This window comes from Sapajus apella, unplaced genomic scaffold (genome assembly GCF_009761245.1).
Source record: "Sapajus apella isolate SASKATOON/1434 unplaced genomic scaffold, GSC_monkey_1.0 scaffold38, whole genome shotgun sequence".
In the NCBI taxonomy this organism is placed as follows: Eukaryota; Metazoa; Chordata; class Mammalia; order Primates; family Cebidae; genus Sapajus; species Sapajus apella.
In genome coordinates, this window is record NW_022436978.1 from 7,828,122 (window position 1) to 7,892,758 (window position 64,637).

Sequence of the window (64,637 nt, forward strand, 5' to 3'; positions counted from 1 at the left end):
TTCCTTCCTTCCTTCCTTCCTTCCTTCCTTCCTTCCTTCCTTCCTTCTTCCCCTCCCTCTTTCCTTCCCCTTTCCTTCCTTCCTTCCTTCCTCCCTCCCTCCCTTTCTCTCTTTCTCCCTCCCTCTCTCTTTCTTTCTTTTTCTTTCTTTCTCTCTCTCTCTGTTTCCTTCCTTCCTTCCTTCCTCTCTCTCTCTCTCTCTCTTTCTTTCTTTCTTTCTTTTCTTTCTTCCAAGACAGAGTCTCGCTCTTGTTGCCCAGGCTGGCGTGCAGTGGCACAATCTCAGCTCACTGCAACTTCTGCCTCCCCGTGCCTCAGTCTTCCGAGTAGCTGGGATTATAGGTGTCTGCCACCACACCTGGCTAATTTTTTGTATTTTTATTAGAGATGCAGTTTCACCATGTTGGCCAGGCTGGTCTCCAACTCCTGACCTCAGGTGATACACCTGCCTCTGCCTTCCAAAGTGCTGGGATTACAGGCGCGAGCCACCATGCCCAGCCCCTTTTTGTCTCTAACCCAAACTGGCTGTTGTACTTTTACACACTCCTACCATTGAAAGGTTGGATCTAAGTCGCTTCCCCTTGAATCTGGTTGGCTTGTGACTGCTTTGACAAACAGTACAGCAGAAGTGACTCTATGTGGTTTCAAAGCTAGGTCATAAAAAACCATGTGGCTTCCAGCTTGTTCACTGTATACTTGCTCCTGGAACACTGAGCTGCTGTGTAAGAAGTCCAACTGCCCTGAGGCCACCAGGCTAGAGAGGCCATGTATGTACGGGTTCTCTGATCAACAGTCCCCATCAGGCCCAGCCTTCTAGCCATGTCCATCAATGTGCCTGACATGTGAGATGAGCCTTCAGACCAGCCCATCTGCCAGCTGAATATTTGTGAGTAAGCTTGGTTGATGGTCTGTGGAACAGAACCTCTCAGCCAAGCCCTGTCTGAGTTCCTGACCCACAAATTCAGGAGATATAACACAATGCATGGTTTTAATCCACTGAGTTTGGGGCTGGTTTATCATGTAGCAATAGATAACTAGAACACTGGACATAAATAGAAGAAGCTTTGCAGTCAGCTTTGATAAGTTTAGGCTGATTTCACGTGATTTACCCCATCCATCTGCTCCTGCTCGTCATAATTCCATCTTGTTCAAAACTTGGATCAAGTTACCTCTTAACTGAGCCAAAACTTTACCTGGGTTTACTGACAGCTCCCTGAGCCTTGGCAAAACTTTCAAGTTTCCCAACAATGGGTTGGTTGTCAGTAAAATTTCACATCCAGACACTTACCCCAACACAACAGCTGCATGCTACCTTAGTCCAAATGATTTGCAAAAATTGCCAAAAGTTGGAACTGTGCTTGTAAAAGCTGTTTTTTTATAGATCTGCATAAACAATGTACAGATAACACTTTCCCAGCAACACCACATACCAGAAAGGGTAGCTTCCCATTTCTTGGCTTGCACTTCAGGCTCACATGAGTCTAAGATTTCTACTTGGTTGTTTCTCTCCCCTGTTACTGTCATTCTGGTTCTTATTTCACAGAAAGAGGTGGAGTGAAGACATTTCAAAATGAACGCGAGGTCAATAAGAATTGAGTGAAACCAAGCCATTGGTCCATTTTTTTTTTTGCCTTGTCTTGACTGGAAAAAATTCCCGGTTTCCTGAGTGGGATGGAGGTGGGAGTCAGAGGGAGCAGTGTCCCTGGGACCCAGCGACGTGCTTATGTGTGCAATTCTCTCAGTATGCCACAAGGACAGGTGTGGTCGTACACAGGGATGTGGGGCCAAGCCTGAGCACGATCACATACTTGCTATGTGACCTCAGACCAGATATTTAATCTGAGTCTTAGTTTTCTCATTAGTTAAATGAGTATAATATTAATCCATTAACAAGAAATAGGGGGATGTCTTAGTTTGAGTTTTGTCAGAAGCAGCCCCTGAGACAAGGATGTGAGTGTGGTTTACTGGGGAGGAAGAAAACCAGGAAGAGCCAGAGAGAGTGATAAGGGGAGAGGAGGCAAGGGGTAAAGGGGCCATTGTCACCACGAGCAACTGCAGCTTAATCCCTAGGGGGAAGCTATTGGAAAGGTGTAAAACACACACCTCACAAACGATCCTCCCAGAGGGTGAGGGGCTGGGGTGCCTACACACCAGCTCCTCTCGTCCCTGAAGGCTGCTCCCCAGAGGGTGTGGATTTCCCAGTGAGTACTAATTTTGTAGCTCGTCTAGAAAGCTCCAGTACTGGAAAAAGCCCTCAGGGCCAGAAAAGCCAATCTTCCTGTTGGAAGTTCTCTGGAGCATACGGAGAGGCTAAGGCTGGCGGGTCAGCCGTGCTCATCACATCTGTTCTAAAAGACTAAGGTCGGTGTAAAAGGCTGGGCTACAGCGGGCGTCTCTTCCCTGTGTTGCCAACAGTGCCCTGCCTTTGCCTGTCCTTCCTGAATCCTAAGGCCATTTGACACTTGATTGTCCTGTTTTACATACCTGGAGACCTGAAGAGCTTTTTCCCCAGATAAATGTAAATGGGTCCAGGGTCAGCTCCACCCACTTTTTACACCTTGTTGCACCTGCATCTCCCACAGCACCCAACTTAGCAAGAGACTAATGGTAGATAGCAGCTCTGTGGTCAACACTAGCAAGATCACATGGGTCAGAGAAGCCTGGTCTGTAGCGGAAGTGGTTTTGTACAGATGTGGCAGAGTGACATGCACACAAGAGAATTGCTAGATATAAAGTGCTGTACTGATGAGAGGGACATTACTGATGGACTGTTTCTTGCTTGTTTTGGGCATCCCAGATCAGGATAGAGTCAGCAATAGCGCTTGAGGATACAATGACTCTTAAAGGGAAGAAGAAAGAAGACATTCAGTCCAGAACAGTTTTCCAGGCTCCCTTTTCCTTTCCCCAATTATTGGGAAACAAATGAATCCCCTGTTAGCCTCTGCTTGGTTTGTGTGGCACATGGTATTTAGATACTGGCCTTGGCCTTGCCATGTGTAGGTTATGGGTCAATGAACAATAGCTAACATCATTTACTGCAGGCACTCTCTAGTGACTTCTATGTATTAATTCTCATCATAATGCTATAAAGTAGATTCTATCATCATTTCCATTCTACTAATGAGGAAACTGAGGTACAGAGAGACATTAGGCAAGTTACTCAACGCTACACAGCTGTTAAGTGACAGAGCCAGAAATTAACCAGATTGTCTGCTCCATTGGACATAATGAATGCAAATAACACTCACTTTTTTCTAGTTTAACTATAGAATATAGTGTCTGTGTCCCAAATCATATTTTCGTTTCTAGCACCATTGTTCAATAAAGCAAATTTTTGATATATCGCCATTTGGACATTGGTGCTGATAAGTCTAATATTTCTGCCTGCAGTCTCCTACATTGCTAAGATGTCCATTGTGATCGGAAGCTCACTGCAAGTGCTTAGCTGAGTAGAGAATGATTTCTCAGTGTTGTGTTTGCTCTGAAGAGTATGAATTCTTGGGCAGGTAGAAGATGGAGGTGAGTGAGTCAGAGGTCAGATGGGAAGATGCGAGGCCTGGGGTCCTGTGCAGCTGGGAACTCACTGATAGGCTGAGACAGTCTGAGCACATAGTAAGGTGACCAATGGCCTCAGTTGCCTGGGGTGGAGGGGTTTCCTGGGAGGCAGGACTTTCATGCTAAAGCCGGAACAATCCTGGGGAAATTGGCAGGTTGGTCACTCTAGCTCATATGCCAAAGTATTAAATAAGAAGGTTGTTTTTAACCAGAAAACAAGTAGGAAGAGCTCTATGGATTTTTAAGGTGCTGAGAAAACAGCTTCTAGACATATCTCAAAAGCCAAGTTTCTGAAACGTAATCAAGTTGTCATGGAAGGAAATTTGAAGCAGAAGACTGCAGTCCTGTCTATGGACTTTATGCCTGTGTGGCTTAGGAAATAAGTCTAACCTCTCTGAGCCTCAGTTTGTTCACCTAAAAGATGTAGATGATAGCACATTTGTCTCACTCACAGGGGTTGTGGTGGCCATCCAAACATAAGGAAATTGGAAAGATCATTCATCAGCAGATGCTTACACATTCCTACAGGATGACTGAAACCCACAGCGAACAATCCTCGTGGAATACAGCTCAGGTCATCCTGAAGAATAAGTGGGAGGTCAGCCTCATGGGAAACTTGATATCTCCACATGCAGCTGTCATGCCATGTGGAAACACTCATGCACAGGGTCCTGTCAACTGGTAGGCTGACCCCAGGTCCACTGACCCCTGACAGTGATCACTACTTCTGAAGGCTCCATGATTGAGATTTGTCCCCAGGAACTCAGAGGAAACTGTATATTGATGGAAGTAAACTATCAAAGTCATTCGGAGAACTCATATTCCTAGAATCCGTGATGGCCTGTGTGTCCCCTCCCTCTGCCTCCCTTTTTTGTTGCTACTGTGACCTGGACTCTGATGTCCCCTGAGGTCCACCGGCCTCCCTTGGGGAACAGTCTCCCTTTGTTACTTTTGTATCATGTACCAGCTCTGCTTTCTCTTGCTAACTTCTGCTGTGGTCCGGACTCAAGTCTACAGGGCTGCCTAGGTGGGTGGACCCAGCCTCTTCCATCTGCCTTTGCCAGAATCAGAGCTGTGGATGGTGGCGCCTTGGAGGCTAGGATTATCTATGACTTGGGCTCCAGTAAATACTGTGTACACAAATCTTCTCTTTGGAGGGTTCAGGGATTGGCTGCTAAAGGGCATACAGAGAGAAGGTTTATGTGACTTTTTTTTTTTGAGCTGGAGTTTCACTCTTGTTGCCCAGGCTGGAGTACAGCAGCACGGCCTCGGCTCATTGCAACTTCCACCTCCCAGGTTCAAGTGATTCTCCTGTCCCAGCCTGTAGCTGACACTATAGGTGTGTGCCACCACGCCCGGCTAATTTTTTGTATTTTTAGTAGAGACGGGTTTTCACTATGTTGGCCAGGATGATCTTGATCTCTTGACCTCATGATCCACCCACCTTGGCCTCCCAAAGTGCTGGGATTACAGGCATAAGCCACCATGCCCAGCCAATGGTTTTTGTGACTTCTGCAGCTTGACATGAGGCTTCTAAATTCGTGGCTCTCATTTGAGTGTGCCAAACAGGCCCCTAGAAAGCTTGTTAAAATGCAGTGTCCTGGTCCCACATCCCAGGGTGTCTGATTCAGTGCAGCGCAAGAATCTGGATTTTTAAAGAAACCACTGAGTTGCTTCTGATACATGTTTCTGAGAGTCATATTTTATGGAACTTTTAAAGAATGTGATATTTAAAAAGTAATTCAGTGGCCGGGCATGGTGGCTCACGCCTATAATCCCTGCACTTTGGGAGGCTGAGCCAGGCTGATCACTTGAGGTCAGGAGTTCGAGACCAGTCTGACCAACGTGGCAAAACCCTGTCTCTACTAAAAGTACAAAAATTAGCTGGGCATCATGGTGCATGCCTGTAATCCCAGCTACTTGGGAAGCTGAGGCAGGAGAATGACCCCAACCCACGAGGCAGAGGTTGCAGTGAGCAGAGATGGCACCACTGCACTCAAGCCTGGGCAACAGAGTGAAACTCTGTCTCCAAAAAAAAAAAAAAAAGGGTAATTTAGTCTTTGGTGCTTTGCTTCAAGGTATTATTGGTGGCTGAGATGGTCACTGTTTAGAACGGAAACAAGTTCTGTGATATGTTTTATTTTGATTGTTTGGATGTTGGTGAAACGGAAAACCAACTCAAGATCTTGGACACTTTTGCAAATATTATCTCTTCTGTCTTTCTGACATTCAGGAAAGTGGGAGGCAGAGATTCTTATAGTATGCTCATTTTATAGCTGGGGTACTTGGCCAAGCTCCTTGGCTTAAAGGAAACCAGCACCTGTATGTTATTTTACTGTTTCAAAGTGCTTGTCCAAGCATTCTATTACGTGGCCCTCACAGGAAATGGCTGCAGTTGATATCAAGGCTTGTTTCAGAGGCGAGGAAGCCTCGGCTCTGAATAATTCTGGGACCTGCTGGAGGTTACAGCGAGTGAGTGCTGACGCTGAGCTGAACTGGCCGCACTGGCCCCGATATCACAGCTTTCAATACTTCCAAGTGCCTCTCTCTTTTTTTTGTTTTTGAGATGGAGTTTCACTCTCGTTGCCCAGGCTGGAGTGCAGTGGCGCGACCTTGGCTCACTGCAACCTCTACCTCCTGGGTTCAAACTATTCTCTTGCCTCAGCCTCCCAAGTAGCTGGGATTACAGGCATGTGCCATCATGCCGAGCTAATTATTTGTATTTAGTAGAGATGGCGTTTCACCGTGTTGGTCGGGCTGGTCTCAAACTCCTGACCTCAGGTGATCCACCTGCCTCACTCTCCCAAAATGCTGGGATTACAGGCATGAGCCACTGCACTCAGCCCCAACTGCCTCTCTAGAGAAGACAGCAGCTCAACTGAAAGTGGAACCAAGAGGCCCCGATTGCTGGGAAACAAATGGCGTTTCCAGGCCCACGGACACCTCTTCTCCCACGACTGACGATCCATCTACCACATCAGCTCCTTCTCCTTGTCCAGAAAGGGAGGAAAAAACAATGGGTCCTTTGGACTTCCCAGCTCTCAATGGGTCCTTTAGGACTTCCTGGATAAAACAAGGACAATCAGCAGCTTAATTTAAATGGAGGAAAAAAAGAAAGAAATCAGGAGATGCACGTGACAAGTAGACTTGGATGTCTACAGACATGCCCTCTTGGCTGCTTCTCCACGTCCCGACACAGACTTTTCTGTGTCTGACGCCTTTGTCTCACACCTTCCGGGGCACCCAGGGTGGTGACGTGGTCAGCTCAGACATTGGCTGGAATGAATGGAGCCAATGGAGCCCCTCTTCCCACCCTCGTGGTAGGAAGGGGAAGCATGATGAATTTCCTCCTGGGTAAACATCTTCACAGGAAGCATTTATCAAATGTCAACAGGGCCAGCAGAGGAGTGTGGGATCAGCCAGGCAGGGATCGGCTTCCCCTGTCCTCTCCCAGACACAGGCTGTGGGTTTTCTCCTGTGTATTCACACCATCTTCCGTCTTGGGTCCCATCTTCTCTCAAGCAACTGAGCAGAGGGAGAGGGGGACATATCCTAAAACAACCCCAATTGTTTTTTGTTCTTGAATTATTGATTTATTTTATTTTTAAAAGTTATAGTGTTATGTATAACAATAAAAACTGAAAACAACCTAAACATCTAACAATGAGGAAAGTTAAGTAAATTATAATATATGGTAGACTCTTATGTAGCCATTAAAATATCTGTATTCAGGCCGGGCATGGTGGCTCATGCCTGTAATCCCAGCACTTTGGGAGGCCGAAGCAGGTGGATCACGAAGTCAGGAGTTTGAGATCATCTTCACTAACATGGTAAAACCCAGTCTATACTAAAAATACAAAAAATTAGCCGGGCGTGGTGGCGTGCACCTGTAGTCTCAGCTACTTGGGAGGCTGAGGCAGGAGAATCCCATGAACCTGGGAGTCGGAGGTTGCAGTGAGCCGAGATTGTGCCACTGCACTCCAGTCTGGGAGACAGAGCGAGACTCCATCTCAAAAAATAAAAACCTGTATTCAGAGTTGTTATAACATGACTAATACTTGTGTTATTAAGTGAAAATGACAAGACAAAAAACTTCATCCACGTGATGAGCTCAATTAGATATTTTTAAATGCATAAAAACAGGGCCAGGAAAGATGGGTTAAAAAATTATTACTAGGGAAGCTGAGTGTGGTAGCTCATGCCTGTAATCCCAGCACTTTGGGAGGCTGAGGTGGGTGGATCACCTGAGTCCAGGAGTTCGAGACTGGCCTGGCCAACATGGTGAAACGCCATCTCTACAAAACTTTACAAATTAGCCAGGCATGGTGGTGGGTGCCTGTCATCCCAGCTATTTGGGAGGCTGAGACAAGAAAATTGCTTGAAGCTGGGAGGCAGAGGTTGCAGTGAGCCACGGCTGTGCCACTGCACTCCAGCCTGGGTGATAGAGCGAGACCCTGTCTCAAAAAAAAAAAAAAAAAAAAAAAAAAAAAAATCAGTAGGGATTCTCTTTGTGTGTAGGATAAATTATTAACTTATTTATTTATTTATTTTTGAGATGGAGTCTTGCTCTTTCGTCAGGCTAGAGTGCAGTGGTGTGATCTCGGCTCACTGTAACCTCCGCCTCCTGGGTTCAGGCAATTCTCCTGCCTCAGACTCCTGAGTAGCTGAGACTACAGGCGCGTGCCACCATACCCAGCTAATTTTTGTATTTTTGGTAGAGATGGGGTTTCACCATGTTGGCCAGGATGGTCTCGTTCACTTGACATGATGATCCACCCTCCTTGGCCTCCCAAAGTGCTGGGATTACAGGCGTGAGCCACCGCGCCCGGCCTTCTCTTTTTCTTTTATAATTTCTATACTGCCTATATTTGTGCAGTAGAAATTATATCTGTCCTAAGTTCATTCTAGGAGGAAGGGAGGAATCTTTTATTTTTGTTTCAAGATCCACGTCTCTGAAGAATTAATGAAAACAACTTGTTCAGACAGTTACTGCTCTGGGTGAAGAAAAAGCCGCTGGTGGCCCAACCAGAAAGGAGAAGTAGTTGGCAGGTCCCGGAGAGTTTCCAATGATGTGTAGGGGTCATTTTGGACCCCACCGAGGTTTGAATTGTCATATTAACTGCCCACATGGGTTCAGTCCTTCTGTCCTGGGAGCAGGCCCCAGGCCTCAGCTTCAAGGCTTAATAACAGGTCATCTTCCAGGCCTCCATTTCCATAGCCAAGTTCCTTGGGGTAACTGCCACTACACCCCACTCTTTTTAATAAACAGGGTTTCTATCAAGCCGGGCACCTGTAACATAGTTGAGTGCCCAGATCCTTGCAGGAAAAAGCTGATAAGGAAATGTTTGGAAGAGTCACAAGCCGACCAAGCTGCTCTTCGTCCTGCACTGGGCACTGCTGTCTGGATGTCGAGGCCATCCACCCTACTTTCAGGGGGATGCATACCCCGTACTTCACTCTCCAGCCTGGGGAAGCCTGGACCAGCAGGACCACTGATTCCAGGGTCTCTTGTGGACTTTCGGACTCTAGCTCCTACAATGCAGAGGAAAGACGCCGTCCCTCACCACATCTGCTGTTTCCTCACATCTCCACAACCAGTCATCTCTCATTGATGAGAGGGAATATGAAGTTGTCCTTAAGCCAGAAGGATTTGAATTTCCACTCTGCCAGCCATCAGCTGTATTCCCCTAGGCAAGTCACCTCACCTGATGCGCCCAGTTTCCTTATCTATCATTCAAACAAATAAATCTGGCCAGGCACGGTGGCTCACCCCTGTAATCCCAGCACTTTGGGAGGCTGAGGCTGGCAGATCACCTGAGGTCAGGAGTTCAAGACCAGCCTGATCAACATGGAGAAACCCCATCTCTACTAAAAGTACAAGATTAGCTGGGTGTGGTGGCACATGCCTGTAATTCTAGCTACTCAGGTGGCTGAGGCAGGAGAATTGCTTGAACATGAGAGGTGGAGGTTGCAGTGAGCCGTGATCGTACCACGGCACTCCAGCGAAACTCTGTCTCAAAAAATAAAAATAAATTAAATTAATTTAAAAATCTACTGAGAGTCTGTCTCTGTCCCATGCACTGTACTAAGTGCTGGATTAAGATGTTTCACCTTATAGATTTGTTGTGAAGTTTCGATAAGGCATATCAGTAAAATATTTAGCAAATGGTCACAGAATAAGTACTTAATCACTGTTAGTGAAGACATTTACTCTGTTATTATTTCTATGCATGTCTTTGGAGGAGAGTGGACTTTGGAAGGATGAAGGAAGCTGTCAAGCCTCTGGCCCTTCTACGCCATCATGCGAAAACACTTTTGTCCTTTTCACTGGCTGTCCCGGACTTCTCTGTGGATCCAAAGCCCAGTCACTCAGTAGCTCTGTATTTCAATCTTTGCACCAAAAGGCATTGAGTATCCTTTGTGCTGGCACATAGGATAAGTGGAAGATGGAAAGAGGAATAAGAAAGGCAGTACCCGGCCCGGCACAGTGGCCCATGGCGGGTAGATCACCTGAGGTCAGGAGTTTGAGACCAGCCTGGCCAACATGGTAAAATCCCATCTCTATTAAAAATACAAAAATTAGCCAGGCGTGGTGGCGGGTGCCTGTAATCCCAGCTACTCGGGAGGCTGAGGCAGGAGAATTGCTTGAATCCTGGAGGTGGAGGGTGTAGTGAGCCAAGAACGTGCCATTGCACTCCAGGCTGGGTGACAAGGGTGAAACTCTGTCTCAAAAAATAAACAAATTAAAAAAATGAAAGAAGAAGAAAAAAGAAAGGCAGCAGCCTATGGCAGCTCATGGGGAGGTAATGCAGAAACAACTGCAGCTAGATGGAACACAGAGCAGAGCAGAAAGTCGCATTCTTCATGGGAAGGAGAGGCCATTTCCAGCTGTGGGCTTGAGGCATGGCTTTGGAAAGGCTTCCTGGAGGAGGTGGTGTTTGGATTGTGCTTTGAAGAAAGGGAAGGACTTGGGTGGATCACGTGGAGGTGGGAAGAAGGGACCCGCCTCAGCTGAAAGCTTATTGCCAAGCCAAAGGATACCACTTGAGCCCAAGAATAAAAGACTCTTGGACTCCAGGCTATCAGCTGATTGTGCAGACATTTTCAACCTTCCATTGTACTGTCAATAATCGCCATGGGCCATTTTTTGCATACATGACGTTGTTTGAATTTCATACAAATTGAATGAGTCAGACAGAGCATGAATTATGATGCCCACTTTCCAGATGAGCAAATTGTGACTCAGGGAGGTGAAGGGGTTTGACTTCGTCCACGAAGGTGGCAGTGGGAAGGTGGGCACTGCACTCAGATCTCTGGGCTCCATGTCCAAAACACATCCTGTGGCAGAAGATGGACCCTCTCTGTCTCCTCTGCCCACTGGCTGTTGTGGGTGGTCTTTGGAACCAGAGGAACTTTGGTGCCTTGGCCTCAGTTGATGTTCCATTCACAATTGCCAGGACTCTGTAACAGCATCTTTAGAGATTCCCCCTGCTTCCATCTGATGGCTTCTAATTCATCCTTTCGAATCACATCTTCTACACAGAGTAAGTAACTGTTTTTTGTTTGTTTGTTTGTTTTTGAGACAGAGTCTCTCTCTATCGCCTGGCTGGAGTGCAGTGGTGCCATCTTGGCTCACTGCAACCTCTGCCTTCTTGGTTCAAGCGATTCTCCTGCCTCAGCCTCCCAAATAGTTGGGATTACAGGCACCTGCTGCCGTGCCTGGCTATTTTGTATTTTTTTTTTTTTTTTTTTGAGATGGAGTTTCACTCTTGTTACCCAGGCTGGAGTGCAATGGCGCGATCTCGGCTCACCGCAACCTCCGCCTCCTGGGTTCAGGCAATTCTCCTGCCTCAGCCTCCTGAGTAGCTGGGATTACAGGCACGCACCACCATGCCCAGCTAATTTTTTGTATTTTTAGAAGAAACGGGGTTTCACTATGTTGACCAGGATGGTCTCGATCTCTTGACCTCGTGATCCACCCGCCTCGGCCTCCCAAAGTGCTGGGATTACAGGCTTGAGCCACCGTGCCCGGCTATTTTGTATTTTTAATAGAGACGGGGTTTCACCATGTTGGCCAGGCTGGTCTTGAACTCGCAACCTCAAGAGATCCACCCGCCTTGGCCTCTCAAAGTGCGGTGATTACTGGGATGAGCCACCATGCCTGGCCCAGGGTAACCTTTCTAAAGCCTAGATCTGATCACCCCATGCTCTTGCTTAAAAACCTTCAGTAGCTGCCCTGCCTTTTATGGGTACCGTTCCTTACCCAAACTTCTTCCTGTTCTTCTAGGCCCTCCAGGATCCCTGTTGCCGCCTGGCCCCCTTCCTCGCCTGCCTTCCTTGTGCTTCCTGTGAGTGAGACACGGAGTATCTTGCAGTTCCCAAAGTGTTACAAGATGTCTCCTCATAGCTTTGTGCATACATGGATTCTAGAGCAAGACTACCTGGGTTTAAAATTCATACCCACCATTTACATAGCTGTGAGACTGAGAATAAGCTCTTTAACATCACTGTATCTCAGCTTTCTTATCTGTAAAACGGGGATAATATTAGGACCCAGTTTGTGGTGTTGTTGAACAAACTCATTGACTTCAGATAACAGATTTAAGCCTGGCACATAGTAGGTGTTTAGTAAATATTGTTGTGGCTATTCCCTCTGCAAGACCAACTTCCCCTGATCTGGTGAACTTAGGCAGCTCTCTCTGGCTCCCTTCTCTGGCTGCAGCCTCTGGGAAGCCTATCCGAACTGCCTGAGGCAAGTACCTCCCTCTCTCTCTCCTGCCTTCACAGAGGCCTGCACATCTCTTAGGCAGAGAACTTGTCATTTTTTAAAAATGGTACTTTAAGTTCTGGGGTACATGTGCTGAATATGCAGGTTTGTTACATATGTATACACGTGCCATGGTGGTTTGCTGCATCCATCCCCTGTCATCTACATTAAGTATTTCTTCTAATGCTGTCCCTCCCCTAACTCTCACCCCCTCCCCCAGGCCCTGGTGTATGATGTTCCCCTCCCTGTGTCCATGTGTTCTCATTGTTAAACTCCCATTTATGAGTGAGAATATGCGGTGTTTGGTTCTCTGTTCTTGTGTTAGTTTGCTGAGAATAATGGTTTCCGGCTTCATCCATGTCCCTGCAAAAGACATAAATTCATCCTTTTTTATGGCTGCATAGTATTCCATGGTGTATATGTGCCACATTTTCTTTATCTAGTCTATCATTGATGGGCATTTGGATTGGTTCCAAGTCTTTGCTATCGTGAATAGTGCTGCAATAAACATACGTGTGCATGTGTCTTATAAAAGAATGATTTGTAATTCTTTGGGTATATACCCAGTAATGGGATTGCTGGGTCAAATGGAATTTCTGGTTCTAGATCCTTGAGGAATCGCCACACTGTCTTCCACAATGGTTGAACCAATTTATTCTCCCACCAACAGTGTAAAAGTGGAGAACTTGTCATTTTTGAGAGCTGGGCCCTGTCTGAGTCCTTGTGATGCTTGTCATGCCCAGCCCTGCCCTGACACATAGTAGGTCCTACTGTGAAGCTGTGGAGGGAGTGAACGGCCTGCAGGGCTGCACAGAGGACCTCTCTGTGGCACGGCCACCAACATGTGTTGGGCGACTGACCACAGAGACTCCTTTACTCCTTCGTTTCCCAGAAATAAAATGGACAACTGGCCTCCTAGTCTGCTGGGGCATCCCAGACAAGGCCAGACCCTGGAACGTGGGGCACGGGGTAGCAATGAGTCTTATCACAGAATATTAGCCTGTTGGCCAGAGCAGGTTTACACTAGGACTCCTCACTTCAGGCTCCTTCCCAGACCCAAGACCTCCAGTTGTATTTGTCATGTTGTGTTCTTTTTCTTAAAGATAGCCCTCGCCTTCCCAACTGTGCAAACTTCAGGCCCCCCCCAATCCTGATATGCCCCTGGAGTGAATGCCCCCATCCCCTGTCCTTGTAAGTTTCCTCATGCTCTTGATTTCCCAGCCTTTTGCTCTCTTTGCCCTTCGTATCTGACTCTGAGTCGGGGAGGAGGGCAAGGAGAGGAGGCCCCATCACACTCTGTCCTCTCCTGGCTTCTCCACACTCCTGGGACGCCTGCGAGCAGCTGTGAGGAGTTGCCTGGTGTTGCCAAATCTCATGCAGGGCACCGCCCATCACCCACATCCCTGTTCTTTCCACAGGGTCTCTCAGGCTCTCAAAACCTCCCTCTTGGTTTTGGCTATGAACAATGCCCCATCCTTCCCCATAGACTCTCTACCCACTGTGCCCTGTTTGGTCCAGCCTCCTTGAATGAACCAATTGACACTCCCACCAACAGTGTGAAAGTGAACTTGTCATTTTTGAGAGCTGGCCCGTCTGAGTCCTTGTGATTCCTGGGCTTTGGGCTTTCAAGCCTCCTCCCTCCAGGATGTGGCCTCTGGTTCCATAAACTCTGACTATGGGCAACAGATCCTGCCACGCAGGCCTGTGGCTTGGAGCAGTCATGTATCTCAAAAGGCCAGGCCTGTCCCTTGATCAGTTCTCTTGTGTGGGAGGAGGGCAGTGGGGTGGGATAGGGCGGCATTAGACACATTCAAGCCATTTCCTTAGGGAGGAAGCATAATTTTCATAAATATGCTATTTGAAGGCTACCTATATACACCCTTCAGGGTGCATTTCTCAACCCTGGCTGCTCTTGGGAATCACTTGGGGAGGTTTCCAATATACTAATCTTTGGTCCTATCCCAGAAATGCTGTTTTAATTGGTGTGGGGTGCAGCCCAGGTGGCAGGCATATTTAAAGCTCCCCAGGTGACTCTAATGCACAGCCAAGATTGGGGACTACTGCTTCAGGGAGCACATCTGGTAAACTGAAGGCAGATCAAGGTCTCGGAGCAATGTGGTTTCAGTGTGGGTGCATGGCAGTGCTTGATTCCTTTGCCTCCCTGATTGGATTTGAAGAGACAGAGCTCTACTGACTCCTGCACCTGTCCACTGAATGGGATGCGGGCCCAAAGCACCTCACCATGGGTCACCACCCTGGATCAGCTCTCCCCCCCGCCTGCCGCCCAACACCCCTGGAGGAGAGTTTTAGGGTAGAAACAGCTCCCGTCATTCTGGCACCCTCTAGGCCCAAGTCAGAGGTCTTGCTCTTGCCAGGCACGTGAGAACAGGGTTCGGGTTCATGTTCCAACCAAGCCCCTGGCACTGCTCCCACACCTGCCCCTCCTCCTGCCTGTTCAGCTCCGTGAATTGCACCCGCTAGGCTATTCACCTTCCAAAAGTCACTGCCCCTGGACTCTGCCCTCCTTCCCTCCAAATCCAGTCAGTCACCATGTTCTGCGCACGCGTCTGCTGAACAGGCTGTAAACCTGCCTTCTTCCCCAGTCCCACTGCCCAGGCCCTCCTTGGGCCGCTTTTCTCCCTCCCTGCTGCGATGGCAGCACCTGCATCCGCTTCTGAGCTGCTCTGCACTGCGATTTTCTCCCTCTGTGCTAGGTCAGTGTTCCTGTCCTACTGAAGTGCCTCCTCACGCTCTCTCACTCTGTCTTTCTTTTCTATGTGTATGTTTCTCAAAGTGATTCAAATCTGAAACTTCCTGGGATTTCCCCCTGCTTAGCACAGTGGTTCTTAAAGTGTCTTGGGAGGACCAGAAGCATCATGATCACTTGGGAACTTGTTAGAAGTGCAAATTCCCAGGTCCCAAGCAAGAGCACTGCATCTGGGGCTCTGAGGCGGGCCCAGCAGCCTGCATTCAAGCCCTCTAGGTGAGTCTAATGTGTGCGGGAGCTTGGAAGCCACTGGGCTGGACGGTTCACGTCATCCTCCTGTATGAATTGAAAGCTTCCCACATGCACGCTGGTCCCAATTTGCCTGTTTCGTCCAATTCCCAAATGTCCCATCTCCCATATTCCTTCCTATGGGACCCTGTTCACACGGTTCTCTCTCCTGGAAAGCTGTTAGTCATTTCCAAGTATTGAAACCTTCAAGATCCAGCTCAAGCATCATTTGTTTTGATGGATCCCACGATTCCTCCTACAAGAACTTTTTCCTTCCTCCAACCTCCACAGCATTATTTTCTGCCTTTCCTTTTCTCTCATTAACTCTGTCTCTCTCTCTCTAAAGGGGTTTAGCCTTTAATAAGCGGGGCTCCTTTCAACCTTGACTACACATGAGACTTACTCAGGGAACTTTAAGGAATACTTACATGCAGGCTACACTCGGAAGCAATTAGACCAGAATTTCAGAAGCCTGTCATTGTATATTTCAAAATTTCCCTTAGATAAATTTAATGTGCCTCTGAGATTAAGGCCCTCTCTTGTAAAGTGACCAGATGGAAAATCATAATGGGAAGAGATATGAATTTAAAGTTAGGAGACACAGGTTCTGCTCGGGGCTCTGTCCCACATTTAATTTGGGGCAAATCACTTCCTCTCTCTTGGCCTCTCTTTCCCAAACTGCAAAGTGGGGCATTGTTTTAGATCAGTGGCCCTCAAAGCCAGCCAATGCCTGGATGCCAACCCTAGGGGTTCCCACGTAATCTGTCTGGGGAGCAGCCTGGATTCTAATGTGCAGCCAGGGGTGAGAACCATGCTCTCAATCTTATCCAAGGGCCATGCAATTGTGTACAATGGTTAGCTTTTGTGAGCAAGGACGTCTGTCTCTTCAAATACTTGGACATCTTGGCCCCAGCATCTATTAATCCTTCCTCCTCCTTAGTTAAAACCTCAGACCTGGTGTCAGTGAGGCTGAGGCATGTGAAATGTCCTTATCTGATAACATAAGAGCCAGGGATATTGGGAGCCTACCACAGGCAGCCTGGTTGGGTGTGCTTGGCCCGGGTGGCAGGAAGCGGATTAAGGAAGGACCAGATGAAAATGCCTCCCAGAGGCCTGGCAGGGGGTCACTGGGAGGGCTCCTTCTGAGCTCCAGACACCACCATGGGTGGGGGATGGGCTTTCCTTCGAGGCTGGGTCAGGCAGGGTCGTATGTAAAGGGCAGATGTGAAAAGAGACCTTGTGAAGTGGCAGAAGACGGGACGCACCCAGGGAAGTTGAGTTCTGAAACTAGAGAAGTCAGTCTGCAGCCCTGGGTAGGCAGGATGACCCAGCAGTGGCCAGGGGCCAGGCGCAGGGGCAGAGGAAACAGCTGCTTATTTAAGGGGTGGGGGTGAGGGTGGGGAAGGGAAGTAGAATGCTTACAGAAGCGTTCTCTCTGATGAAGGTGTTACTGATCCCTGGAGACACCCAGCAGCCATCTACAGCAAGCTTCTCTGTTTATCTGCACGCCACACCATCCCGTTTCCCTAGAAAGGAGAGACCTTCCACCTCGGATCCAGGAGAGTGGAATAAACACTCCCCTAAACCATCATCCTCCCTCAATCCCTCAACCCCCAATGCCCCCACCCCCCAGCACACGATGAACTCTTTTCTTCCTCTGTGCTTTGTCCTTCTGCGGCTTACCCCATAAGAATTTCTTCCCCTACAGATGAGCTGGTTTCTAAGTCCAACTGCCCCGGGAAGGAGGGAGGGGGCTGTGTTTTGCAGTGAGAGGTGATGTTGGTTTAGAGAGATTCGAGTTGTGTTGCAGATGGGAAAACAGTCCTAGGGGTGCGGTGTCTGGCCTGGGCCAGCCCAGGGCGCCAGGACAGAGGTCAAGCCGTCTGTCTGCAGCTTTGAGCACTAGACCATGCTTCCTGATGACTTTACAGTCTAAGCCATTGAGGAAGAAAAAGCACATGGAAAAGGAGCTTTGTTTTGACTTCTTGACACTGGCAAGGACCGGTTCTCCCTGCTGGGAAGATGAGAATGTCACAGGGCTGTGGCTGTGACGTGTTTTCACCCCACACTCTCACCCTGGGTGGCGTCTGGTGAAGCCTGAGAGAAGGTAATTCTCCGAGGTTAAGACTCCTGGGGTTGCTCCAGGCAAATAAAGTTTTTGAGCTTGAATGTTGGTCAAATAAAGCTTTGTGGTCCCAAGGAGGGAGAGAAGATTCAAAAGCCACCCACCTGGAAGGCTCATCGCGGCTTTGGAGGCGTCAGATCCCCTTTGCAAGGCCAGTTTTTTGGTTGCCTTCAAGGTCGATGAATCAGAACAGTCTGAATTCCATGTGCCCTGGCACAGGCTGGGCAGGGGCAAAGGATCATGTGAGGAAGAACAGGCATGAACGAGGTGGAACCTGGTGCTGCCCTTGAGGTTGGCCCCAGCACACCGTACAAATGGGAAAAGGCAGAGGAGTGTTTTCAGACCCCCAAATTATAAAGTACTCAGAGAATCACAACACTGGAAGGGAACTTAGACTAATTTAGTATCTACTCCACTCAGATGACCCAGCCTGCTGGCTTTACAGATGAGGAAACCAAGGTTCTGGGATGTGTGGTGATGGGTTCACAGTCCTCCAGGGAGTGGAGACAGGTCTAGGATGAGCTGTCCAATGCTCAGCCCCAGGCACTTTCCTTGGGTCCCCGACTGCTTCCAGTCTTGAAACAGAGCTCTGTGCCCTTTGGCTCTCTCTTAACATCCCTGACCTCTGGAGGGCCATCCCCAGTGCTGTGATTTTTGGCAAATCTGTTAACCATGCTGTCGCTCAATCCAAGCCAGCTGGGAAGCCAGGCAGGACTCAACGGCTCCTGGGAAGCCATCTGAGTCACCCTCTGCCCTTCTCTGCCAAAAGCCCCACAGCTGGGAAAGAACTGGCTGGGGAGAGTTTGAGATGGCTTGGCGACACCCTGACAAAGGCTTGGCCTGCACACACCCCACTCCCCCCACCCCAAGAAAACCCCCAAACTAGGAGGGATGTAAAGAAGAAACATCCTAAATTATGAGCCTTCACAAGGAGATTTTCATTGGTTCCTTCCTGCACCAATTAATAGGATTGGTTTTCAGGAAAAAAAAAAAAAAAAAGGTAAGAAAAGGATTGTTATGACGCCATATATGGTGTTTGCCCCAGGAGAGAAAGAGCCAAGAAACTTGCGAATGGCATCTAGTAAGACTGCCCACAGAAACTCATGGAAGAACCCATAGTTTAACATGTTATTACTTTTTTTTTTTTTTTTTTGAGATGGAGTCTTGCTCTGTTGCTTGGGCTAGAGTGCAGTGGCTTGATCTTGGTTCACTGTAACCTCCGCCTCCCAGGTTCAAGCGATTCTCCTGCCTCAGCCTCACGAGTAGCTGGAATTGCATGTGCCCAGCTAACTTTTGTGTTTGTAGTAGAGACGGGGTTTCACCATCTTGGCCAGTCTGGTCTCGAACTCCTGACCTCGTGATCCACCTGCCTCAGCCTCCCAAAGTGCTGAGATTACAGGCGTGAGCCACTGCACCTGGCTACATATTGTTACCTTTTTTTTTTTTTAACCCCAGAGAATTTTAAAGTGACAGATCCCTAAGGACTATTCTTTCCCCTTATAGAAGGGGGAAAATGTAGATTCTAAGTAGGGAGGCTATTGTCCCCGGTCAAGCAGCAGGGAGGTGTGCATGGGGTTAAGAGAAACTCTGCCCAGGCTCGGTGGCTCATACCTGTAATCCCAGCACTTTGGGAGGCTGAGGCAGGCAGATCACCTGAGGTCAGGAGTTCGAGACCAGCCTGGCCAACATGGAGAAACCCCATCTCTACTAAAAATACAAAATTAGCCGGCCTGGTGGCGGGTGCCTGTAATCCTGGCTACTTGAGAGGCTGAGGCAGGAGAATCATTTGAACCAGGGAGGCTGAGGTTGCAGTGAGCTGAGATGCACCACTGCACTCCAGCTTGGGTGACAGAGTGAGACTCTGTCTCAAAAACAAACAAACAAAAAAGCACTCCAGGTTCATCCCTCCTGTCTGGGGCTCAGCTGTGCCATGTGGGCTGTTTGCACAGGTGGAGATCAAGGCCACAGGTCTGTGTTGTCCAAGCAGCCTCTGATGGCAGCCTGCCAGGTGAAAGCATTGGCCAGACCCTTGGCCTGATACTAGGCTAGTAATGAACTTCTGTGGCTGATGGAGCATATTACCTTTTGAGCTCCAGTGGGGAGGTGAGCAGAAGTCACCAATCCTGAGATGTAGTACAATCCCAAGTCTTTCCAAGAGCCACCTGAAGTGAAGTGCACAAGGAGGAGAGAGATCTGCCACCTGAGGCTCCCACTAACATCCTGGAGACACCTCTTTGCAATGATGGAGCTCAGGCAGCTGGTGGGCAGGTTCAGGCAGAGCACCTGGGACTTACCAGGTGCACTGGGATGAGACTCATGCCCAAGAGAGGCTTGGAAGCAGATTGAACAGAAAAGGTTCAGAAGGAGTGTGGCGAATATGTAGAGGTGATGGGTCATTCTGGCAGGTTGTCAGCATGAGACAGGTCCTGGCTGTGGAGCGGGAGGGCTGCAGGTGTAAGAAGGTGTAGGCAGCTAGGACTTCCTCTGCCCCACCCAGCAAGTGACCAGTGTTGTCAGGGTCACAGAGCTCAGAGGTTAAGAATGCAGGCTTTGCAGTCAGACAGGAGGTCCTGACTCAACCTCTTCCTGGCTGTGTGAACATGGACAAGTTTACTTAACTCCTTTGAGCCTTAGTTTCCTCATTAACTGGGTGGAGACTAAAGTACCTAAATCACAGGTCATGGTGAGAATTCAATACAACAACGTATATCAAATATTAATCATAGTGCCTGGCATTCAACAAAAAATTGTTATCATTATTACTTTTTTTTCTTTCAGGGATTATTTTTGGACCTCAAGAAGAACAGGAGTATTTCTGTTGGCAGCCAGGAGAGGTATACACAAGAAGGGCAGGACAGATTCTACAGCTCTATTTTATGGGCCATCACCTGTCTTTGTCCCTTTTTACTTCAGTAGGGTATGTGGGAGCAATAAGGCAAGGGTGGCCCTTGGTTACATGAAGTCTTTCAAATGCTTCCAAAGCACAGAGGCTTCCTTCTTCTCAGGATGGGGCTGGAGATGAGGTCCCCCATTCCCTGCTCTTCCTCAGGGCATTCTTACCAAGCTTCCCTCTCATACCAGTTCCTTACAGCTGGCCTTATGGTGTGAAAAGGGGCCCAGACAGCTAAAGTCAGATCTGGCCAGGCAAATCCTTGAGGTCCCAGAATGCTCTGCCCAGAGCCAGGCGTCCTCATGCTGAGGCCTTGGGCTTACAGACCTGAGTACTTCCTATGGGAGATATGTGGTCCCAGAGGTAAGTCCTTGTAGGGTCCTATGGATCTCAGGCTTTGAGCTGTGTTGCACCCATAGCTGCTGATGTACATGAGGATTAAAAAAATGCTACTCTTAGAGGTAGCCTCAGGGAGGGGCTAGACATCTACATCACCTCTGGGGGTGGCTCAAGAATCAGAGCAAGGATTTGAACAGTATTTCCACAGGTCAAGGGACAGCTGTCTTCCTCCCAGTCCCCCCACAGATCTTGGTTTCACCTCAAAATAAATGTTGAACCAAGATTTCAAGAAGAACTGAAGGGAAGGGAGCAAATTATGGATCTTCCTGGGGCAATTGTAGGTCTTGGTCTGAGCCTGATTCAGTATGGGTCCTTAAAACAAACTGTGGCAGAGGCTGCTAGCAGCCAAGGCCATCTTGTTCTTGCCTTCCTTGTCACCCATACAGACTATATTTCCCATACTCCTTTGCAGCTAGGCATGGTCATGTGACTGAATTGTAGCCAATGGAATATGAGTAGGAGTGATGGGCACCACCTCCAGGCCTGGCTCATCAAAACGTCTCAGGTTCACACCCATGTGTTCTTTACTGTGTTAGGCAAATAAAGATAATGCACAGGGTAAAGCTGTGTGTTATAATGACAGTGTTCATCCAACCATGATCCCTGTGGAAGTGAATGGAGGAGAGCCCCTAGGCTGGCTCATTCACTGCTCAAAAATGATATAAGACTAAGAAGTAAACATCCATTGTATACTTGGATTGTTATGAATTTTGGGGTCCGTTTGCTACAGCAGTGCACTTATACTAACTCACAAAGGATCATACTTTTGAGCTAGAGAGACAGTCCCTAGTTCTTGTCCTGTATAAGTCTATAAAGTCTATTCTCTCTTTCTATATATATAGAATATGTATATGTATATATATATATATGTATTTTTGTTGCCCAGGTTGGAGTGTAGTGGTGTGTTCTCGGCTCATTGCAAACTCCACCTTCCAGGTTCCAGTGATTCTCCTGCTTTAGCCTCCTGAGTAGTTGGGATTACAGGCACCTTCCATCATGCTTGATTAATTTTTGTATTTTTAGTAGAGACAGGGTTTCACCTGTTGGCCAGGCTAGTCTTAAACTCCTGACCTCAAGTGATCTGCTTACCTCAGCCTCCCAAAGTGCTGGGATTACAGGCATGAGCCACCATGCCTGGCTCTATTCTAAGTATTCACAGTAATTATGTTCTATTATATAAAGTGGTTATGAGCATTGATTTAGCAAAGCTGAGCCATTGCTTCTCAGGGCAATACAGGCTTCAGTTTCTGTGAACTACTAGACACAATATTTTTGTTAATGATCAATATACAAACTTGTTTTGTGGGTGTTTCTGCTTTAAGACACCATATTTAAATATATCGTTGGTTTGTTAACAATGGACTCATAGCCAACAGCATTATAACTCTGCCTGAATGAAACTTATCTAACACACATATGATTTGCTCCCTAAGGCACATCGCAGCCTTTTTGCATTTAAAACACTAGATAACACAACAGCAGTCTGCTTGGGGACCATTTTAAACAGTTAAATCACCAAGAAAAGCATAAAAATGCAAAAAATGTGGCATTAAATAGACTGCAAAAAGGGCACTTGTTTACAGTACGATAGCCAAAACAAGAAGGCAGGGCATCGCCTTGCTCGACCTCAGCTGGGAATGCATGCATCCTGGGCCGCAAATATTTCGCCTGTCTGTGCCTGTGCAGGAATTACCTTGAAAGAGCCATTGAGGGAGGAGATGGAATTCAACTCTGGAGGTGGGGCTTTGACCTGATTACTTCCTATGGGAGATACGTGGTCCCAGAGGTAACCCCTCCTAAGGGCCTGTGGGGGGATTGAGAGGAAGAGAGTTGCCCCTTGACCCATGGAAATACCGTTCAAATCCTTGTTCTGATTCTTGAGCCACCTTCAGAGGTGATGAAGATGTCTAGCCCCTCCCTAAGGCTACCTCAAAGTGTAGCATTTTTTAAATCCTCACGTACTGGACCAAATTGAGGAGCAGCTAAAGCAGGTCAGGAACAGAAGCACCTCCCCATGAGACACACCTGCCAGTGTGCCCTATGAGTTTCTCTTGCCATGGCGACACCCAAAAGTTATTGCCCCTTAGCATGGCAACCCGAGAGCTGCCACTTTCATTCTAGAATTTTCTTCATAAACCACCCCTTAATGTGCATATAGTTAAAAGTGGGTATAAATATGAGTGCAGAACTGCTTCTGAGCTGATACTCTGGGCACACAGCGTGTAGGGAATTCCTGTTCTGCAAAAAGCAGTCCCTCTGCTGCTGCCGTACACTGCTGCTTCAATCAAAGTTGCTGTTTAACGCTCCTGGCTCAGCCTTGAATTTTTCCTGGATGAAACCAAGAACCCTCCTGGGCTAAGCCGCAAGTCTGGAGCTTGCCTATCCTGCATCACCATCAGTATGGACTTGGGGGTTACAAATAGCTGCATTTGCAAACATGGAATCCATGAATGGTGAAGATAGACTATCACTGGGTACCACCGGAATTCTCTGACCTGATATTTTCATATGCAAATCCTGACTGCTAAGGAGGATTGGGAGCAGGTGGATTGCCGGAAGTCTTAGGCTAGTACTAGGAATATGGGGTGGGGTGTGGAGAACTGTGTGTGGCTTCCGGTGGGTCAGTACCTGCTGCCTCTGCTAGTACTGCTCATGCATGAACACCTTTGGCTGAAGGTAGCACCAGGGTCTGGCCATCAGGCTGCAATTAATTTAAAAGTGATGGAGACTGGCGGGATCCAGGATAACCAAGCTCTTGGCAGCTGCTTTTTAAGACAAGACCAACTCATGAGACGATTTTTAGTCACATGAACGCACCATGTGACTCTCTTACTTCACGGCTTTGTAACTATTGTTCTGTCTGTGTGAAACTCCACACCCTTTCTCTTCTTTTTCTTCTTCCTGTCATATTGCCTGCCTTCCACCCATCTAATCTTGGTCCGTTCTTCCACATTTAGATTCCGTGTTGGCCAGGGTTTCACCTGTTAGCCAGGCTAGTCTCAAACTCCTGACCTCAAGTGATCTGTTCATCTCAGTCTCCCAAAGCGCTAGGATTACAGGCATGAGCCACCGTGCCTGGCTCTATCCTAAGTATTCACAGTAATTATGTTGTGATCACTTGGATGAAGTGGTCCAGCTCCACATCTCTCAGTATCCAGTATTTCCTCCAGTTCATGGTATTAGGTAATTTTCTCTCTCCCCAACTGAACTTTCAGTAAACTCCATAAGGGTAGGAACCGAATCTATTATTGCATCCCAAAGAAAACTGCCTTAAATAAGGATGATGTATGTTGACTCTCAGAAATAAATATTTTAGAGAGTCAGTCTCAACATTGTTTCAATTCAGTAGCTTGGGGATGTAACTAAGGACCCAGTTTCCTTTGCTCTCTCTGCTCTGCCTTCTGTGTGTCAGCTTTGCCCTAAGACAGGCTCCTGCTTTGGTTACACGATATCTGCTAAGAGTCTCTGGGATACTTGTTTGGCTGCTTCATGTGCTGAGAGAGAAAGAGAGCAGACTGTTCCTCCTCTGACCGTCCAACAGAAGTCCTGGGTTTTTATCTGATTGCATGATCTGAAGTCATACACCTACCTTTGAACTGTAGAAAGAGGAAATGGATTACCCATTAATCTAAATGATTAATTTAAATCCTGGAGATAGGATGGGATCAATTGTACAAGACTGGCATAGCTGCTCCGAAGGAGGGGAGAGAGGGAGCGGGTCCTGAGGAGGGCAACTGTAGCATTTTATAGAGTGAGGGTGGCAGGAGGAAGGACTGGGGGCAGGAAGGCCCCTCAGAGAGCATGTCCCAGAAAGGGATCCTAGGCAGGTTACTAGAGAAGGGTCTCAGATTCACATGGACCAAGAGTGAAACCATTTACTTCTTACTGAAGTGGAAGAATTTGCAGCAAGGCAGGCACTACTTTTAGGATGAGGGTAGAAACAGAGCTAGAACACGTCTATCAAGGGGAAGACAGCAACATGAGATGAGGTGGGAGAGCTGGGGGGCAACCAAATAATGCAGAATTTTGGAGGCCATTTCAAAATTTGGGGGATTAAACATGAGAACTGAAGAAGCAACTTCAACTTCTGCACTGAGTGATAGGAATGTTGCTCATCTGTCAAAATCCTTTCTTGTTAACACCACCACCAAATAATATTAGTAATAATAATAACAATAAATAAAATAGGGCAGCTGCTCAGATGTGTTTACTGATTGCCAGGTCTTTGCTTCTTCAAGGGAAGTGACTGTTTAAGACCAGGCCCCTCAAACTGGGATGCGTCGTCTCCTTTGGGAATGGTGGCCCAGGGAAGCATGTTAAACCACAGGATGAACTTGGTATATCTTCATGGGATATGTTTACTTAGTGGTAAGTAATTTAAAATATTTGGACAGTAAAACAGGGATACATTATGAAGCTGTAGGATATAAATTCTGCATGCTTTTTTTTTTTCTTTCTTTTTATTTTTTTGAGATGTAGTCTTACTCTGTTGCCCAGGCTGGAGTGCAGTGGTGTGATGTTGGCTCACTGCAACCTCCGCCTCCCAGGTTCACGCGATTCTCATGTCTCAGCCTCCCAAGTAGCTGGGATTACAGGTGTGCACCGCCACGCCGGGCTAATTTTTTATATTTTTAGTAGAGAGGAGTTTTCACCATGTTGGCCAGGCTGGTGTTGAATTCCCAACCTCAGGTGATCTGCCCGCCTCAACCTCCCAAAATGCCAGGATTACAGGCATGAGCTATTGCGCCCGGCCTTTGCATGCATTTTTAAGCTCAATGTTAGGTTTTAGGTAACGTTTGAGTTTGGAGATAGGTGAGAGGGAGGCTAGGGTGAGTGCATAGAATATTCAAGACCCTTTCTGGTACACATCTGGGGGTCTGAGTTCATTTTCCTCTGCCACTTGGGGTACATTGGGGGAAACGAAAACTACCCGCTTCCATGGGCAAAGCCACTGATGACTGAGCTTCAGGGCTGGGCGCTAAGCCACTCTTTTATGACACCACAATACCACAGCTCCAGGTTAGGAGGCAGGTCCCTCCTCCCTTCACCACATAGTAATAAGAGCCTCAGGGACTTTGGGCAGGTAATACTGGCCCTTGGATCTAGCCAAGACAGAAGCCTCTACATTCGGTGAGACCTGTGCTCCAGCTAGTTTTCTTACAGCGAGCTAGGTGCTAGAGCCTGCCCAGTCCCAAACACGTGCCATCTGAACCTCTCTGGCTATGGCCCAAGTGAAGGGTGGGGATGGTGCCTGGGGTCCGCCCACGCACCCTGCCTGTCAGTAGCTTCTGTGCAGTAAAGGTTATGTTTGTTTCAGGTGATTGCCTTTTTCTTTTCTTTCTCTCCCTTTTCTTTTTCATAAATCTCTGTTCTTGGCATCCTTTTCCCCCTTACCAGTACACTTTCTGTTCTCTGCATTTCTTCTAGACAATGGGTGCTAAGCTTTTAATCGCTGTGCTTTTTCTCAAAGTGCCCACTCAAATCAGGAGGGACGTGTCTACTTGGTTATTAAATGAGTTTTTGTCCCGGAGGACTATAAGGAGGTGAAAGGATTTGGAATTCTTGTTCTTTTTTTATGAAGAACTTTCTCTGTTCTTTCATGGGTCGTTCTTTTTTTTTTTTTTTTTTTTTTTGATGGGAGTCTTGATCTTGGTAGCTTGGGGATGTAAGGCTCAGTGCAGTGGCGCGATCCCGGCTCACTGCAACTTCTGTTTCCTGGTTTCAAGCAATTCTCCTGCCTCAGCCTCCCGAGTAGCTGGAACGACAGGTACGCACCACCACGCCCAGCTAATTTTTTGTATTTTTAGTAGAGACAGCGTTTCACCATGTTGGCCAGGATAGTCTCGATATCTTGACTTCGTGATCCACCGGCCTCAGCCTCACAAAGTGCTGGGATTAGAGGTGTGAGCTACCATGCCCGGCCCCATGGGTTGTTCTTAAATGATCAAGTTCTGAGGGCGATGAACCTCTTGATATCTGTGAGTGTTTGAAACATCCTGGCTGTGCCTCTGCACCGGCCTTTCCTGGTTTGTGTTTTGAAATTCAGCAGAGCGGCCTTTCTCCCACAAAGTGAGACCTATTCTGTATGGACCTGAGAGAGGAAGGAAATGTCAGACAGGTGGAGTTATGAGAATTACACAGAGGAAACAGTCAAATGTCATTGTATAACGAATTCAAGTGTAATAGAAATTAAATAACTTACAGTGAGCCATTTTGCATTTATGTGCCATCTTTCATCTGACCATGGAAAACATGAATCTTTTCAGGTCCCTGGTCTGGTTTATGCTAGGAGTCCTGCCCATGTTTGTTTTGTTTATTTTTTTTTCCCCTCCTTCCTAAGGCAAAGAAAGAGTAACTGACTTATTCAAGTTTGTACAATAGCTCCTCAGTTTTGAGAGAAGTTGCTGTTGGTGTTATTTTCAGGCCCTTGGGACAGGAGAAAGGGTTGGAAAACAAAGATCACTTTTCTCTGGCCAAATGGAGTCACCCAGCGAAGTACATTCCCGATGGGCCAGCTCTTTCAGGTGAGCACATCGATTCAGTTCAACAATATGAGAACAAAACAAAAAAAAACCACTGTGGCCAGGCGCGGTGGCTCAAGCCTGTAATCCCAGCACTTTGGGAGGCCGAGGCGGGTGGATCACGAGGTCAAGAGATCGAGACCATCCTGATCAACACGGTGAAACCCCGTCTCTACCAAAAATACAAAAAATTAGCTGGGCATGGTGGCGCGTGCCTGTAATCCCAGCTACTCAGGAGGCTGAGGCAGGAGAATTGCCTGAACCCGGGAGGCGGAGGTTGCGGTGAGCCGAGATCACGCCATTGCACTCCAGCCTGGGTAACAAGAGAGAAACTCCGTCTCAAAAAAAAAAAAAAAACCACTGTGACCTGTGCTTTCCGAGCATGTTTCTAGTGAGAGGCAAGGGTGTGGCATGGCCTTTGCCCATGGGATCCCTGACTATTGGCTCAGGAATTTTTTCTGGTTTATTTTATGAATGCTGCTGAACACTTGCAGGACGTATTTCAGGGGTTGAAGGCAGGTCTTTGAAGGTAATGGTGTCGGAGTTTGGGGATAACATGAAAACGCCAGCAGCATTTAGGAAGAGGGGGTGGGGTGTATTCCATTTGGTGATCCTTGTTCTTCCAGATCCCAATTCAACTTTGTCCATGGAATAAATTAAATACTTCTGGAAGCTAAATTTCTGTCACTTATGGGTCTCACTTGATAAGGTTTATGGAGATCACTTCATCTCTCTATGAATGCCTATGTATGTATGCATGTATAATTTACATCTACTCTAATTCCACAAGAGATGTTAGGGGTCTTACAACAAATGTTTTAAGTGAAAACCAAAGATCAAAAACAACAGAAAAAGAGAGGGGAAAATGTACTTCAAGTGGTAATGAATATAGCCACTATCATTGAGTACGAGTTTTAACCCTAAACCCACGCCAAAAGAAGCAGGTTGGAGAGAAGGCAAACCCAGCAAGTTATGTTACACGTTTTGTCTGGTAGAAAGAAAGGAGTGAGAAAACTTGTCTAGGACTGCACTGATTTCTGAAATAAATTTATATTAAAGACCTGAATACAAAGCACATGGGAAAACACAATGACTATATTTTTTGCAGCACTTTTGCAACAAATGCTGCTCTGTGTGTGTGTGTGTGTGTGTGTGTGTGTGTGTGTGTGTGTGTGTGTAGGGTGTGGGGAGGGGGGCAACTGTGACATTTCACCACTCTCAGGAATTCTCTTCTATCCTCCCTCTCCCTTTGAGGATGAGGGGTTTAGGGTGGATTGGGTGCAGGCAGGCAGTTGTCTTCATTACAGTTTTTGGTTGCAGGCAATAAAAACAGTGTCTGGCCAACTTAAGCAGAAGGGGAAACCTTTCAGAGGATGGAGTGGGAGAACCAGTCTTGGTTAACACCCGGCATCCAGGCAGCAGGTCCTGGAGGACCATCCCTTGAGGGCTCAGCAGCTGATGGGCAGCCTGCAGCTCTTCCTTCTGATCTCACTGTGCCCAAGACGAAGTCCCAGAAAAAGTCAAGGCAGCAAAGCTTGGGTCATATGGCAGCTCCTTGGGTAGGGGATATCAAGGTTCTGGGACAGCCCCCACTGAAACTGCACACAGTAAGGATAGAGAAGTCCCCTAAAAGAAATTGGAATGCCGTTATCAAAGGAAGGATTTAGTTCCAGCAGGGCACTCTAACTCCAGCCCAAGATGGTTTTGCTTAAAGAAATTCTGTGATTCAAAAGTAAAGCTGCTTTTCACAGGATTCTGTTATCTGAGCTATCCTAGTGATGTTTTCATGCTTAACTGACCTGATGATTGTCTAGTGATCAACCTGAGAGCCTGCAGAATATGTATGTTTTGTCATCTGGAAATGGGCCCTTTATTCCTGGGCCTTCTGTGACAAATGACCACAAACAAGGTGACTTAAAACAGCAGACATGTGCGCTCTCACGGTTCCAGAGGCCAGAAGTCAGAAACCCAGGTGTGCACAGCCCATGCTCCCTCAGAAGCCTCTAGGGAAGAATCATTCCCTCCCTCTTCCTAGCTTCTCGCGGAAGCCAGCAATCCTTGGCCTGTCCCGGGACCTTTCCAGTCTCTGCCTCCCTTGTCAACATGGCTTCTTCCTTATGTGTCTGTGATTTCCCACGGCACTTCCTTCTCTGTGCGTTTTTCCTCTTTCTTAAGGACATTAGATTTAGTGCCCACTTCAATCCAGTATGACTTCATCTTAAAGTATATTTTAATTACATTTACAAATACCCTATTTCCAAATAAAGTCACATTGTAAGATTTTAGATAGACAGGCATGTCGAACCACACTACTCAACCTCATACAGGCAGAGAATGGAGTTCGCTCTTCTAGTGATTGAGGAACTCAGGTTTAGATACAAAAAAAAAAAAAAAGGGTCTGATCTGGAATCCATTCAGAAAGAAGTTTTCTTCACTGAAAATTAACAGGGACTTCTTTTTGTCTGACTCAAAACATTTTAAATGTGCTTAGATTTTAAAATAGGAAAAAAGAGGATATTATAAGATTCTTAGAGGCCAGGTGCAGTGGCTTATGCCTGTAATCCCAGAACTTCGAGAGCCTGATGCAGATGGATCATTTGAAGTCAGGAGTTTAAGACCAGCCTGATCAACATGGTGAAACCCCATCTCTACTAAAAATACAAAAATTAGCTGGGCTTGGTGGCATGTGCCTGTAATCCCAGCTACTTTGGAGGCGGAGGCAGGAGAATTGCTTGAACCCAGGAGGTGGAGGTTGCAGTGAGATGAGATCGTGCCATTGCACTCCAGCCTGGGTGACAGGAGAAGATTTCATCTCAAAAAAAAAAAAAAAAAAAATCTTAGACTAGACACCAAGTTTTCAAGACTTAGTGTATAGGGAGTCCAACCTGGAGTCAGTTTAAGTTGCTTTGTCATGAGAGAAGAAACGATGTTTACCTTTGGACGAGTCAATAGGTTGGGGCAGGGCTATCCTAGATCTTAAGTGCCCCCATTTGTCTCAGTCACTGTGTTGTCCCCTTGGCTTCAGTCTTAATTTTGTTTTTGTTCTGCCCCTTCTCACTTTCATTTGCTCAAATTTAGAGCTGACCATCCCTGGAGTTATTTTAAAAGAAGAAAAGAAGGGGTCTGGTCTCTATGGGAGATTCAGAAAGAGAACAGGAACTCAGAAACACGATGCATGTGTCCCTCTCAGCTTTTCCATTCACTCTAAGTCACAGAGATGTGACTTAGCCCATGGCAACCCCCAGGCATGACCATTGAGACTTCGCTGGGTGTTAACTCAGCTATTTTTTTCTATTCTCATGTAAACCAGCAGTCATATGGAGAAACGCAATATTTTTCTGGATGCAGGTCTGGCCTATAGGATTAGGGTATGGGGTTTTGAGCAGTGAGGTTGGGATAGTGGACAAGGGCCAGATGGTCAGCGTGAGTGAATGCCATGCTAAACGTGGGCCTTACCCAGGAGGCTATGCTTTCTCAAACTGTGGTGTCAGACCATCTCCATCAGAATCCTTGTGGATACATGTTGAAAATGTAGATTCCTGAGCTCTATCCCAGACCCCCTAAACTGGAATTCAGGGAGTGGTTAATACATGTGCATTTTTTGCAAGCCCCCCAGGAAATTCTTGTGCAAACTCACATTTGAGAACTACTACTACAGGCAATGTGAGCTTGGCAGGTGGTAGCAGGCTGGTGTTTTAGCAAGAGTGTTTTGATACTGGAGGAGGTGAACAAGCTAGGAGGCTGCTTAATAATCCACCGTTTTAACAAAACACTTAATATTATGCTCACTCTGTGCCAAGCACTATTTTAGAAATATTGACTTATTTAATTCCCGTAAGTACCCTAGGAATAAGTTCCATTATTATCTTCACCCTCTGGATGAGGAAATTGAGGCACAGAAACTTGCTAAGATGAAAGGGGTAGTGACCTATTGGAGGAGGGACTTGAGGAAGGGGACGCCAAGCATAACCAGGAGGGGGATGGAACCATTAAACAGAACTGGAAGGTGGAAGGTGCCCTGTGCTTCTGTGCCTATGTTAGCGGTATCTTCCCCTGTCTGTTGTGAGCTTTTTCAAGCTAGGGATGCTGGAATCACTCATAGCTTCCAAAATGCAGCACATGTCAGACTGCACAAGCAAGCAGCAGACTTAAAACCGGGGGGTCAAGGTCCTAGAATCAGCTGTTAATAACTTACTGTGTGGTAGGTTACTATCACTTTCTCCATCAGTAAACTGAAGGCGTTGGGGATGTGATGTTTCTCCCACTGTAAAATGGGCAAGGCCACAGGGCTGCACAATTCTGGGGTGGGGATGGATGAGCATCCACTTGGTTCTCCCAAATTTGATGTGAGCAATGCAACCTGGGATTGTACAGGATGGGGTTACAGAAGAGGAGGACGGACTGCAGGAGTACCTGTCCGGGACTGAATGAATTAATATAGGTAAAGTGTTTAGACTATGCCTGGGGCTTGCAAGTGTTGGTATTATTGTTATTATTATCTCTCGATTTCTTTCAGCTTGAACATCCAGCATCAGAGATCCTTTGATTCCCTCCTTCCCTGAGACAGGAATAGCGGATTCGAACTTGAAGGATAAAAATTGCAGCACTGTTTACAATAGCAAAGACCTGGAACCAACCCAAATGCCCATTGATGATAGACTGGACAGGGAAAACGTGGCACATATACACCATGGAATATTATGCAGCCATCAAAAACGATGAGTTTGTGTCCTTTGTAGGGACATGGATGAACCTGGAAACCATCATTCTCAGCAAACTGACAGAAGAGCAGAAGATCAAACACCACATGTTCTCACTCATAGGCGGGTGCTGAACAATGAGAACACATGGACACAGGGAGGGGAGCACTACACACTGGGGTCAGCTGAGGGGAAATAGGGGAGGGATGGTGGGGGGTAGGGAGCTGGGGAGAGATAGCAAGGGGAGAGATGCCAGATGTGGGTGATGGGGAGGAGGGCAGCAAATCACACTGCCACGTGTGTACCTATGCAACAATCTTGCATGTTCTTCACATGTACCCGAAAATCTAAAATGCAATAAAATAAAAAATAAAAAAAAATAGTCTATGGGGAGACAATTTTCTCTCTTCGGTAGTTTGCTCCTCCTACCCAGTTACCTCTACTCAATTCCTTTGGCCCGGTTTCTAGCATCGTCTTCACCAAAAATTCCTCCCTCCCGGTAAATGAGGAAAGCACAGGCTTTGGCAGAGGTTGACATGCCCAGCACCGTCTCTGCTGAGCTATAGATGGTCAAAGTCAAACGTGGACAGTACTTTTCTTCATGGAGGCTGCTTTGCCTAATGTTAAACGTCATGGAGAAAGGGAGATGGGTGTTCTCAAGCCACTTCTGTATAATGATTTTATTTTTAAAAATCTGGACTAAAGAAAATATTTCCTGCTCTTCCTAAACAATATTAATCAGGCAAAGCCATTTTGATCCATTTTTCTGAGCACACTTCAACCTGGAAATGTTGCCTTCCGAGAAATTTCAAGGAAATCAGTTTCTTATTTTTTATTCATTCAAGCAATTTTTATTAAGTGTTTATTTACTACACATGGAGTTATGTTAGCATGTCAATGACCCTGTATGCTATTTACATAGACCTGACGTAAGACTGGTTTTGCAATCCTCTACAGTACACTCACTTTGCTGCCTCTGCGAGCCTTGGTTTTCTAGTCTAACTCACAGGGATGTTCTGGGGATCAAACGTTTTATTAAACATCATGGATAACACATGTAAGTGGGAAATGTCAATACTAGGAATGTGCTGTCAGGGCAAGCCTTAACTCTGTAGATAACCTTACAATTCTTTCTAGTTAATGACACATTTAGATGATTTCTCTCAGGACAGGCAACAGGAGAGAGCCTGTGTTGTCAAAGCGGGAAAGCTGCCTTGGTCTGTCTTTAAGTCTACTTGCTCGGCCACTAGACTTGCTTGAAAACCCTTTAGGGAGTGGGACCTACCCCCCAACTTTCTGTACAATTTTCCAAGTCGGTAATCCTCCAAGGCCACTGACTTCCAAAGTTTTTCACCAACTATGAATGCTTCCCCAGTCATATAATATAAGAAATTATCAATGACTATTTTCTTATATGACACCATCATAAGACACCTGCTGGTCTGCAGGAAAACATCCTTCTCCCCACCCCCTCAGTGATGGACTCTGGAAAGTTGACCTGAAAGGAAAGAATGGTGAGGGGAGGTAACCTAACATAACATTTCTCAGTAGACCTATTTGATTCCTGTTGGACATGGGCTTAAATAATTGGACTAGTTAGTGAAGGAATGGAGGGCTGAGGTAAGGCTTCTTTCTTGGGCTATTTGCCAAGTCAGAGCTGAGAGGCATGAGGACAGTCAACGTCCTTCTTGGGCTGCTCTCCACCTGAGATACATCCTTGGTTAGCCCATAAGGTCGTGAGTTTTGAAAGGCACCAGCATGACAGGGCCCCATTCACAAGTCTCTAGGCCACTCTAGGAATTCCATAAAGATCCTAGAAGACACTGACTGCTCTTGAGGATCTCATGAGATCTCCTTCCTCTCAGGCCCATCCTACTCATTCAGTAAGCCCACAGACTTCAGACTGGAGCAGAACACAGGTTGATTTTCTGGGCCACTGTAGACCTGGCCTCTCCCTACATCTGCACAGCCACATGTGGCTGCTGAGCACCAGGAAAGTGGCCCGCCTGTATTAAGATGTGTCGTAAGCATGGATTAGTCACCAGAACCTGAAGACGTGGTGCTGCCATAAGAATGTAGAATAGCTCATTCACAGTTCTAAATGTTGATTACATATTGAAATGGTGATATTTTGCATATATTGAGTTAAAGAATATTTTAAAAGTAAGTCCACTTGTTTTTCAAACTTGTTTCTAACATGGCTATTAGAAAATTAAAAATTATTCAAGTGGCTCATAATCTATTTCTATGGGTGAGTGCCGGTCTCAGTTCCAAGCTCTGATTTGAAGAGCCTTGGAACTCAGATCGAGAGGTTTGGTCAGAAGAGACAGACAGGCTTACTTCAACAAGGCCATCATTCACTTGCTGTGAGCTCAGGGCCTGTGATGATATCATGGACTCAATCATATTTCTTATTTGACTTGTTTAAAAAAAAAAACAAAACTGAAATCCTATGAATTGTTGGGGTTTTAGCACCTTATTTTGAAAAGAGCTCCTTCTGTTATGGGTTGAACTGTGTCTACCCAAAATTCATGTATGGAAGCCCTAACCCATAGTGCCACAAATATGACTGTATTTGGCGATAAGGGCTTGAAAGCAGTGAGTAAGTTACAAACAAGGCCACTGAAGTGGGCCCTAATCCAATCTGACTGGCGTCCTTCCTTATAAGAAGAGGAAATTGGGCACAAAAGAGATACCATGAATGCCATAGAGCCGAAAGATCATGTTGGGGGGGGACACAGTAAGAAGGCAGCTGTCCGTCACAAGTCAGGAGACCTCAGAGAAAAACCAAACCTGCTGCCACCTTGAGCTTGGACTTCTAGCCTCCAGAAAGGAGAGAAAATTAATTTTTGTTGTCTGAGCCATCCAGTCTGTGGCTTTTTGTTATGGCCATGCTAACAAACGAATACCCTAGCCTATTTCATGGTAGAACTGGAGAAAGCCTGGTGACAAGAGAACAATTTCTCCACGGCCAGAAACCTGCCTTCCTGGATCAATCTTTTGGGACCTGAAAGACAGCTACGAATGTTTCTCCTGTTGCTCCGCCTCAGCTCAGTGTCTGTTTTCCAGTCCCAGGTCCACGTTGTATGCTCCTCTGCCTCCTCTTCTAGTTACAGTCCTTTTTGTTCTCTGACAGATGATGAAGATTTAAGGAGCGGCAGCATCAGAGAACTGTGTTTCGAAGATTTGAGGGAAGGGCTGAACTCAGGATTTTATACTAGATTTGTGTAAGCACACAAGATTCCTTTTTTCTCTGCCCCGAATTTAATCATCACACTCATTTGAATGAGATATGAAGTCATAAGATTTTGAACATGTTTATTGGGAGAAAGAATTTTGTTTTCTAGAAAACTCATTTCTATGGACAGGGGAGTAACCAATAGGTTGGAAGGGAGAGTCCTAAGCTAACTGTCCTCTAGGGTTTTTTTTTCTAGCTCTAAGATCAACAGATCTATAATTCCTGGTTCAGAGTTTCACTCATCCTCCATGGGAGCTATCTCAGGGGTGGAGAGAGAGGATTCAGATTAGGTGCATCCCTGAGTGTTGAACTTCAGCCATGGCTTCATCTCCACAGACATTTGCCCTCTAGAAACAGAGTTAAGGTCATTCCCTTTACCATGAAGTCAAGAAACTGCCTTCTCAATGAGGCCAGTAAAATAGGCATAAAAGGCCTCCGGAGACATCAAGTCTTCCTAGAGAGACTTTCTGAGCTTTCTGAACATGGCATCTATGTGCTGGCCTGAACCCAGAATGTACTGAAAGGAGAAAAAATACAAAAGACGATGATAGACCCAAGTATTATCTTCTTGGCATTCCCTAGAACAGCTGTCTGGCAAATGTTACACCACGTCTGAGATTATTTTAGGAACTTTGTCTTGAAGAAGAACAAGGAGAGAGAATACCAGACAGATTTGCCCTCATTTTTTGTCACAGAATAAGAATTTCAAGGACATTTTTACTTTCAGTGACATCATCCTGGCAATGCTCTTTTCATTTTTTGAAGCTTAAATCGTGTCACATCTAATAAATTTATAGCTATGTGTGGTTACAGCAATGAGTTGGCACCAATGGCTATTTAGGTCTTCTGCTCCCTCTTGTTTCTTTTGCTCATCATCATGAGAATCAGACTCTTCTAAAGATGTTTTAAACAAGAGAATTCACCAAGTCTCATTAGAAACCTGTCCTAAATGAAGTGCATATCTAGTGGTAAAATGACAAATGATATTTGCTTTCCTAAATTTCTTTTTTGGCCTGATTTTCTGCCTACATGTCATATTTTCTGTGTTCGATGAAGCAGATTATGCCAGAAATAGAGAAAACAACATTACAGCAAGACAGTGATCAGAGTAGAGTATAATACAACTGAGTACAGTCCTGGGGTCTCTATCTGTGGGAATGAACGAGAGCTTGGCTTAGCATGACCACCTCACCATGTTCTTGGTCATATCAGAATTCCAAGTGAAGGGATCACTTGTAAACATGCATCACTTACGTCAACGTAGCCTCTGACCTATGGATGCTTGCCTCATAGCCATCACCTGAAAATGCCACCTTAGTCATCCTGTGTGTGTGTGTGTGTGTGTGCGTGTGTGCGCCCACATGTGAGCACTTGCACAGGTGATAGAGTGCAGACCACTGTGGGTGAGGTTTCGTTTTCAAGAGGTAGCTCTGGCCTGAGAACAGTATTCCGTACTTGTCAGGGATGAGGTGGTGTGGGGCTGCAGGGTGAGATGTGATGGGAGAAGGAACTATGGGATAAGGAAGGAATGTATCCAAAGGCCCGAGTTCTAAATTGGATTCGATTTTCTTTTTGTTAGTGAAGCAATGTAAGAATGTTGGTTAGTTCCCAGGCTAGCCCACAAAAGCTTGTTGATGCATGATGTAGGGGATACACTTTGCATTCTTTTCCTATTATTGTTTTCATTTTGTAAATGTGGAAGGCTGTGTGTGTGCGTGTGTGTGTGCGCACACGCGCGCAGGCACACTTGGTTACATCAGCTTGTGTATGTATTGGTTACATTATACACTAAATATAGGGAATTTTTGTGGCTAACTGGGAAATCAAATTATAATTTGTAACACTATTTCCAATCTCTAATTGATATTTTAAAAAAGAGTTTTTGGAACACAGTGGAACTGTGAGTTGGAGACAGCCAGTTCCACCGGAGAGAGTGGCAGGTCACTGCAGCTTCTAGTGGAATGCTGTGGAAATGCTCCAAGCATCCCTAGGACAGGGCATTTCTTTGAGAAAGAAGAGTTGAAACAGAGGTCTAAGTCAGGCACAGCACACAGAGAGAACCTGATGTCTGCAGACTTTACTTGCCTTTCACAAAGGAAACAGCTTTGTGCTAACTACCTGTCTCATCTGATTCACAACCTTCATTTTCTTTGTCTTCTGCCTTTCCCAGGTTATATTAAGTTTAATTACAGGTTCACTACATGTTATAGTTTTCCTAAAGTTTGTAAGAAAAACACGCTTTCTGATCTTGGGTGCATGAAGACAATGAAGAAGGGAGGGAAGGAAAGAGGGAGTGAGGGAGGGCCAGTCAGTCATTGGTAGATGGAAAGAGTCATACACTGTATAACATTTCATTGGAAATTCATAACTTAGCAGAAAAGCAGTCGACAGCAAGGAGAATATCACACAGGAAGGCATATTGCTCTGTGTGGTGGTAAGCTGGTGCTGATTTTGTTTATCTTACATGCTGGATGATAGCACATTCATTTCTGGTTGTTCTCGCTTTTAAGGAAACCAGCACTGACGTTACAGACATAGATTTTGTTTTTAAATAAAACACATTTATTAAAAGGTTTTTATGTTGGGAGCTATTTCAATACTCTTCAGTGTTTTGGTTTTCAGAATTTTTTTTTTTCATGGAATGAGTCAGATGTAAAGGTAAAATGAGAGCTGCTGTTAACTAAAGGTTGACTGTAAGCGACAATGAAGCCTCATAAATTTAAGCTAGTGGGGGTGGAGGACAGATCTGCAGACATTCATTGCAAACAGGGCTTTCTAGAAACACACTAAGCTGTCTCAATTGACAGCTTGTCCTTGGTCACTACCCTGTCCTTGAGGGAAGCAGCCTATTGGAAGGAGTGACAAAAATATGTTTAATACCCCCTGCTTTCACGTGTGTCTGGGAATTTTCTGTAAGTTGTTTATTTTGAAATAATTACATGCTTACAGGAGAGTTGCAGAAATAGACAAAGAACTTTTTAACCTGAACATAAACACTCGAGTGTGTAATTTCTACAAACAAGGACATTCTCCTACATAATTATAGTGCAATCCTCAAAATAAGAAAATTAACATCAAACATTTCTACCATCTAATCCTCAGTTGCCATTTGAGTTGTGACAGTTATTCAAAGAATATTTGTTCTCACAAAACGATCCAGTCCTGGAATACCTGTTGCATGTAATTGTCCTGTCTCTTTAGTTTCCTTCAGGCAGAATAGTTCCTCGATCTTTCCTTAACTTTCATAGCTGACACTTTTGATTATGATGTGCTGATTATTCCTGACCCATTATTGGTGATGTTCACTGTGGGGTTTTTCTGGTTTTTTTTTTTTTTTTTTTTTTTGACTGAGTCTCACCCTGTCACCTAGGCTAGAGTACAGTGCCATGATCTTGGCTCACTGCAGCTTTGACCTCCCAGGCTCAGGTGATCCTCCCACCTCAGCCTCCCCAGTGGCCGGGGCTAAAGGTACACACCACCACACTTGGCTAATTTTTTGTAGTTCTGTAGAGATGTGGCTTTGCCATATTGAGACCATGCTGGTCTCAAACTCCTGGGCTCAAGTGATCCCCAAGTCTTGCTCTTCTAAAGCGCTGAAATTACAGGCATAAGTCACCGCACCCACCCGATGTTCACTTTGGTTATTCAGTTGAGGTGGTATTTGTCAGTACTATTCATTGTAAAATTACTTTTTTTCCCTTTGTAGTTAATAACAATTTGGCTAGAGGTACTGTGAAAGTATGAAAATTTCCCATTTCTTATTAAACATTCACCCACTAGATCTAACATCTACTGATGTTTCTTGGCTGAATTATCACTGTAATGGTTGCTCAATGGTGATTCTAATTCCATTATGCCTACTATTGCCAGCTGCCATTTTGCCATAAGGAAAGCTTTCTCTTCTTTCTGGGTATTTGTTTGTATCAGTGTGAACTTACAGATTTCTATTTTACTTAAAGGTTATAACTATTATCATTATTACTTATTTTGATAAATAAATTATCCCAGGTTTGACCAGCAGGTGCCCTTTCCAGCCAGTTTCTATGTCTTTTTGATGTGTTTTCACCATTCTTGGAGAGGCTGTGAGTCTTTGGAGTAGTAGTTCTGCCAAGCTCAATGAAAAAAGATCTCAGAGTCTGAAGACCTGGGCTGCGGTCTTCTTGGCTTCTTCCATTCCTAGTTGGGTATCCTTGGGGGAGTGGTCGTTCTGCTCTAAGGTTTAAAATGGGGATAATTAGTCCATACTATCATCTAAAGTGGTTGCTGTGAAATTCATCCTAAAGGGAGAGGTTATAAGACAGCCAACTTCTGGCTGGGTGTGGTGGTTCACGCCTGTAATCCCAGCACTTTGGGAGGCCAAGGTGGGTGGTTCAAGAGGTCAGGAGTTCAAGACCAGACTGGTCAACATGGTGAAACCCCCTCTCTACTAAAAAATACAAAAATTAACTGGGCATGGTGGCTTGTGCCTGTAGTCCCAGCTACTTGGGAGGCCGAGGTAGGAGAATTGTTTGAACCGGGACCCGGGACCCAGGAGGTGGAGGTTGCAGTGAGCCGAGATTGTACCACTGCACTCCAGCCTGGGCTACAGAGCGAGACTCCATCTCAGAAAAAAAAAAAAAAAAAATAGCCAACTTCCATTCCTAGAATCTTTCAAGAATTATTCTCTGCATTGATATTGCATGATGGTCCAATCAGCTGGTGAGATGCCACTTGAAACATCTGTCTGCCTGTCTCGTTTGTGGCCTGTGAGAGTTATTTGTTTCAATCAAATAACTTATGCTTAACTGAAATGGCTTTTCCCCCTCCTAGGTATTTGATGCAATGCAGACTGTAATCCTCCCCACAAGGGTGCCCTGGCCTGAGTGGCACAGAGATCAGTGCAGCAGTCATTTCTTGGGAGGGGAAAGCTCATCCACTCTGGCCCTGGAATGATGCCTGTCTTATCTTCTATTCCTAGCAAGGCCCTATCTCAAGTGGCTCTGGGCCATACAAACAGATGGAAATGGGTGTGGGGAAACACAGGCCTCCTACCCATGCTAAGAGAGCTGCTCAGAAGCAGGAATTCAGAACCAGGAATGTCCCCAGTGGCTGCCCAGGGTACAAGTGGCAGGCAGCATGGAGAATGGCATGTGAAGTCATTTGTAACCTGGACCCAGCTTGGTTTTCAAGTCTCAGAGGAGATTATGGATATGGTAGTGCCTGGCTCCGTGCTTGACCTCAGGTAGATACTTAAGATCCCGTCTTGTGCTACTTCCCTCACCTACACTCAGCGCCAGAAGCATAGATGTTTGCTGGACATTTCAGGGACCATCACGCAGTTCTGTCTGCCTTACCTACTAACACCTGTTGCTCATCCTTCATGTGAAGGCTTCCCCAAATACCTCGTAATCAAAACACTAAAAGGCAAACTTGAAATTAATAAAATGTTAATTAAATCTGTACAAAAGAAAGCATAATGTCAGCTTATTAATTATGAAATGTAACATTCATATAAATTTCATTGCGTTTGAAAACAATCTATGGTTAGATTTTCCTGGGTTTGTGTGATGATTACTGAAAACTGTAGAAAATCTAAAATCAAGCAAATTTTTTACATGCAATTACTTTCAGAAGCAAAAGTTATGAAAAAAACCATGAAGTTTTTAAAGACAAAAAATTACATTTGATATGAGATAAGCATGCATTTTGAGATGTTTAAAATGACATGGAGTGGGGTCCCCAGGCCAGGAGAGCTGACGGCTTATGAAAGACCTAAGTGAGTCAGACCTGTTATGTAGTAATCCCCCATTTTAGGTGCAGCATCCCAGAGGCTGGACCCCAAAGGCTGAAGAAATAAAAGCCTTCGGCCGGGCGCGGTGGCTCACGCCTGTAATCCCAGCACTTTGGGAGGCCGAGGTGGGTGGATTACAAAGTCAAGAGATGGAGACCATCCTGGTCAACATGGCGAAACCCTGTCTCTACTAAAAAACTACAAAAAATTAGCTGGGCACGGTGGCGCGTGCCTGTAGTCCCAGCTACTCAGGAGGCTGAGGCAGGAGAATTGCCTGAACCCAGGAGGCAGAGGTTGTGGTGAGCCGAGATCGTGCCATTGCACTCCAGCCTGGGTAACAAGAGCAAAACTCCGTCTCAAAAAAAAAAAAAAAAAAAAAAAGAAATAAAAGCCTTCCTGCGTTGGATGGTAAAGTTGATATCGGCCCCTAGTTTGTGGCCCTGGACATATTTCAGTGCTCTCCAGCCCTCACAGTCCTCAATAAAACAAAAACATATACAAATACACAAAATTCCTTGCCCTCTTGTATCTCTAAACACTCTGCCTGAAGAAGTTGAACTACATGATCTCTCTCTGTCCTAAATACTCTAAAATTCCATGCATCATCCCCTGAGCTGATTCCAGGAGCTGTTTATTTTGAGCATCACTTTCTGCATAGTCCACAATCACGATTCAGCCTCTCGCTGCTGGTGTCTCCCCTGGAGAGGAAGTGGACCAGTCAGGTTCTGTGAGCTGGCGTTCTCCCTCCCCTGCAACATAACTGAGGCTCTGCCCTGGGGACTGGATAGAAGGAAAGGTAGGCTTTCCCCAGTCCATTAGTATACTGTTTTGTAGCTCTGGCCTTTAAGAAGTATATCAAAGAGAGGAACAAACAAAGAAATATTATTTTGCTAAAGTGAAATTATTAGTTTTATATGATTGCTCTAACAAATTACCACAAATCGCACGACTTAAGACAACAGAATTTATTCTCTCATAGGTCTGGAGACCAGAATCTAAAATCAAGGTGTTATTCAGACCATCCTGGCTGACATGGTGAAACCCCACCTCTACTACAAATACAAAAATTAGCTGGGCATGGTGGCATGCGCCTGTAGTCTCAGCTACTCGGGAGGCTGAGGCAGGAGAATCACTTGAACAAGGGAGGCAGAGGTTGCAGTGAGCTGAGATCATGCCACTGCACTCCAGCCTGGGCAACAGAGTGAGACTCTGTCTCAAAAAAGAAAAAAAAAAAAAAAATCCAGGTGTTAGCAGGGTCGCAGCCTCTAGGGAAGAAGCCTCCCTTGAGTCTGGAAGCTTCTGGTGATCCCAGGTGGTCTTGGGATGGCAGCTGTGTCACTTCAGTCTCCTCTGTTTTCTCTTCATCTCTGATAAGAACGCTTGTCCTTGGATCTAGGGTACATCCTGGTAACCCAAACTGATTTCATACAGAGAGTCTTAATTATATCTGCAAGGTTTCTCATTCAAATTAGGTCACATTCATGATTTTTGGGGTTAAGATGTGGACATCTCTTTTGGGGGGACACCATTCAACCTGATACAGGAGGCAGGACTGATGGGCTACTGGCTCTTAGCTGAGTTCTAGAGTTCCTCAGTGGGTAGGGAGGTGTATTAGTCAGGGTTCTGTAAAGGCACAGAACTAATAGGAGAGATGTATATATGAAAGAGAATTGACTCACACGGTCACAAGGTGAAGTCCCGCTGTAAGCTGAGGAGCAAGAAAGTAGGTCTGAGTCCCAAAACCTCGTAAGCAGGGAAGCCAACAGTGTAGCCTTCAGTCCGTGGCTGAAGGCCAGAGAGAGCGAGCCACTGGTATAAATTCAAGAGTCCAAAAGCCAAAGAACTTGGAGTCTGATGTTGAAGGGCAGGAAGCAACCAGCACGAGAGAAAGATGAAGGCCAGAAGACTCAGCAAGTCAGCTTCTCCCACCATTTTTTTTTTTTTTTTTTTGAGACAGTCTCTCTCTGTCACCCAGGCTGGAGTGCAGTGGTATGATCTTGGCTTACTGCAGCCTCCACCGCCTGGGTTCAAGTGATTCTCCTGCTTCAGTCTCCTGAGAAGCTGGGACTACAGGTGCACACCACCATACCCAGCTAATTTTTAGCAGAGACAGGGTTTCACCTTGTCGGTCAGGATGATCTCCATCTCTTGTGATCCGCTCACCTCTGCCTCCCAAAGTGCTGGGATTACAGGCATGAGCCACCGTGCCCGGCCTCTCCCACCTTCTTCTGCCTGCTTTATTCTAGCTGTGCTGGCTGCTGATTAGATGGTGCCCACCCACATTGAGGGTGGGTCTGCCTCCCCTAGTCCACTGACTCAAATATTAATCTCCTTTGGCAACACCCTCACAGACACACCCAGGAACAACACTTTGCATCCTTCAACCCAATCAAATTGACACCTAATATTAACCATCACAGGGAGGTGCTGTTAACAGTGTCAGGAGTGGGGAGGATGGAAAGAGGAGGGTGCCCACAGTCCCTGCAGACACTGACTGGTGCTGTAACCCACCACTCTTCCTTCTCAAAGAAGGGTGGTATATCAGGAAGTTAGGCTTGGCTCTGCAGCAGTAACAAGCAACTCCAAAATCTCACAGACTGACATCAAAAGTATTTTCTTGCACTCACCTGATGCCTGAGAGGCTGACTGCGGCACTGCTCACATCCTCTTCACTGATGGTGCAACAGACGTAGAATCCTGCCCGCCTTGTGGACGGGGAGAAGAGTACACGGTAAACCTTGAGCTGGCTCTTAAATCTTCTGCCTGCAAGTAAGAGATCTCACTTCTTTCTTTTTTTTGAGAGAGAGTCTCACTCTGTCTCCCAGGCCGGAGTGCAATGGTGCGAACTTGGCTCACTGCAATCTCCATCTCCCGGGTTCAAGCAATTTTCCTGCCTCAGTCTTCAGAGAAGCTGGGACTACAGGCACCTGCCACCACACCCGACTAATTTTTTGTGTTTTTGGTAGAGACGGGGTTTCACCATGTTAGCCAGGATGGTCTCAATCTCCTGACCTTGTGGTCTGCCCACCTCGGCCTCCCAAAGTCCTGGGATTACAGGTGTGAGCCACCGAGCCTGGCGAGAGATGCCATTTCTGCACATTTCACTGGCCAGGGGAAATAGCATTGCCAAGTCTGATGTCAAGGAGGAGGAGAAATGTCACCCCCTTTCAGGGAGGGGCAGTAAATATTTATTACCAACAGCGAGCCCTGCCACAGGTGCTGCCAGAAGAAACCCTCTGTGTGCTGAGAAGCTACATTGCTTTCCTTACCACTTCCCGCAGAGGCAAGATTGCTGCTCACCCAGGCCTTCCTGAGACCCTTCACACTACCTTCTCCAAGGGCTATGCCATCTGCATGTTCCGACTGAACCCCATTCTTTATCTTGCACTATCCAGGCCGTCTATCCTTCTCATTCCCTGTCTTCCAGGAAAAAAAAATGCCAAGTCTTAGTTTTGTGCCATTGTCCTGAAGAGCTTCTTATTTGGACTGTGCTTTCTAAACATAACCTAAATTGAGTGTTTAAAGCATGGTTATTTTCACGGCAGTTGTAGGAAGAACACTTTGCTCCTCCCTCTCTTTGCAGAGGCTCTGCAAAATGGTGAAGGAATGGGCCTTGAAGCCTACTAAGAGGCAGGAGAGACCTTAGAGAGCGGGTAGTTTAGTTTTCATGAACCTGGGGGTCCACAATGGACTGCCAGGGTCTTGTAGCCCCTAAACTACAAGTACAATGATGTGAGAGTTACATGTCTAGTAAATGTGTATTTTCTGGGGCCAGAAACCCTATCTTATATTTAATTCTGAAAGGATTTGCAGATCCAGGAGGATTAAAGGACCACAGAGTTGAATCCAATCCATTTGTTTTACTGGTGATATTTACAGAAATTGAAGTTAGGTTCCTCGCACCAAATGGATGATTACATTTAATACATTACTGACATACTAAAAGCTTTATTTTATTCAATTTATTTATTTTTACTGATATGTCAAAGGCTTTTTCCCCAAACTCAATGTTTTGTTTCAATGGGTTAATTTCTCAAACATGGCAACCTCCTCTGGGAGAAAGAAGGATTCTTTGGAAAGTTATATTGACTTTTAAAACCACAAGGGTATCATTTGGTGCATTCCTGCCCCAGCAATTATTACCCTTTGAGAGCCTGCAGAGCTTCGTCCAGCCTTCCCTTTGGTCTCTGTGGGGGCTCATTACATTTCTAACAGGCAAGTATGAATCTACAGTGCTGGCTTACCAGAAGGGTTTGCTTTGGGAATTTCACAGACATGGCTGCTTCTGTCTTGTAAAGAAATTTGCATCCCATCAAGTAGAATAGAATAGGGAATGACTGTGGCAGATAATGGTAATAGAGCTGCATCAGTACTACATGTCTGCCAGGCAGAGGACCAATATGTTTTAATAGCACAGGTCTATTTACCCTCTTCCTTCTCTTCCGCAAAGCTGCTTGGGGATGAGTGCTACATCCTCTTCACAGATTAGGAAACAGAAGCTCAGCTTTTGTTATTCTCCAGAGCAGAGGTTCTTTACAGGTTCCTTAGGTGGGGCTTCAGGGGTCTGCAAACACCTGAAGTGATCTGTAAAGACAGGTATATATTTGTATGTCCATGGGGATGTAGGGGCGTGTGATTTTTAGCAGATTCTGCAAAGTTCTGTGGCTCTAAAAGTTTCAGAACCACCACACTCGGGCTTTTTATTCTTTGTAAAATAATTGGCAGGTTTGTCTAATTATTTCTACATTCAGGTTTTTAAATTTTGATGTGTTTTCTCCTTTTTTCCCTTAGTGGCTGACCTCTATAACAGAAGACAAAATTGGAAGCAAGAGTGATTCCGGAGGAGTCACACTTAGATGTTTCCCTTACCTATTTCTGTTCTGGAAATTTTAAAATCTTACTTCTCATGATTGTCCTACATGAAGAATTAAAAACCACAAGGATTCATGGATGGAAAACTGAGACCCAGAGAGATGATCACATTCACATTGTAATAAATCAGCAATTGAGTTAGTGATTGTTCCTTGGTAAGAAATCAACTCTAAACACAGTTGGAAGCCTCCTCTTGCCAATATTTCTTAGCACATGACAATCTGGTGTGACTCATTTTTCTTGACATTATGCAAATGGAGGAAACCAGACTGAGTGGCCTTCTGTCCAGAGAGCAGGAAATGAAGCCTGTCTGGGGCCACATGTTTCCTGGGACATGTGGTGTCAGAAATGGGTAATAGAAGAACCAGGCCTTTGTTCATTTCTTTTATTTTTTAATTTTTTCTAGGAGTCTCACTTTGTTGTCCAGGCTGGAGTGCAGTGGTGTGATCTCCGTTCACTGCAACCTCTGCCTCCTGGGTTCAAGCGATTCTCCTGCCTCAGCCTCCCGAGCAGCTGGGATTACAGGCGCATGCCACCGTGCCCGGCTAATTTTTGTATGTTTAGTAGAAACAGGGTTTCCCCATGTTGGCCATGCTAGTCTAGAACTCCTGACCTCGTGATCCACCCACCTCGGCCTCCCAAAGTGCTAGGATTACAGGCATGAGCCATCGTGCCCGGTCATCTTTGTTCAATTCTATTTCATGAGTGATTTCCTCTAGCTGGCCATAGCTGGAGGAGTCGGCTCCCCAGAAGCCATCCACAAACCAAAGAGAATCTATCAGGACTCCTGGGTTCTGCTCTCTCTAGAGCTGCGACCAGAAGCTCCTTCCTTTCCAGCCCTGCTTCCCACCAAAGGAAACATTTGACGTTTTGAGATGAGATGTTTCAAGCCAGCCAATCCTCCGCACAGGAAGCAGAACCCCAGCCACCATGGAGCTTGTCTTTGGGGCGCAGAGAAGCACTGACCTAATGCTGAAATCATGTACTAGATTTTATTTTTAAATCTTTTTACGTCACGAGCTGACTTTATTCTGGCTGGAGGGCTCCGGAACCGCTGTAACCTCCCCGAGAGGTAATTTCCAGTGCTAATCTCTCTAACGAGGTGTCAGTTATAGAAAAGACTGGTGGGTGCCCTGCTTTCTTCTAAGTGGACATTCGAGTGTTTCTTCAGAGGGGCCTGTGATGAGACACCTCAGAAATGGAAGAATTTATAGCAAGGATGTTATTTCTCACTAAGTGAGCAGGAGAGCCAGAAGATCTCTTTAGAGATCGTTAGACAGATGGGGAAACTGAGGCTCAGAGGAGGACAGTGGCTGCCCAAGGCCACCGAGCTGGGCTGGGTTAGAGCCTGGGCGTTGTGGCAGAGCTCGCCTGCTTTGGGCTGTTCCACACACCCCTGACTTTCTAGATGGTTTCATATTCATGGAATCTCCTCAAACTCTTCTCACCAAAATTGTACCATAGATTAACTTCAGGGACCCTCACGTCACAACGTCAAGCGCTAGAGGACCCAGATCATGAGGCCTGCTGAATAATGTGTAAGGGGCGTTTGAACACTCCATTCAGTGGGGCGAGGTCCTCTCTTTCTCTGTGATCAGGGTATGGCTCTCCCTGGCTTCTGAATAAGCAGTGTCCAGGGTTCCTAGGATGACTCGGCCGCAGCAGGCTGTCCACCACTCATGTCCATGGTCACCTTCGTGGGAACCGGGCAAATCACTTGCCACTAGAGACGTCAAACCCCTCCCCCCATCAACCTCACGCCGCACCCCAGCCGCTCTGCCCTGCTCCAACCTCGGTCTGTTGTGCAAGAGCCAAAGGGGACTTGTGATCACGGAGCCACACGCCCAGGCCCGGGAGCTCCATCCGAGGAAAGCACCTAACCCAGAACATAGCACTCCTAACTCCCGGGGCAAGGAGGGGAGGCCAGGCAGTCTGAAGGACACTCCTGGGCTTTTTACGGAATGCACAAAGCAAAAGGCGAGGGTCTCCTTTTGTAGGAAAGGACGCTTGATTATTTACGGCCGTGGTCTGGAGAGAACACGGAGCTCTCTGCCGCCCGGCGTGTGTGATTCATTTCCTCCGGGGCCTGCAGGGCCGAGGCAGGGCGTGCGCTCCGGCAGCCTCCGGACGGCCGCTCACTCCCGCCCGCTCGTTTATTTATGGGGCTTTATCAGCGGCTGTGCACCGCGGCGATAAAGTTTATGAAAAGAGGCGGCGTCTCCGGCCGGCGGGCTGGGCCCGGCGCTGCTTTCCCACACTGATTAGGATCAGCCAGGGCTTTGGAAGCTGCAGTTAAGGATCTCGGTGCTCAGAGCCGCGGCTCCCCCTTCCTGCCCCGCCCGCGGGCTCGCCGGCTGCTGGCCCGCGTGGGAGGCGAGGTCAGGGCTGCGGCGGAGGCCCCGAGGCCCTTCCCCGGGGAGTGGGAGGGAGGAGGAGGAGGACGGACGCCTCCCGGTGCGGGGGAACGGGGAGCTCCGAGGCCCCGGGAAGTGAGAAAGCCAGAGAAAAATACCGTCCAAATAAAAATGGGCAGTCCCCACGTTAAAGAATGAACGAGAACTTTTAATTTAATTTTTTATTGTTTTGAAACGGAGACTCGCTCTGTCACCCAGGCCGGAGTGCAGAGGCGCGATCTTGGCTCACTGCAACCTCCGCCTCCCGGGTTCAAGCGAGTCTCCAGCCTCAGCCTCCTGAACAGCTGGGGTTACAGGCGCCCAACACCACTACGTGCTAATATTTGTACTTTTAGTAGAGACCATGTTTCAGCATGTTGGTCAGTCTGGTCTCGAACTCTTGACCTCAGGAGATCCACCCGCCTCGGCCTCCCAAAGTGCTCTTGACCTCAGGTGACCCTCCTGCCTCGGCGTCCCAAAGAGCTGGGATTACAGGCGTGAGCCACCACGCCCGGCCTGAACAGAAATTTTATAGGAATTTTTCTCCTCTGAAAGCGGGGCACCATCTCCTCCCCGCATTTACTTTCTTCATTCCTTGCTCCTTTCTCTTCGTTTCACCTGCATTTACTGTGTGTTTGCATTAAGGCTTCATTCATTTTATCCCTTTTCATACCTGTGTTTTGTTCAGTCCTTCAGAAGGTAGAAATTGAACATCCACACTGTGGACAACACCTCTAAACACTGCAGAGAGAGATGCAGAGATGAATAGCCCTGGCCCTCAGTTTCTAACGTTCACAAGCACAGTCCGGTAAGAGCAGCCCGGGGTTATGAGTAACAAGGGCAGACACTACAGCACGTGCCTGCTTTAGGGACATTGACTTGTTTCACCCACACGGTGACCTCAGGACAACAGTGCCATCATTACATTGTTTAACAGATGGTAAAACTGAGGCCAGAGAGGTGAGTGCCTTGCTTCAGATGACTCATTGAGGCGGTGGCTGAGCCAGGAAGTGAACTCAGGCAGAATGGTGGCAGAGTCTGTTTGCCTAACTTCTGAATTTCCCTAACTCTCTAGAACAGAGGGTAGTGGAGTGTAGCAGACAGGACCGCTAATCCAGCCTGGAAAAGTCATGGTGGGCTTCCCAGAGGAGGCATCTTTAGGCTGGGGCTTGAAGACAAGGTATTTACCAGACAAATAGTGGAAATAAAGACTATCTTAAACAGAAAAAGCTTCTTATGTGGTCCTGCATTCTGGGGGCCCAGCTCTTCTCACCTTCCTTCTCCAAGGAATGGGAGAACAGAAGTGCAGAGCCATTATGTTTTGGGAAAGTGGGATCCCCTTCAGAGGCCACTTCCTTGATCTGAAAGGCTCTCTCTGCAGCTACTGAAGTGCCTTCAGCTCCTAAGTCTTTTTTTTTTTTTTTTTTTTTTGAGACAGTCTCACTGTCAGGCTGGAGTGCAGTGGCGCGATCTCAGCTCACTGCAACCTCCACCTCCCGGGTTTAAGCGATTCTCCTGCTTTAGCCTCCTGAGTAGCTAGGATTACAGGCATGTGCCACCATGCCCAGCTAATTTTTGTATTTTTAGTAGAGACGGGGTTTCACCATGTTGGCCAGGCTGGTCTTTAACTCCTGACCTTGTGATGTTCCTGCCTCGGCCTCCCAAAGTGCTGGGATTACAGGCATGAGCTATGGCACCCGGCCCAGCTCATAAGTCTTAATAGCAATATCATTCCCTTCGGAAAGCTTTCCTGTTTGCATTAAAGTTCTTGAGTTGGACTCCATCAGTCTTTGTTTTTTATTTATTTAATTTATTTTTTAGAGACAAGGTCTCACAATGTCCTCCAGGCTGGAGTGCAGTGGCGTGCTGATGGCTTACTGCAGCCTCATCCTCCTGGCCTCAAGCAATAATCCTGCCTCAGCCTTCAAAGTAACTAGGACTACAGGTATGTGCCACCATGCATGGCTAATTTTATGTTTTTGAGATGGAGTCTCGTGCTGTAGCCCAGTCTGGAGTGCAGTGGCATGATCTCGGCTCACTGCAAGCTCTGCCTCCTGGGTTCAAGTGATTTTTCTGTCTCAGCCTCCAGAGTAGCTGGGATTACAGGGACACGCCACCATGTTTAGTAGAGATGGAGTTTCACATGGTGGCCAGGCTGGTCTCAAACTCCTGACTTCAAGTGATCCGCCTACCTTGGCCTCCCAAAGTGCTGGGATTACAGATATGAGCCACTGCACCTGGCCCCTGGCTAATTTAAAAAAATGTTTGGCCAGACACGGTGGCTCACGTCTGTAATACCGGCACTTTGGGAGGCCGAGGAAGGAGGATTGCTTGAACTTAGGAGTTCGAGACCAGTCTGGGCAGCATAAGGAGACCCCCATCTATACAATTTTTTTTTTTTTTAATTACCGAGGCCGGGCGCGGTGGCTCACGCCTGTAATCCCAGCACTTTGGGAGGCCAAGGTGGACAGATCACAAAGTCAAGAGATCGAGACCATCCTGGCCAACATGGTGAAATCCCATCTCTACCAAAAATACACAAATTAGCCGGGCGTGGTGGCACGCGCCTGTGGTCCCAGCTACTCAGGAGGCTGAGGCGGAAGAATAGCTTGAACCCAGGAGGCGGAGGTTGCAGTGAGCCGAGATCGCACCACTGCACTCCAGCCTGGTGACAGAGCAAGACTCCATCTCAAAAACGAAAAGAAAAAATTAGCCAGGCATGGTGGCACTCATCTGTGGTCCCAGCCACTAGGGAAGTTGAGGTTCAAGGATTGCCTGAGCCCAGAGGTTGAGGCTACAGTGAACTCTGATCACACTCCAGCCTGTGACTGTACTCCAGCCTGAGTGACAGAGCAAGACCCTGTTTAAAAAAAAAAATAAAAAGTTTAATTAAAAAAAAAATATATATATATATATATATTTGTAGAGATGGGGTCTCACTCCTTTGCTCAGGCTGGTCTTGAACTCCTGGCTTCAAGTGATTCTCCTGAGTTGGCCTCCCAAAGTGCTGGAATTAAAGGCGTAAGCCACCAAACCCAGCCCGTTGGTCTTTATTACTAGACTATGAGCTCCTGGAGGGCCCTGGTATACTGATTTGCTTCTTATCTGCTTCTGTGCAGGCTGGTTTAGTATCCACACGTAGAAGGTTCTTAGTAACAGCATTTGGTGAATGAATGGAGGAGAGTGGGAAAGCTGCTGGTGGAATAGATACGTCTCATTTACCACTTGGTAAATTTCATAAGCAAGCAAGCCAAAAATGGAGATGTGTGTCTCCACCAGACAAGGTCTGGACCATTTCTCTGCCAAGACAGCACAAAGAGCAGGACACTCCCAGCAACCAGACGGGCCGAGACAGAGTAACCCAACTGCTAGCCCTTAAAATCCCACCAGACTAGGAATGGGATTAGTCTAGGGGCTTAGGCCTAGCGTTGAGTCAACAAGCAGAAGTCGTGTTGCCCTAGTTATCGGGAACAGGGCTGTGAGGGCCAGGAACCAGACCTGTCATTGCATAGTCCATCTTGAATTCAGCGAGGCATTCCATAGGGCCAATGACACAGGAGACATTTGACACCATGGGGTATAACATCAACTCTAGGCACCTGTCAGGGTCAGTGCCCAGGGGATCAGGGCTGTGTATTGTTCTTTGGTGTATTTTTTGTTTGTTTAGAGCTAGCTTTTAAATAGTTTAATTGAAAAAGTAATACATGCACATTATCTAAAAATTAAAATGTTTCAAAAAAGTATTCAATGAACGTTCTGCCTCTAACCATCAATTTCTTTCTTTCTTTCTTTTTTTTTTTTTGAAACGGGGTCTCACTCTGTCACCCAGGCTGGAGTGTAATGGTGCAATCTCTGCCCACTGCAATCTCTCCCTCCTGGGTTCAAGCAATTCTCCTGCCTCAGCCTCCTGAGTAGTTGGGACTACAGGTGCATGCCACCATACCCAGCTAATTTTTGTATTTTTAGTAGACACAGGGTTTCGCCATGTTGGCCAGGATAATCTCTATCTCTTGACTTCGTGATCCGCCCATCTTGACCTCCCAGAGTGCTGAGATTATAGGCATGAGCCATCGTGCCCAGCCCATCAACTTTTTAATTCATCTCCTTCCACAGGTACAGCCATCATTAAAAGCTTCTTTTCCCAGAGATGTTACATGCATGCATATACAGTATTTCCGTATTTTCTTATGATGACTTAATGAGGTTGTTGTGAACTGAATACATTTGCAGGTGTTGATGACATTGCTATAGTTGTTGGTTCTCTGGAAAGAGATACAAGGCCCATTGAACTTGAGAACTGGAAGACTACTCTTGCACATTCTGAATGACATTCAGTAATTAAAAGTGTGGAGTAATAAAATTTGGATATCTCAAATATTATCTGGGAAAAGGTTAGTCTGACTCAAGGGTGGAGGAAAAATGATCTAAGGAGATATGGTTAGTCAGAAATTGTATTGGAAATGTTAGGCCATTTTAGCAACTGCCAGTACACTGTCAGGATGGATCATAAGAAGCATAACTGACAGAAATCAGGAAATTGTTTGTTGGGTCGATTCTCACTGAAGTATTCGTAAATGTCTGATTTGTTGGTTACTCTGCTGTACACTGGTTGAAGGAAGAGTCACAGAGACAAATAAGGTAACTTCTAGTTGAACAGAGGACCAAAATGTACTCGTATAATGGCAAAATAAAGGATGAGCTTAATAAACCAGTTGATGGAATGAGCATCATTCAAATCTAGAGAAGAAAAGGCTAAGAGTGCCTCCCTTATTGAAGTACATGGTAAAGTAAGTTGAGTTTCCCGAGGCCTCACCATCTGAGTAGGGATGACCTTCTGAGTGGCACTGTACCTGGAGCCTGCCCATAGCAAAGGACTCCCAGTTCTCTGGACTGCCTCTGAGTTGTCCTAGGAGTCCCCAGGGACCTGCTCCTTCTGGGCACCCTCTGGCACTCTGGAGTGAAAGCTCTGGGGAATCTTGGGGGAAAAAAGATTCTTCAACCCTCTTCCCTCTATGTGAGTTTCAGTCCCAAAGGTCTACCATCTGTGCTCTGATTTCCCACCATGTCTGGCCGAGGGATGTTCAGAATGAACCGCTCTTCCTCTCCAATGAGCAGGACTGTTTGACTCGGAAAGGGGCCTGGCAGGCCTCCTTCCCCATGGAGCAAATCCCGCCCCACCCCTGGAGGCTCCTCACTGTTGGTTCAGACTGGGACTAGGTTCCCCCTAAGCATAACTAGCAAGTATTCGGTTGTTTTGACATGAGATTCGAATCAATTGTTTTATAAAGAAGGTCAACCAAGAGGCCATGGATATAAACTATAGCAGGGAAGACTTAGTGGGTGGAAAGGAGGGTTGATGTTAAGGAAATTACTTCTGTGCCCTAAAAAAAGTGTACAGTCTTTCTTGAATAGTTTGGAAACAAGCCCTAGAGTTTTTCAAGCTCAGCCCTTGGTATTCCTGAGGTGGACAGAGGTGTTCCACCTTGAAAATCAAATAATAGTGGTCTTTTCCCTAACTCAGGTAATGTAATTTTTCCATGTAAATTTTTTCCACGCATTTTTCTTCCATTTTAAACCTTTGGCACCTGCAGGCAACAAAACTAATGAAGAGGTAGTAAACAGATACGAATGGGAAAGCTTAAAAACCACCAATCATGCTGAGTTTGTGGCTTTTTTTTTTTTAAAGAACATGTGTGCTTGTGGTTTTATACTGCCTGCTCATAATGCAGCCATATTTTCTGCTATTAAAATTGTTCTTAGTTCACAGGATGGAATGAAACAGACCATTATTCCCGGGTGTTCCCGGAAGAGCCTCATGTTTCAGGAAGCGCACTTTGACTTTTAGTTCTCCACCACCTGAATACACTTGAGTGCTGCCGTTGTAGACCCTGGAGTATTCGTTTCCTTTCCTTTCCATCCTCCCTCTACTGTTCACATCATGGTCCAGATTGACTCCTAACCTCTGCCAGGCTAAAGATAACCTCTCCATCTGGGCGATCACCCACACGCTAAATATATTCTCAGGGGTGAGTTGGGGCTACCCTGACTTGTGACTCCAGGCAAGCATTTGAACACTCATGGCTTTAAGTCATCTTAGGAGATGAAGGAATTTGGGAGGGTGCAGGGATCACAGCCAAAGGATGGGGAAGGGTAGGAATGAAAGAGGCAGAGAGAGAGGGATAGGAAGTTGCCAAAGGGGCTTCTGGTGAAGGAAGACATGCCGTACCACTCGGTGACTTCAGCAGAAGATCAGTCAGTCTGTGGATTTGACTGCTCCCAGCAAAGTTCTGTCAGTTATAATGTTATTGTAATATAACTCCCAGAGGGAAAAGCCCACTGCTAATCAGGGCTCGAGAAGTCAGTGGACTTGATGTACAGAATGGGGTGTTTAATTTTATGATGTGGCTATGGGTTACATGAGAGACTAATAAAAGAACTCCATAAAATGTGGTTTGCAGGAACGGGGCTGCAGCTTCTGGCAGAAGGTCAGCCTGCTCAGAAGTGGTTGGAGAGCAGGGCTGATTTCTAGCTGGTATGGCCACTCTGGTTCTCTAACTGTGGAAAGGCTTCTGAACCAGTTGATAACTGGCTGCTGCTCTTAGCTTCTCAAGCACCACCCTGCTGCACTGGCTGACTGGCCCCCACCTGGGAACCTCCTCACAATCCAGCAAGCAAATGCAGAGAACCTGCAGATCCTGCTCTGTGTCATGTCTCTGGTGTCACAACATTTCTGAGTGGCTAGTGCTTCTGTCCTATACTATATCTTCCTTGGGATTTGTTCCTTCAAATACCTGTGGAGCAGACCAGGGACACAGTTCCACAAAACTCTCCTTAACTGATCCCAGGTCAGTCCAGGGTGCCCCAAGGAGGCTTCCTTGGGTGGGGAATGCCTGCTGCTCTCATGGTTGTGGCAAGGACACACTCAACCTTTCCCTTGAATCATACTTGGCTGCCTCAAAGGAGAGTTTTAGTAGGCATAGGAATGACATCAGGGTTAAAGAATATTTTTGGAAGAAAGAGGCAAATTTGCATAAGATTTCTGAACCTGGAATTGCATTTGTCATAGAGTTTGAATTGGAGGGATGTTTATAGCACATCTGGTCTCTCTTCATAGCCAGCATGGAGCCCTACCATATCACCTCTGACAGGAGATAGCCAGCCCCTTCTAGGTCATATCCACTGACGGGGAATTCAGCTCTTTGAAAGGAAGCCTCTTGTGTGAACCAGTAAAGCCGAAATCTTCCTAAACAAATCCAAGTGTGAATCCTTTTGTTGAGATGAAATTTTCCTATACAACTCAAATTTTGACTTCTCACCTAGATGGAATTGCACATCCAAAGACTGCCCAACAGTAAGCAATGATAGTTACTAATATGTCTGATTTTATCAAGTGAACCAAGAGACCATGAGATCATTCATTCAACCAGTTTCTCAAGTGGCTATTAAGTGCCAATGCCCGGTGCTGGAGACTCAGCAGGCACCTGGAATGGTTCTGCTCTGAAAGACTGTCCAGCCTCTTTGAGCCAGGACTAGACAACTGGGGAGACCTGGGAAATCAGGGGCATCTAACCTTTGCTTCTGGAGCCAATTCCAGGCTGGAGTCCATCTTTGATGGGGGCCGTCCTGGGTAGGAAGCTTCTGTGTGTGGTCCTTCTTTTCTCTACAGGTTACTAACAGCCTGGTGGGCCTGCTAAGAGCATGGGGTTCTCAAGGTGGGCTCTCGTGCAGACATTGAGACGGAGAGGTGGAGGTTGTTTGCTGTCTCCTTCCTTACACCTCTGAAAATACCTGTAAGAGTCAAATGACATTTTATAATGCATTTTGCTGAATCAACAATTGAACAGTCTCTTTTATCTTTCACAAACAAGAAATATTACACAATTCAGATAAGAAAAAGAAGAACAATAAAAGTATTTATAACTTCATCATCTATAGGTAACAATGTGGTGTTTGTCCATGCAAACATTTTTCTCAGTATATGTGATATATCTGTGGATGTGGGAGATACACACACACACACACACATGCACACATGCATACACTCATACATGTACTTCGTAATCTGCCTTTTTCGCCCAGTTGCTTTCCCAATGAACACGATTTTAAAGTGAATCTAATTATTCAAGAATCTGTCATTAATGCACATCACTTTGAAGGACTCACCAAGAGAAATCATATGTGAAGGACAAAGAGTTAAACCATCTCAGAAGTAAAGAAGGCATTCATCAGGGACAGTAGATCCAGGGTGCCCTGGATTTCTTTAAGAGGTTAGGGTGAGGTAGAGATTTTCAGTAGAGGGTGCCCTGTCTGCCCGCTATTGAAATTTTGGCCCTGTGAAGAGAGCTAGGGAGGGGATTTCTCCCCTGTGAATAAGTGCGTGGAAAGCTTGGGGATGAGGCTATAATCGTGTCGGGCCCTGTGCTTGGTTCCTTTAGACCCGTAGACCCATGAGAAATGGCCCCTTTGGCATTCAGAATGGGCTTTCCTGGTCCCAGGTTGCTGAGGAGAAGCTGAACGTGGGGACATGGTGGGACTGAGAGGCCTCCTTCCTTCCTGTGCCTTGACTGGGACTAGCCCCTTATACCCAGCTACACTGATGGCCCGCAGGCGCCATCCCTCCCACCACTCACAGGACTGTGATCATTGAAAGAGCCCTTAGAAACTGGCCTTCAGCCTCAAAGAACAGATATTAAAAAAACAACTCTGCACCTACAGGGCCTCTGTGGGCAAAGAGAGGGAGACGAAGCATCCACCGGACAGCCCTTCATGGAAATCAGGCTGCTGGAATAGACAGCCTGGGCAGAAGTAGCGAGAAGAACATTCAACCACAGTATCCCGAAGAAACAAACAAAACAAAGAAACACAGACTTCCTGGAGCTTCGAATGAAATACTCATCAGATACATGAAAGCAGGCTTAGAAGGCCAAGTGCAAGAATATCCCAAATATGGAACAAAAACACAGAGATGGAAATCATAAGGGCAAAAGAGGAGAATACGAAGCTAGATCCAGGAGACCTGATGGGGTGGCAAGAGAAGGAGAAAAATGAACACATGAAGGAGAGAACCGTTAAACAAATGACAGAAGGTAGTTTCTTTGAGTGAAAAAGACTTGAGTCTGAGCTTTAAAAAGAACTCAAGGGGTTCCTGAAAGTCACATACCGAAACTCATCCAAATCACATCCTTGAACAGCAGGTAAAAGGAGAGCCTTTTGCACCCTTTAATGCAAAGAGAAAAACATTAATTACCAAGGAACAGAAAAGAGACAGTGTCGCACTTCTCACCTACAATAAAGGGAAGCTGGAGAGAGGGGAATGATATCTACAAAATACTTGAGCCAGCTAAAATATCTTTTACTGGCCAGGGGAAAAAAAAGTTACACCCTCCTGAGTAGGTGGGATTACAGGTACAAGCCACAATGCCTGCCTAATTTTTTCATTTTTTGGTAGAGACGGGGGTCTCACCATGTTTCCCAGGCTGATCTTGAACTCCTGGACTCAAGTGATCCATTTGCCTAGGCCTCCCAAAACTCCGAGATTACAGGCATGAATGAGCCATTGTGCCCGGCCTAATTTTTTTTAAAAATGTATCATGGAATGGACAACATAGGGGTGTTACTGAAAATGTCAGCCTCAAATTTGGGTAGCAGCAAGAAGAATTTCTTTGAGGGGGAAGTCGATGATGAGGAGAGTGTGATTTTGACATTGGTGCCAGTTAAAGATGACCCAAATATGGAACAAATGGAATCAAGTGTTTCTTCAACTTATGTCAAACTAGAGAAGCCTAAGAAATACAATCAAGGTCATCCACTTCAAACAAATGAACGATTTGCAGTTCCACAAAAAGCTAGATGCAAAATACCATCCCTTCCCTTGCCGACCATTTTGCCTCCCATTAACAAGGCGTGTCGGGACACTTTGCAGGACTGGTATCAACAGCTTGGTTTGAATACTAATGGCAAGAAAATAGAAGTTTATCTGAGGCTCCATAGACATGGTCACCTGAACAACGGCGAGATATGCCTGAAATGTCACAAGAGACCAGATTACAGCGATGTTCGAGGAAACGCAAGGCAGTGACGAGAGCAAGGCTTTCAGAAAAGTTATGAGATGAATGAGAGAGCAGAAGAGATTAATACAGTTAAAGTGATAACTTCACTGCAAGGAGCCATGTTGGCATCATGGGTAAGAATTGCTGCAAGAGCTGTTTAGCCTCAGGCTGTGAATTTGGGTTCCATTCCTGTTTCTGTTGAGGCCTTTTTGATGCAAGCATCTGGTGTCAGGTGGAGTGTGATCCATGGCAGATGCAGAGGATTGGGTACACCTGCAGTTTCATGCAGGTCAGGCCTGGGTGCCTACCACTCACAGGAGGATGATTGCTCTCTTCTTGTTACCTGCCTGCATTTTCCCATCCCCAGGCATAGAAGATAATATGTTATGCCAAGAGAAATAAGAAGATGATGAAAAGAGTAATGGCCATGGAGAAGTAGCAGCAACCTGTTTGAATACAATGTACTAGAGAAGGAGGGATGTACTTTCAGACCATGTAACCTATTATGAAGGAATGGAAGAGGAGACAATTTGAATGAATCTTTGTGATTTACAAAACAAAGTCACATGACTAGGACTCCACAGCGAAGATGTGGGCTCCCATCTAAAAAGCCCCTTTCTGTAAGACCGAAAACCCATTAAAATAAAGTCACAGCCAAATATATATGTATATTATATATAAAATATATAACATATATAATATTAATATAATATATATAATATACATATATGTGGTATATAATATGTATGTATGTGTGTGTATGTATGTATATGTGTGTATGTGTGTGTGTATGTATGTATGTGTGTGTATGTGTGTGTGTATGTATGTGTGTATGTGTGTATGTGTGTGTGTATGTGTGTATATGTGTGTGTGTGTATGTGTGTGTATATGTGTGTGTGTGTATGTGTCTGTGTGTATGTGTGTGTGTATAATCCAGGTATTCTATCTGAAAAAAATACTCTAGAAAGAAGCTTAAGCAAATAAAAAATGAACCGAAATAGATAACTCAAGATAGGAGACAAAGAGAGAAGTTGGTTGTGGGCAAATGGGTTTCTCCTTTCTGTCTCTCTCTGTCTCTCTTCCTTTCTCTCTCTCTTCCCCTTTCACTTCCTCTCTCTCTGATACAATTGCAACAGAAGCCCCAGCTGAACCCAGGGGGAAGCTTTCGAGCTGGAGTTGTTCTACATTGGGATGGGTCTGGCCTTTTCACTTTTTGTGTTGTCCTTGACCAGTGGTTGCAAAAAGGTTGCCCCAGGGAGGGAAGCAGACCTGGGGTGTGGCAATTCCCTTCAATGCAAGGCAATTAGAGGGTCTCAGCTGTGAGCTGCCTGCAGCCAACATTCAGCAGCTGAAGGGGAAAGACCATGTATGACATGGTGCCATTTACATGAAATTATGTATATATCTGCCATGGTGTGGTAGGAAATGTTTAAGAATCAGCCCTGGAGGGATTGGGCAGGGAAGAAAAGCTCTGATTTGTAGTTTTTGCTGATTTTTGTGGTGTAAATACTCTTATCATGGCTGATGTCAAACTTCCAATGTGATGGTCACTGAATGTGGAGCCAGAACAGGATGCACACAGTTGCCTCTCATGAGCATACCGGCTGGCTTTGACACACAGCTGTATAAGCACGAGGAAATTTAAGAGAAACATGGGCAAGGGGAGAGGTGTGCAGAACAACAGTCCCAGCATTTGGGCACCCTGTTCAGTAGGAAAGCTTTGAGTTTTTTCTCTGTTTTCTCTCCATACGGTTAATTTTCTTTACTGCAGTCAAATTTCTAATCCTCCTCCCTACCGTCCCCTGCCCCTTTCCCCCCTCCACCCCTAAGTTGGTATTCTTTGCAGGTAGTGTTTCAGAAGTAATCTCAAATACTTGTTCATATTGAAGTCCATGTGACTATCAAAACAAGAAGCAGCTTCTTGGTAGGTGCTTATGAGGATCAATGTGATAGTGAATGTCCGGGCATGGCAAACTTGATGTAAGGGGCCAACCAGTGCATAGTTTTGGCTTTGTGGGACGTGTGGTTTCTGTTGCAACTGCTAATCTCCTGCAGGACATAGTTTGCTGACTCCTGTTTTATATGATACCATTGTATCCTAAGCCTCTTTGTAAGTGTTAATTACGGTTATTTCAAAGGACCCAGAGAAAGAAATCTTTTAGCTCTAGAAATTCAGACCGACTACTCAGAGGAGGGATATAGGTCTTGTAGGAGGCTTTTTGGCTCAGCTGGCTTTGTGACAGTAGCTGTATGCAGAACTTTTTTTTTTTAACTTCTTTTTATCCAGGGTTAAATGTGATGGAAAAAGAGAACCCCTGGATTAAAAAACAGCAAAAAACAAACCCTGCAAACCTTAAAAAACCAAAAACCGAATTCTACAGATTTATGTACTAGGATCTCATTAATTCAGAATTTAGAAAAATATATTAATACCTGGGAAGGAGGTAGGCACTCACCATTATATTATCTGTAAAGAAAGATGTGGTAGGTAGATTAACAAGGTAAATCAGGTCAGGCAGGCAGAAACCTTCATATGGCTAAGAAATTAAACTTCTCCTCATCTTTCAAGCAAACGAAATATTTGAATGTTAATGTGCATGTGGAATCCACAAGTTTTTCATTTATAAAAATGGATCGTGGCTGGGTGCATGGTGTGTGCTTGTAGTCCCAGTTACTTGGGAGGCTGAGGCCAGAGGATCACTTGAACCCAGGGGTTGGAGTTTGCAGTGTGCTAGGATCATGCTTGCAAAGAGCCACTGCATTTCCCTGGGCACATGTTGAGACTCTGTCTCTATTTTTTTTTTTTTTTAATGGATCACATAGACTCCTTTATTGCCAATACTTGATGAGTACCTCTAGCATGTTGGTATAGATACTAAAGCTACAGTTATTCAAATATATTTGGGGAAAGTCTCTTCTCCTAGCTTCAAATTTTCCATCTTTAAATGAGTATTTTAGATTTCTTAGGCAGTGCTATGGTTTAAATGTGCCCCCTAAATTTCATGTGTTGGAAATATAATCCCCAAATTATTATGTTGACTAGAAGTAGGGCCTTTGAGAGGTGATTAGGAATAGATAAAGTTGTCAGAGTAGGGCCCCCATGATGTGACTGGTGGCTTTATTAGAAGAACAAGAGAGGCCTGAGCTGACACAGATAGTCTTGCCCTCTCTCCATGTGATGTTTTCTACCATATGATGACACAGCATGAAAGCCCTACCAGAGGCCAGCGTCATGTTTTTGGACTTCCCAGCCTCCGGAATTCTAAGAATAAATTTCTTTCTTAATAAATGATTTCTTTTCTTCATAAGTCTCAGGTATTCAACAGAAAATAAACTAAGGCAACCTTAGGAATTTTTGTGAAATTCACTAAAAATATTAAGCTTACTTACTAAAATACGCCCTGTCTCCTGACCACTTCTTGCCTTGCAGTTGTGCGAGGTCAACCACACAAGAGGCCAATTCCATTTTGGCTTCTAATTGTCTCAGGATATATATATGTCTATGTGCATGAGTGCATGTGTGTGTATTTATATTTTGGCAGTGAGACAGTTGTTTTCTAATAGAAAGTTCTTGCTTCATCATCATCTGACCCAGAAGCTCAGAGCAGACTTCAGCATCCAGACAAACCCACTCAGGTTATGTTGCAATTATCTCTCAATAACTGTTCATCTTTCTGTGTGACAGGTTTCTATGGAAATTTGGTGGAAGTAAAGGGGAATGGACTAAGGAGCATTAGTATATGTATGGAGTGAATTCTGATCACTCCTTTTGAAAACCCTTAACTACCACATTTTATACTTTATTTGTGTTGTTATCTGACACCTCAAAATGCTGAAGTACACAGTGACTTCAAAACGAGAGAGATGTGCACAGGATTGGACGGGTTCATTTGTTTATTTTAATGCAGAAAGGAGGAGATAGGCAACATTTTTTGAGAAGAGTATTTTTCCAGGAATGTATCACAGCTGAATCTTGCATTAGGGGAAAAACACTAGACTAAACTGAAGCTTTGGTTCTTATCCCTAAACAGTTCTGAATTTAAACACTTCCTTCCACTTTAGTCAGCCTCAATTTTCTTTACTGTGAACTGAGAATACTACATGGGATGGTAGGAGATTAAGCAAGAGGCTGCATCTGGGAGTGCTGGCTACATGCAAAGTGTGGTATCGATGAGGGGGATTCAGTAAGACTGGCTCCTCAGAATCCACCATAGTCAGCACTCAGATGAAATCATGACCAAGGGACGGATGAGCAGAGACCATCGTTCTTGCCTTGAACAGCAGGTGCTACTTGCTGTGTGGCCCAATAGTCCTGTGCCTCCTTTTCTTTCTTGCTGCTTCAGCAAAAAGAAAAACATTTAGGGAGGTTCTAACGTGGCTTGAAATGAGCACATAGAAACTACCAGGCCAGTGAAGTCATGGTAAGTATCTTCGGGATGCCCATGAGAAATACCTATGTCTACCATAGATCCTCTCCTCCCCTGTTCTCCACACATGCACACAGTCAGCCTCTCCTGTAAGCTCCAGTTACAGTACCGGCCGCTCTATGGACCCTTCCCTGAATTGTGTCCTTTTTTTCTCCTCCAGGCCATAGGTTTCTTGTCCATCAGATTGTCATAGCATTTACTACTTATTTTGTTCATCTGTTACTGAAGTTAAACCGTTTATTGTGTACCTACGATGTGCAAGGCTCTGTGCAGATCATAATTATATGTTGCCTTGGAGTTATATATTGCCTGGAGAGGGACTCAGCGGTGAGCTGTCTGCAGCCAACATTCAGCAGCTGAACGGGGAAATACAGTAGGTCAGGCTGCCCCCACCCCCACCATCCTCCACAACAGACTCCAACAACTCCCTTAAGATGAGTACTAGCATTGTTTATCTCTGTATGTGTTACACTCCTTGAGGTCTGGGATCTCTCGTGGTACATGCATTCTTCACATCATCCGGCATGCAGAGTGGCAGTGAAGGGTCCAACCATGAGTTATCCTACCACCTGCTAGAATGCTGGGATACATGGTAGTGGGTAGAGCACATAATGAGAAAAGTTATCTATGCCCAATTTGAAAGGTTTGGAAATACAGCCAAGTACAAGCTTACCTATAATTTCACCATCCAGAGATGATTTCTGTTAATATTTTAGTATATTTTATTTTAATCTTCTTTTATCTATGTCTTTATTTACCCAATTTGGAGTAGTCTGCATGCAAAGTCTTATGCCCCATCTTCCCATACCATTACAAATTTTGAAAACATAATTTAAATGTCTATATAATATTCTATCATATAAATGAACCATTCTTTATTTGCCAATTTCCTTATTGGACATGTAGATTGTTGTCAATTTTTTCACTATTGTAAACATTAATGAGGATTTTTTATAGCTATGTCTACATCTCACCATGCTTGTATATGTTTTCTTTGATGTAGTCATAGAATTTAAATTACTATCCAAAGGGTATAAAATGTCTAAAATTATTACCAAATTGCTGTCAGAAAGGTTTATCCTTTCTAGTCTTGTCAGCAGAGAATGCCTGATTTGTCATTCCTACACTAACATTAATTGTATTTTTCAATATTTACAAATTCAACTAGAGTGTGTGGAGTTCTGGTTTTACTTTTACAGATGTCTTTGATCACTAGTGAATGTAAACATTTCAATATATGTACTGGCAACTTTTTATTTCTTTCTCTCTGAATTTTCTGTTTATGTTTTTCACCATTTACAAATGGAAGTGTGAGTATTTTTTCTATAGTGTGCTACAGAGGCATTACTAAAGGTTTTAAAAACCATTCTAAGACATCTGTATGCTTTTTGATGCCACACCATCCATGGCTACCTTAGAAGAAAGATTAGTCCCAGATGTAAAAGGCAGTTTTCTTGAATGACAGCCTTGGTTATATTGGGTTATTGTGCCATTTGTTCTTCCAATAAAGAATGCACAAGGAAATGTGAGTGCCATTTTTTCATACAGCATGCACGCTTGCGTTCCATTAAGTGGATCTTTTGTGCCAAAGCAGATTTGCAGGCCTGCCAAACCAGAGGATGCTGCTGGCAGGAAGATGCACATGGTCTGATGTTAATGCAAGAGTGAGAAAACCTTTGTGGCACAGTCACAGGGGGTCAGCCCAAATGGAGAATTTCCTCCCTTCCTTCTCTCCTTCCCTCTCTTACTCCCCTCCCCTCTTCCCTCATCTTCCCTTCCCCTTCCCTTCCCTTTCCTCCCCTTTCCTTCCCCTTTCCTTCCCTCCCCTTCCTCTTCCCTCCCCTTCCCTTCCCCTCCCCTTCCCTTCCTTCCCCTTCCCATCCCCCCTCTTCCCTTCCCCTCACCTTCTCTCCCCCTTCCCTTCCCCTTCCCTTTCC

General features: G+C 45.8%; 1 long non-coding RNA gene and 1 pseudogene across 1 annotated transcript; one reads left to right on the forward strand and one right to left on the reverse strand.

The window, feature by feature from the left end:
- Positions 1 to 9,742: 9,742 nt before the first annotated feature.
- Positions 9,743 to 17,134, reverse strand: LOC116564841. The gene is made up of 3 exons (XR_004275122.1): positions 17,000 to 17,134; positions 16,739 to 16,842; positions 9,743 to 9,977 (listed from the first exon to the last, which is right to left on the reverse strand). It is a non-coding gene; the product is annotated as an uncharacterized LOC116564841 (long non-coding RNA).
- Positions 17,135 to 57,846: 40,712 nt separating this feature from the next.
- Positions 57,847 to 58,738, forward strand: LOC116564842 (annotated as a pseudogene).
- The last annotated feature ends 5,899 nt before the right edge of the window (positions 58,739 to 64,637 follow it).